The following is a 70,612-nucleotide window of genomic DNA, read 5'->3' on the forward strand; positions in this document are numbered from 1 at the left end:
AAGGATATATACAGGGGGTACCGGTACCGAGTCAATGTGCGGGGGCACCGGTTAGTCAAGGTAATTTAGGTAATATATACATGTAGGTAGAGTTATTAAAGTGACTATGCATAGATAATAAACAGGGGGGGCAATGCAAATAGTCTGGGTAGCCATTTGATTAGATGTTCAGGAGTCTTATGGCTTGGGGGTAGAAGCTGTTTAGAAGCCTCTTGGACCTAGACTTGGCGCTCCGGTACCGCTTGCCGTGCGGTAGCAGAGAGAACAGTCTATGACTAGGGTGGCTGGAGTCTTTGACAATTTTTAGGGCCTTCCTCTGACACCGCCTGGTATAGAGGTCTTGGATGGCAGGAAGCTTGGCCCCAGTAATGTACTGGGCCGTACGCACTACCCTCTGTAGTGCCTTGCGGTCGGAGGCCGAGCAGTTACCATACCAGGCAGTGATGCAACCAGTCAGAATCCTCTCGATGGTGCAGCTGTAGAACCTTTTGAGGATCTGAGGACCCATGCCAAATCTTTTCAGTCTCCTTAGGTTTTGTTGTGCCCTCTTCAGGACTGTCTTGGAGTGCTTGGACCATGTTAGTTTGTTGGTGATGTGGACACCAAGGAAGTTGAAGCTCTCAACCTGCTCCACTAAAGCCCCGTCGATGAGAATGGGGGCATGCTCGGTCCTCTTCTTTTTCCTGTAGTCCACAATCATCTCCTTTGTCTTGATCACGCTGAGGGAGAGGTTGTTGTCCTGGCACCACACGGCCGGGTCTCTGACTTACTTCCTATAGGCTGTCTCGTCGTTGTCGGTGATCAGGCCTACCACTGTTGTGTCATCGGCAAACTTAATGATAGTGTTGGAGTCGTGCCTGGCCATGCAGTCATGAGTGAACAGGGAGTAAAGGAGGGGACTGAGCACGTACCCCTGAGGGGCCCCTGTGTTGACGATCAGCATGGCGGATGTGTTGTTACCTACCCTTACCACCTGGGGGCGGCCCGTCAGGAAGGCCAGGATCCAGTTGCAGAGGGAGGTGTTTAGTCCCGGGGTCCTTAGCTTAGTGATGAGGGCTTTGAGGGCACTATGGCTGTGCTTCCCTTTGTAATCCAGGCTATGTCGTAGCCGGCCGCGACCGGGAGACCCATGGGACGGCGCACAATTGGCCCAGCGTCGTCCAGAGTAGGGAAGGGAATGGCCGGCAGGGATGTAGCTCAGTTGGTAGAGCATGGCGTTTGCAATGCCAGGGTTGTGGGTTCGATTCCCACGGGGGGCCAGTATGATGATTATTATTTTTTTATAATGTATGCACTCAAACTGTAAGTCGCTCTGGATAAGAGCGTCTGCTAAATGACTAAAATGTAAATGTAAATATAGTCTGTAATAGTTTGCAAGCCCTGCCACATCCGACGAGCGTCAGAGCCGGTGTAGTACGATTCGATCTTAGTCCTGTATTGACGCTTTGCCTATTTGATGGTTCGTCGGAGGGCATAGCGGGTTTTCTTATAAACTTCTGGGTTAGAGTCCCGCTCCTTGAAAGCGTTAGCTCTACCCTTTAGCACAGTGCGGATATTGCCTGTAATCCATGGCTTCTGGTTGGGGTATGTACGTACAGTCACTGTGGGGATGACGTCATCGATGCACTTATTGATGAAGCCAGTGACTGAAGGTGTACTCCTCAATGTCATCGGAAGAATCCCGGAACATATTCCAGTCTGTGCTAGCGAAACAGTCCTGTAGCTTAGCATCTGCTTCATCTGACCACTTTTTTATTGACTGAGTCACTGGTGCTTCCTGCTTTAGTTTTTGCTTGTAAGCAGGAATCAGAAGGATATAATTTTTCTCCCCCTGGTTGCACATTTAACATGCTGGTAGAAATGAGGTAAAACGGATTTAAGTTTCCCTGCAGAACACACCCTCCCTCTGCCAAGATAACAGCTCTGAGTCATCTCCTATAATGTTTGATGGGGTGGGAGAACATATCCACCCTTTGCCAAGATAACAGCTCTGAGTCGTCTCCTATAATGTTTGATGGGGTGGGAGAACACACCCTCCCTTTGCCAAGATAACAGCTCTGAGTCGTTTCCTAGAATGTTTGATGAAGTGGGAGAACACATAGGAAGGGATTTGAGACCATTCCTCCATACAGAAACTCTCCAGATCCTTCAGAGTCCTTGGTCCTCACTTGTGGACTCTCTTCTTCAGCTCACCCCACAGGTTTTCACTGGGGTTTAGGTCAGGGGACTGGGATGGCCATTGCAAAAAAGCTTGATTCTATGGTCAGTGAACCATTTTGGTGTGGATTTGGAGGTATGCTTTGGATCGTTGTCCTGCTGGAATATCTAACAACGACCCAGTTTTAACCACCTGGCAGAGGCAGACCGGTTTTGACCTAAAATCTTGGAGTCAATGATGCCATGTATCCTAACAAGGTTCCCAGGGCCTTTGGAAGTAAAACAGCCCCACAACTTCACAGATCCACCACCATACTTCAGATCCACCACCATACAGTGGGGATTAGATTATTTTCAGCATGACCATGGCTCTTTTTACGTCAAACCCACCTCTGGTGTTTGTTGCCAAAAACCTCTATTTTAGTCTCATCAGAGTTCTAATGACATTTAGCAAACTCCAGGTGCTTAAGTTTGTGGTTTGGTGACAGCAGAGGCTTTCTTCTGGCAAATAACTTGTTGGCATGGAGGTGGCGTCTAATTGTAGTTTTGGAGACTTGGTGACCCCAAGATGTAACCAACTTCTGCAAATCTCTGACTGTGATCCTTGGAGATTTTTTTGCCACTTGAACCATCCTTCTCACTGTGCGTGGGGGCAAAATACACCTGCCTCCTCTTCCAGGCAGGTTCATCACAGCTGGTTTAAATATCTTAATTATTGCCCAAATAGTGGAGATGGGTATTTTCAGGCGAGTAGCTATCTTTTTATAGCCATTGCCTGATTTGTAAAGGTCAACAACCTTTTGTCTCATTTAATTTGTGTCTTCTCTGGCCTTTACCATGTTGATGGATGACTAAGAGAGTTTAGCCTGTGTGTCACCTCATATTTATACCCCAGCAAAACAGGAAGTCATGGATGACCACTTAAAGAGTTCCCAAAGACTCAGAATAACTTTTAAAAAGTAAAATCGGAATATACATCAATTAGATGTTGTTCATTTCTAGGGGTGCCAATAATTGTTTTTTAATAAATTAATTATGTATTGATGATGATTTTAACTAAATTAAAGGTTAGATTCATATGATATTTGGAGTGTAAGATCAAGCTGATAAACAACAATGACATTTTTTCACCTCCTTTTTTGTTCATATTTACCTGGGGTGTCAATAATTCAGGAGGGCACTGTAGGTACCTCTACCTCCTACCAACTAACAAAGCCATACATAAGTACGTCTCTGTCTCTCTTTCTCTGATTCCATCCATTCATATCTCTCTCTTTCCCTTTCTTCTGCCTGTCCACTAGGTGGTGCTGACTCAGCCTACTCTCTGTCTGTCCACTAGGTGGTGCTGACTCAGCCTACTCTCTGTCTGTCCACTAGGTGGTGCTAACTCAGCCTACTCTCTGTCTGTCCACTAGGTGGCGCTGACTCAGCCTACTCTCTGTCTGTCCACTAGGTGGCGCTGACTCAGCCTACTCTCTGTCTGTCCACTAGGTGGCGCTGACTCAGCCTACTCTCTGTCTGTCCACTAGGTGGCGCTGACTCAGCCTACTCTCTGTCTGTCCACTAGGTGGCGCTAACTCAGCCTACTCTCTGTCTGTCCACTAGTTGGTGCTAACTCAGCCTACTCTCTGTCTGTCCACTAGGTGGCGCTAACTCAGCCTACGTCCAGCGTCTGTCCACCTCTAACATCAATATGGACATGGCCACTTTCATCACCCTGGACCCTACTGTTATACAGGTAGGTGTGTGTGTGTGTGTGTGTGTGTGTGTGTGTTTAACTGTACTTGTGGGACCAGAAGTCCCCACAAGAACATTAAACAAACAAACATTTGACCAACTGGGGACATTTTGTTAGTCCCAACAAGGTCAAATGCTATTTCTAAGGGGTTTAGGGTTGGGAGCTAGGGTTAGTTTTAGGGTTAGGGAAAATAGGATTTTGAAGGGGATTGAATTTTGTGTCCCCCACAAGACTGTGTGTGTGTGTGTTTCTACATCTGTGTGTGTGTATATACCTCTGTAACTAGTTATCCCCCCTAACCCCTCCCCCCCTAACCCCTCCCCTCCTCCTCCCCCAGACTCTGAGCGTAAGCCAGGTGAGTGGTCTGCTAGGTTCTAACATGCCGGAGCTGAAGAGCTATGCAAACCAGAGCGTGGTCCAAGCCTGGATCACGACCCGTTTCCAGTCTGACCTGGACTCCCTTGGGCTGGGCCTTATTGGGGGCAAGGCCGACCCCACCACGGTTGGTTTGGGCACCATCTTTGTTCCTAGCACCACTGTAGGGGTAGCTGGAGGAGCTGGGTCAGTCACCACCGTGGCTGGAGGGACTGGGTCAGTCACCACCGTGGCTGGAGGAGCTGCTGCTACTACAGGTCCGTGTAACACATTTCTGTTCCTTTTTTTTTTCATCGCCGACAACTGTTCCTTTTCATCTATGAAAGCACAGCAGGTTCTCTTTCATTTCTCTGTGATAGTTTGATTATTTGACTGTTTGATTATTAAGCGCTTATAATGTACTGTTTTTGATTAGAGGTTCAGTGAACAATGTTATAATGTACTGTTTCTGATTAGAGGTTCAGTGAACAATGTACTTTATATGATTAGAGGTTCAGTGAACAATGTTATAATGTACTGTTTATGATTAGAGGTTCAGTGAACAATGTTATAATGTGTGTGTGTTCCTGTGTAGCGAGCGGCGGAGCGATCAACAGACCAACGTTCGGCCTCCACCTTCTCCTCACCACTCTGGCCATCGCTATCCTGTACATTCTACACTGATTTAAACACTGATTTAAACACGGATTTCACTGATTTCACAGATTTTAGATTTCAGAGCAAGAGAGTTAACTGATTCCATTGGGATCAAGGTGCATTCGGCTCAGACAGGAAAAACATGAGGTAAAGTTCTCAAACAGGAAACAAAAATGTATACTTTTAAAGTCAGTTAGTGCCTTTAGATATTGTAAAAATCACTAAATATAATTATATACTGAACCTATCAAAAGACTATAAAACAATCTAGCACTTTAGTTATTTAAATGTTTATGCTCTGACAACTTCTTCACACCATTTTATTTAAGTGTATTCACTTTGTAACCTGCCACAGTATGTCTGCATGTTCTGTCTTGGTGGTTGGAATGATGTTGGAATGAAGTCTCTTCTGTCTCGGTGGTTGGAATGAAGTCTGTTCTCTCTTGGTGGTTGGAAGGATGTTGGAATGAAGTCTGTTCTGTCTTGGTGGTTGGAATGAAGTCTGTTCTGTCTTGGTGGTTGGAACATTGTTTAAAGATGGCATTTTAGGGCTCTATTCAATCTGTATCACTGAAATGTAAAGTTAATTCCCTATTGAGCCAACATCTGCAGCGTTTAGCGCGAATGCAGTCTACGCTAATGCGGGAAAATTGCCATTAAATTTAAATCATGATGTAACGCTGAATTTCCGCTATGTGGATTGAATAGAGCCCTTTGTCTTTGCCTTCCGGTGAAAATATGAAAGTATTTTATTAGATGACATAGAAGTCTTGTTGATGATGTCATCTTTCTGGGACAGCCGTTTGTTTTATCAGGGTTAGTATCTACGTACAGTACGCCAACACTTATCTACAGAGAGCCAAAACGCTTTTAAATGTCATGACAACCAACTCCTCTAATGTAGAATGATTCTGTCATTAGAATGTCACTGTGCTTTTGTTCATGTCAGCTCAAACAAATGCTGTCTGTGTTCTCAATGCCTTACCTTTATAACAGTTGCCATTTCATACTAAATATCAGACGTTGAATGTATGATTTATTTAATAAAAACATATTATTGCACAACCCCCCCCCCCAAAAGTAGTATTTTATTCATAAAGAAATAAACAGCTACTGAATTAAAAGCTGATACGTTTTTCTACAAATGAAGAACAAAATGTTTAGTACTTGTGATTTTATTGTAATTTTCAGGGCTCAGTTTATTCCTAACAAACCAGTACAGTACTCAATCAGAAAGACTCAGTGCTGCTGCTTCATTGAGAAAATGATACCAATATAACTTATAGATCATACAACAACCATCAAAATACAAATTCTATGTTTTCTATTTCTTTCTCACAAATATTTTTGCTGTTGCCAAGGCGACGGTTAATTGCATAACAAGGGACAGGGCAGGATGGGACGGAACACTGTCAACGACAACATTCTGTGACAGTTAAATTGTTATATTCAGTTAGACTAATTTAGTCCTTCAAACACACGGTATGCTGTGCATTTCTACTGGGTGGAAGCTGAGAGAAACAGTCTGTTGTGGAAGAAAAAAAACTTGTCTCAGAAGACAAAACACAATGTTGTAGCTAGCTTCCCAAAAGACACAGGAGTCTCCTGCCGGTTATTACGCAGTTATAAGCGCTTATAAACCCCCAGGATGGCCTTGCAGGAGGGACACGTGTGCTTGGCATCTTTGAGCCTGTCGAAACAGAAAGGGATGAGACAGCAACCCAGAAAAAACCTGAGGAGAAGGAGAAACAACAACTGTTAGACATTGTATGGAGATGCATCTTAAGACCTAAAAGGGATTTTTTTCTCTCTTAATCACATCACAATTAACTTTTACCAGTTAAATGTAGACACAAATATAATACTTTCTGTATAAAACATTTTTTCCTAACGGAGGCCTTGAGGCCGATACGTAAAGCTTAATAAAGAGCAGTGATACTATCAAGAGCAGTGTGAGGGTTTCTTATTTTTTCTCATATTATTCAACTGTTACCATGGCACCTGCAACAAAGATAGCTCAGATGTGCGATTTCCTTTTGAATTGTAAAAATGTTTCAAAAATATTGTATTCAAATATGTAAATGAAGCGATATCTCATTAAATACAGTATGTGCATATTGAGCAAATGCATTTAATCCTGGACACTGGATTAAGTCAGCATAAATATTTTGGTTTCATTTTGTTAAGACACTCCAGAACTGGACTTGTCCAGAGCAGATTGTGGATAAATACTTTTTCCATCTTTCTATCTGTAAAATACTTAAGATGTATGTAAAATGCATTTTTGGTGCATTTTTCCAAAGAAAATTATATCTAGAGTAAACAACATATCAACAATTCCCTCTGGGCAAGTCTGGAGAATATATCACACAATTTGGTGAATGCAGATGCTTCTGAAGCTGAGAGAAATGGGTTGGCGTGTGGGAAGAGTCTCACTTTCAGGAAATGGCAGTTAAAGACAAGTACACTGAAATTACACTACCAAAGTCTATTTAGACACCAAACGCCTATTTGATCAACAACAAAAAAATATATGGATTTACATCGAGTTTGACATTTGTATGTTTCTTTTTTTGAAAATACAAATATTAATGGACCAAAATACCAACAAATCTCCAACTTGATAAGTAGACGCAAGTCATTTCAGCCTGTGGTGCCTGGCCTTAAACCACAGACAGTCAGAATGGCATTCACCACAGACAGTCAGAATGGCATTCACCACAGACAGTCAGAATGGCATTCACCACAGACAGTCAGAATGGCATTCACCACAGACACACACACACACTTGTACGTACCCACAGAAGAAGAGTCCTCCACAGAAGAGGTATGTGAGGACACCAGAGGAGAAGTCAACCTTAGTGACCACGGTCTGGTGACAGTTAGGACATGTCATCTGGACAGGACTGTCCCCAAACGCACCGATGGCCACTGGAGTAGGAGGGGGGGGGGGGGGGGGGGAGGTAGACAATGTATTTGTTAATTCTTTAATACATTTATTTGTTCATTCATTCATTCCTCCGTCCCTCACAGCATGGTTTAATTAATTTATAAATTCATTCATTAAATTGCGTTCTTCCAACTGTCTGTCCACTGGAAACACATGCTGTTTAACTTCCTTTATAGTTAAACAGAGTTTCACTCAACCCAAAGTACAGTAGGACATACCGACAGGCACCTGGACGTTGGCCATCCTCCCTGAGAGGAAAAAGAACTTGGGTACTTACAAAGAATTCACATAAAGACTTTCTACATACTAACGGAACGCTCAACAAATGAAGAGAATGATAGAGAGAAAGAGAAAGATGTATGTACTGTCACATGGGTCATTCAAAACTACAAAATAAAAGTATTTTGATAAGCTTAAATATTCATCATTACTTTTCACAATAACACACACACACACATCTCTTATAAAGTACTTACAGATCCGCTGTAAGGGAGAGTCTTCCTGCTCTGCTGGTCCAAAAGGAGTCTGTTCCTCAGGCCAACTTTTCTTTTACTCAGTAACACAGGAGGGTGAACAGAGTCAGTAACCGGACCCGCCTCTCCCACCAAATAGCCTATACTGCTAACTGCTCTACCCTGCCCTTGATCTCCCACCAAATAGCCTACCCTGCTAACTACTCTACCCTGTCCTTGATCTCCCACCAAATAGCCTACCCTGCTAACTGCTCTACCCTGCCCTTGATCTCCCACCAAATAGCCTACCCTGCTAACTGCTCTACCCTGCCCTTGATCTCCCACCAAATAGCCTACCCTGCTAACTGCTCTACCCTGCCCTAATCTTTAATACATTTGCATAAATTACTAAAAACCTGTTTTTGCTTTATCATTATGGGATATTGTGTGTAGATTGATGAGGATCATTTAAAAAAAGAATGACTGTAACGTAACAAAATGTGGAAAAAGTCCAGGGGTCTGAATACTTTCCGAATGCACAGTACATATCTACCTCCATTACCTCGTACCCCTGCACGCCGACTCGGTACCGGCACCCCGTGTATATAGCCATGTTATTACCTCGTACCCCTGCACATCAACTCGGTACCGGCACCCCGTGTATATAACCATGTTATTACCTCGTACCCCTGCACATCGACTCGGTACTGGCACCCCGCGTATATAACCATGTTATTTTTACTCAGTGTGTATTTATTATTACTTTAATTATTACATGTTATTATTTATCTATTATTGCTCTTATTTTCTTTCTCTCTGCATTGTTGGGACGGGCCAATCAGCCGTCAGTAAGCGTTTCACTGTTAGTCTACACCGGTTGTTTACCAAGCATGTGACGAATAAACATTTGATTTGATCTAAAATAGCAATCTATTCCCTATATATCGTACTACTTTTGACCAGGTCCCATAGGATGCCATTACAGACGACGCAGCCCGTCTGTCCCATTCACCCCCCAACAGCTGAGAATCATCAGACCTCACAATCAGTCAGGTATGTGTGGATTAGCCCATACATCGTTGGCATAGTTACTGCTTCAGTATGGATGGAGCTGAAAGGGTACAAATAGCAGCCTATTCCTCGTCTTGTAGTTTTCACTTTGATTGAACAACGGGATAAAAAGGGAGCAGGTATAGTGAAGCGTTGGATGTTTATCTCAGTGTTAAAGATAACGAGAGAGAATAGCTAACGGAGTGAAAAACTGAAACCTGGCAGTCTTCTCTTCTATCTGCTGAAATGAGGAGCACATGTGCTCAGGGTGCTAAATTAGGTTACGCTAATAACGCTCAGGCCCACCCAACACACACAACCTACTCAGCGCAAGACACACACACACCACTGTGCCAGGTCATGAGAATCCGGCCACCTCTCAGGAAGTCATGTGTCCATGGACCCAATCATCCAATAAAACATTATCCTTCCTCAGCATCTTTTATGTGCCAATGATTGTATGTGTGTGTAAATGTCCCTTTTTCAGGACCCTGTCTTTCAAAGATAATTCGTAAAAATCAAAATAACTTCCCAGATCTTCATTGTAAAGGGTTTGAACACTGTTTCTCATGCTTGTTCAATGAACCATAAACAATTCATGAACGTACACCTGTGAAACGGTCGTTAAGACACTAACAGCTAGCAGACAATTAAGGTCACAGATATGAAAACTTAGGACACTAAAGAGGCCTTTCTACTGACTCTGAAAAACACATTTACATTTACGTCATTTAGCAGACGCTCTTATCCAGAGCGACATACAAATTGGTGCATTCACCTTATGATAGCCAGTGTGACAACCACTTTACAATTGTTTTAAAAAAACTATATATTTTTTATTTTATTTGTAGAGACCATGTGAGGATATGACAGAGCCAAGTGACTTGGTGTATAGAGAGAATAGGAGAGGGCCTAGAACTGAGCCCTTGTCACGCCCTGGCTCTGGGGACTCTTATATGTTGAGCCAGGGTGTGGATATTCTATGTGTTATTTTCTATGTTTTGTTCTAGTTCGTGTATTTCTATGTTGGCCAGGGTGGTTCCCAATCAGAGGCAGCTGTAGCTTGTTGTCTCTGATTGGGGACCATACTTAGGCAGCCTGTTTGGCACTGTTTATTGTGGGATCTTGTTCCGGAAGGTTTGTGTTCAACCCAGGACTTCACGTATCGTTCGTTTTGTTGTTTTGGTTCGTGTTGTGTACTGCAATAAAAGAATGTACGCATATCACACTGCGCCTTGGTCCGCATCTATCGACGATCGTGACAGAAGATCCCACCATAAAAGGACCAAGCAGCGTGCCAAGCAGGAGGAGTTGGCGATGTCCCAGGTGGGCGAATGGTGGTCATGGGAGGACATATTCGCGGGCAGAGGGCCCTGGGCAAAGGTACAGGCCCTGGCAAGAGAGGAGAAACGGCACCAACCGTGCCGACGACGGACACGCGAGAGGCAACCCCAATAAAAAAAAATTGGGGGGGGCACACGGCATGGACGACGGGGCTGCTGGAGGCAGCTACAGGGTGCATCGGCGATTTAGGAGAGGAGGCCAACAGGTTTGGGGGGCTGGAAGGGTGGTTGGCGGAGCCTAGAGGTAGAGCAGAGCCAACTCCCCGTACTCAGGCTAGGCAGCGTGAGACTGGGCAGGTTCCGAGTTATGCGGAGCTACGTACTGTGCCGCGAGTGTTCCGGCACAGTCCTGTACGTCCTGTGCTAGCACCACGCATGTGTCGTGCTAAGGTGGGCATGCAGCCAGGACGGAGTGTGCCGGCTCAACGCTCGTGGCCTCCAGTACCCCTCCTCGGTCCCGGATATCCTGCGCCAGTGCCACGTGCTGTAGTGTCAGTACGAGTGCACAGCCCTGTACGTCCTGTGCTGATGCCTCACACAGAGTGTGTGGAAATAGGCATTCAGCCAGGACGGGTTGTGTCAGCTCTCCGTTCCAGACCTCCAGTCCGTCTCCACAGTCCAGCCCGGCCTGTTCCTGCTCCCCGCACCAAGCCAGTGGTGCGCGTCGCCAGCCCGGTCCGGCCCGTTCCTGCTCCCCGCACCAAGCCAGTGGTGCGCGTCGTCAGCCCGGTCCGGCCCGTTCCTGCTCCCCGCACCAAACCAGTGGTGCGCGTCGTCAGCCCGGTCCGGCCCGTTCCTGCCCCCCGCACCAAGCCTGTGGTGCGCATCGTCAGCCCGGTCCGGCCCGTTCCTGTCCCCCGCACCAAGCCTGTGGTGCGTGTCGCCAGCCCGGTCCGGCCCGTTCCTGCTCCCCGCACCAAGCCAGTGGTGCGCGTCGTCAGCCCGGTCCGGCCCGTTCCTGCCCCCCACACCAAGCCTGTGGTGCACGTTGCCAGCCCGGTCCGGCCCGTTCCTGCTCCCCGCACCAAGCCAGTGGTGCGCGTCGTCAGTCCGGCACGGTCCGTGCCTGTTCCACCGGTGCCGGACAGCTGCTCCACACTGGAGCCAGAGCAATCCGCTCCACCGATGTCCAGTCCAGCTCCGGCCAGCGGGACCAGACCAGGGGCGCTACGGGGGGGTAGAGAGAGAGTGGTGGTCACGCCCGGAGCCGGATCCGCCTCTGAGGCGGAATGCCCACCCGGCCCCTACCCTCTTGTGTTTGGTTGGCGCGGTCACAGTCCGCGCCTTTGGGGGGGGGGGGGGGGGGGGTACTGTCACGCCCTGGCTCTGGGGACTCTTATATGTTGAGCCAGGGTGTGGATTTTCTATGTGTTATTTTCTATGTTTTGTTCTAGTTCGTGTATTTCTATGTTGGCCAGGGTGGTTCCCAATCAGAGGCAGCTGTAGCTTGTTGTCTCTGATTGGGGACCATACTTAGGCAGCCTGTTTGGCACTGTTTATTGTGGGATCTTTGTTCCGGAAGGTTTGTGTTCAACCCAGGACTTCAAGTATCGTTTGTTTTGTTGTTTTGGTTCGTCTTGTGTACTGCAATAAAAGAATGTACGCATATCACGCTGCGCCTTGGTCCGCTTCATCTAACGACGATCGTGACAGCCCTGGGGGACACCAGTGGTGAGAGCACGTGGTGCGGAGACAGATTCTCGCCACGCCACCTGGTAGGAGCGACCTGTCAGGTAGGACGCAATCCAAGAGTGAGCCACACCGGTGATGCCCAACTCGGAGAGGGTGGAGAGGAGGATCTGATGGTTCACAGTATCAAAGGTAGCAGATAGATCTAGAAGGATGAGAGCAGAGGAGAGAGAGTTAGCTTTAGCAGTGCAGAGAGCCTCCGTGACACAGAGAAGAGCAGTCTCAGTTGAATGCTATCTCTCTCAGAAGGTCATTCTGAGAGAGATAGCAGGAGAGTTGGCTATAGACGGCACGCTCAAGAGTTTTGGAGAGAAAATAAGGGATACTGGTCTGTAGTTGTTGACATCGGAGGGATCGAGTGTAGGTTTTTTGAGGAGGGGTGCAACTCTCGCTTTCTTGAAGATGGAAGGGACATAGCCAGCGGACAAGGATGAGTTGATGAGCGAGGTGAGGTAAGGGAGAAGGTCTCCGGAAATGGTCTGGAGAAAAGAGGAGGGGATAGGGTCAAGCGGGCAGGTTGTTGGGCGGTCGGCCATCACAAGTCGCCCATTTCATCTGGAGAGAGAGGGGAGAAAGAAGTCAAAGCATAGGGTAGGGCAGTGTGAGCAGGACCAGCGGTGTCATTTGACTTAATAAATGAGGATCGGATGTCGTCAACCTTCTTTTCAAAATGGTTGACAAAGTCATCCACAGAGAGGGAGGAGGGAGTGGGAGGAAGAGGAGGATTCAGTAGGGAGGAGAAGGTGGCAAAGAGCTTCCTAGGGTTAGAGGCAGAGGCTTGAAATTTAGAGTGGTAGAAAGTGGCTTTAGCAGCAGAAACGGAGGAAGAGAATGTAGAGAGGAGGGAGTGGAAAGATGACAGGTCCGCAGGGAGTCTAGTTTTCCTCCATTTCCGCTCGGCTGCCCGGAGCCCTGTTCTGTGAGCTCGCAATGAATCGTCAAGCCACAGAGCAGGAGGGGAGGACCGAGCCGGCCGGGAGGATAGGGGACATAGAGTCAAAAGATTCAGGAGATTGGAGGGAGAAGGATTTAGCAGAGATGATAGGATGGAAGAGGAGAGAGTAGCGGGAGAGAGAGAGCGAAGGTTGCGACGGCACATTACCATCTGAGTAGGGGCAGAGTGAGTAGTGTTGAGGAGAGCGAGAGAGAAAAGGATATGAAGTAGTGGTCGGAGACATGGAGGGGAGTTGCAGTGAGATTAGTAGAAGAACAGCATCTAGTAAAGATGAGGTCAAGCGTATTGCCTGCCTTGTGAGTAGGGGGGGACGGTGTGAGGGTGAGGTCAAAAGAGGAAAGGAGTGGAAAGAAGGAGGCAGAGAGAAATGAGTCAAAGGCAGATGTAGGAAGGTTAAAGTCACCCAGAACTGTGAGGGGTGAGCCATCCTCAGGAAAGGAACTTATCAAGGCGTCAAGCTCATTGATGAACTCTCCAAGGGAACCTGGAGGGCGATAAATGACAAGGATGTTAAGCTTGAATGGGCTAGTGACTGTGACAGCATGGAATTCAAATGAGGAGATAGACAGATGGGTCAGGGGGAAAAGAGAGAATATCCACTTGGGAGAGATGAGGATTCCTGTGCCACCGCCGCGCTGACCAGATGCTCTTGGGGTATGCGAGAACACATGGTCAGACGAGGAAAGAGCAGTAGGAGTAGCAGTGTTTTCTGTGGTAATCCATGTTTCCGTCAGCGCCAAGAAGTCGAGGGACTGGAGGGTGGCATAGGCTGAGATGAACTCTGCCTTGTTGGCCGCAGAACGGCAGTTCCAGAGGCTGCCGGAGACCTGGAACTCCACGTGCGCGCAGGGACCACCAGATTAGTGGCAGCAGACACGCGGTGTTTTTTTTTTTTTTTTTTTTTTTTTTAGTCATTTAGCAGACGCTCTTATCCAGAGCGACTTACAGGAGCAATTAGGGTTAAGTGCCTTGCTCAAGATCACAACGACAGATTTTTCGCCTAGTCGGCTCGGGGATTAGAACCAGCGACCTTTCGGTTACTGGCACAACGCTCTTACCCACTAAGCTACCTTATTGGCTAGCTTTGCTCCCCGCCTATGTCAATGAGCGTTAGCATTCTAGCTAACAACTGCTGCATCCAAAATAGGTATTTTGCAAAGATCACAACCAAATATAATCTTAGCGAATGTTCAAGCAATAATCCAAACAACATTGTAAGCGTAGGAGAACCCTAAAAAGTTGTTTTGTTTAGAAGTAATAACTATGTAAATATCTCAATCATGTTGAATGCGCGCAGATGGCCGGTCTTTCTGCATCCAAAATGTGTGCGCATCCGTGCCTGACGTCAGCATGTGTGTACTGAAAAGGGGGACATAGAACAAAATAAAAATCCCTTACCCTTCAGTTTCTCCATCAGGCCCTGCGTCGCCCTCTCCGACACCCGCCCGTCCCCTCGCTGGTACCGATCATCCAGAAACCCGGCGGTGGCTTCTGATAGGTGCACCTTCCCGGCGACGCCAAGTTGTTCCATGAGGTTGGCCAGGTTGACGTCGTTGGACCACACGTCGAACTTGAACCGCTTCATCCCCAGGATACCACAGAGGACCGTGCCAGTGTGGACCCCCACCCTCATGTCCACCGTCTCACACGTCTCCTGGCAGAACTGCTCAATGGCCACGATCATACCTAGTTTCAGAGTAGAAGAAGAAGAAGAAGAAGAAGAAGAAGAAGAAGAAGAAGAAGAAGAAGAAGAAGAAGAAGAAGAAGAAGAAGAAGAAGAAGAAGAAGAAGAAGAAGAAGAAGAAGAAGAAGAAGAAGAAGAAGAAGGAGGAGGAGGAGGAGGAGGAGGAGGAGGAGAAGAAGAATACTTTATTGATCCATTTTCCTTGTAGTACACTGAAACTGCTTTGATCCCAATGACCTATGAAAGACACACAAACACACACAGGTCAGAGAGAAAGTAGTGTGCACACATCCAGTAACTAGCAACAGGTGCAGGGTACAAAAAGTCAGCTGACGAAAGAAAGATACTGTACCCACTCACACACTGCAGATTGTTCCCATATTTTTTGTGTAAAACATTTTGACCTGAAGGTCAGGAAGACCAGTTCAGAAGACCTTCAGATCGAAACATTGCACAAAAATGACAAAGACGTTGCACAATTTAAAGCTGCAGGAGCAATTAACAGAATGCTATCTACCCATCTTTATGGCATTGGATCATACCTAGTCCCATCTCGACACAGCAGTAAGCGTGGTCAGGGCGTGGCTCGGGACATCCTGCCACACAGTAGTAACAGTCTCCCAGTGTACTGATTTTCTCACAGCGCGTCAGCTCACACAGCCGGTCGAAACGGCCGAAGAGGTCATTGAGGAGCCCCACCAAGGCGTGGGCAGACTTGTTGGCAGACATTTTGGTGAAGCCGACGATATCCGCGAAGAGGATAGAAACAGGCTCCATCCGCTTCATGTTGAAAGGCCTGAAGATGATCTGATGATCAAATTAAATCAAACTTTAAGTGCTTTTAAAATTGTAACACACTTTACAGTAAATCAAAAAGCTTTGCAAGCTTTGCTTGCTCTTTTGGGTCTAGGCCGGGTTACTGTAAAGCACTTTGTGACAACTGCAGATGTAAAAAAGGCTTTATAAAATACATTTGATTGATTTGAACAATAAAATAAATCAAAGCAAACCATACATGAAGCAATAAAGGAGGAATAAAATAGCATACAAACAAACAATGACTAAAAGGCCAAGCTAAACGGGTGAGTTTTTACGCATAATTTAAAAATGCCACTGGTGTTTTTAAATCAACCACTGCCCCTCTTAACTGGCCTCTGGGGATCGAAGTCTTCTTCCTCTTATGATGACTATGATGATGGGGATGGTTCTTAGGGCTCGCAGCGATCGACGAAGCCCCCCCAGGACCTCCGACTGTGGACACTGCCGACGCGGAACAAGCCCCGGCAGAGTATCTCTTCCCTGCGTTCCCCTCCATCTCCTCGTCCCCCTGCTTCATCAGTTCATCGGCGACCCTCCTCGGCATGACAGAGTGGATCATGCGTTCTTTCAACGCTTTCTCCACCTGTAACATATTCACAAAGACAGTGAACAAATGTTTTCCTTCTCCACCTGTAACGTATTCACAAAGACAGTGAACAACTGGTTACTTTCTCCACCTGTAACATATTCACAAAGACAGTGAACAACTGGTTACTTTCTCCACCTGTAACATATTCACAAAGAAAGTGAACAACTGGTTTCCTTCTCCACCTGTAACGTATTCACAAAGACAGTGAACAACTGGTTACTTTCTCCACCTGTAACGTATTCACAAAGACAGTGAACAACTGGTTTCCTTTTCTACCTGTAACGTATTCACAAAGACAGTGAAAAATTGGTGTCCTTCTCCACCTGTAACGTATTCACAAAGACAGTGAACAACTGGTTTCCTTCTCCACCTGTAACGTATTCACAAAGAGTGTGCGATTACAAATCACATAGCGAAGGACATGGTACCGATTCAAACTGTGGAGAAAGAGGGGTTCAGAAAGTTGATTCAAACTCTGGACCCAAGATATGAGATCCCGAGCCGCAAATATTTTAGCCAAAAATGCCTGCCACAGCTTTACACAGAATGCTGGGACAGAGTTTACAGTGAGATAAATAACATTCCATTCTTCTCCACTACTGCCGATCTATGGTCAAGTCGTACCACAGAACCTTATATAAGCCTCACAATCCATTACATAGACGGTGACTGGAAACTGAAAAGTAAGTGCCTACAGACGTCTTATTTCCCAGACGACCACACCGGGGAAATAATTGCAGGTGGGCTGAGGGACATACTGTCGTCCTGGGGATTAAAAGAGTCGCGTCAAGTTTGTATGACGACCGACAGCGGATCGAACATGATCAAGGCATTGCAGCTGAACAAGTGGGCAAACCTTGGATGTTTCGGACACAGGCTGCACAATGCTATTGGTAAGTTTCAGGACTGTAGCCTAGGCCTACCCTGTATGATGCTTATTATTAAGAAAAAATACAGCTCACATCAGCCATGTACCGTAGGCTAAATCTAAGCACATCAGATTTGTAAAATGTGTAACAGTTGAATGTAAATGCCGTAAATCCTCAAACAAAGATTAAAAGTTATATTGTATTGTGATTTCTATATAAAAATGCATTATTATTAATTATTATTGTATTGTGATTTGATTATTTTTCACCCTATTATTTTGATTTCTTATTCCCAATTTCCAGAGAGGAGTGTCCAAAACGCTCCCGGGCCACAGGGGTGTGCGATTTCCCGGGCCACAGGGGTTTGCAAAAAGGTGTTTAGCACGTTCTCATACAGCTGGAAAAAGCAGAAGGCCCTGATGACAGCACAGAATGAACTAAGCCTGCCCCTGCACAAGCTCATCACAGAATCTCCGACAAGGTGGGGATCTCGTCTGAAAATGATGGAAAGAGTCCTGGAGCAGGAAAAGGCCATTACACAGGTCCTGGCAGGGGACAAAAAGACACGGCACCTTGTACCTACCTGGCAAGACATCCAGGTCTTGGAATCAGTCACAGCAGCACTGAAGCCACTCCAGGACTTTACAGATGCCCTGTCAGGAGAAGCGTATGTGAGCGTGTCCTATTTGAAGCCTGTCATCAATCTGTTAAATGCAGAGGTTCTAAATCTGAGCAAGGACGATACAGAACTGACCAAAGAGATCAAGATCAAGGTTCTTGATTACTTGAATAACAAGTACACTGACCCTGCAACAGATGAGCTGCTCTCCATGGCTACCTTTCTAGATCCAAGGTTCAAGACCAGGTACATGTCCGCTGAGAAACTGGAGGACATTAAGGTATTTATTCATTTGTTCTTGTTTTATTGCTTCAAATGTAAAGCACTTTGGGCTGCATTTTATGTATGAAAGGTGCTATACAAATAAAGTTTAATTATTTTCATTTTTTAAGGTGAGAGCTGCCTCAGAGACCGAAGCCCTCCTGGTGGAGAACACAGCCCTGGGAAAATCGTCTCTTGCAGAGGATCACACTGACAGGGAGAAAGAAGCTTCCACTGCTCATCAATCAGGCAAGAAGCCCAAGAAGAGCCTTGGGAGCTTCTTTAAGCAGACCAGCAGTGCACCTGCCTCATGTTCAGAGAGGCAGATCATTGAGCAAGAGCTGAATAGCTACATTCTGGCAACGGCAGCAGACAGCGAGTCTGATCCTTTGGAGTGGTGGCGATTTCACGGATCTAATTTTCCACGTGTGAGTTGTCTGGCAAAGAAATACTTATGCATCCCTGCCACAAGTGCCCCCTCTGAGAGGGCATTCAGCACTGGGGGCAATGTGGTGACATGTCACAGGGCAGCACTAAAGCCAGAAACAGTCAACATGCTGGTATTCCTGGCACGGAACTTGTGAAGAAAGTTCTAGTGAAGATTTGTTGATATTGTTGATAATTGATGGTTGAGGCTTGAAAGGTTTAGTTTCAAACGGTTAGTTTTTTACATATCTACGGACCGTAGCCAAAACAAACACACGTATTTGAATTTGTAATTACCTTATTTTCTTTATCTCCTGTTATTTTTTATTTAATTTTACTTAATATCTAATTTATATATATATATATATATATAGGCCTACCTACCTCATGTTTACGGAATGCATGTTTGCACAATACAAATAAAAACTTTTCAGGTCCATACGGTCCAATGCCTCACTCTTTCTGGTTATATAAGGTTCAAATACATATTTTTCCTTAACTAATATAATTTAACCAAGAAGGGATATTAAAATGTGATTCATATTTTTTTACGTCATATATCGTGATATCATATCGATATCGTCTGGACAGTGGAAAATATCGTGATATGAATTTTAGCTCATATCGCCCACCCCTAGTTGACAGGCTACAGAAAATGGCTACAGTGGCTACAATGCAAAGGAGATCGGAATGAAATTAACTAAGCATCTGGGAAAGCGAGAGAGCGGGGCCTCCCTCACGTTTCACTGAAACATATAACTCTCCCAACTTCCACTTTAGATTAATAGACTTTAGTTAGTGTCTGGTCTATTAGCAATGATACACACTCACTCACTCACACTCAGCTTTTCCTGGGCAATGATGTCTACACATTTTACCAGAGCCCCTCTATCAAAGACCAAGACACACAGCAATTAGCACAGGAGAAAGAGAGCGAGAGAGAAAGAAAGAGACGGAACCAGAAAAAGGGTTGTGAATTTGACCCATTAAATGGTGGCGTTCATTAGCATATGGTTGTGTGGCGTTGGTTTATTAATTGAGATCATCATTGAGATCATCATATTTGAGCTGGATCCTGCCCGGAACAGTATCCAGCACCTCTCAGTTTTGGACTGTTTCAAAAACACCAAAAGAAAGATGCCCAGGGTCCCTGCTCATCTGCGTGAATGTGCCTTTGGCAATAAATTGCAATGTCCGTACTGTGAGACGCATAAGACAGCGCTACAGGGAGACAGGACGGACAGCTGATCGTCCTCACAGTGGCAGACCACGTGTAACAACACCTGCACAGGATCGGTACATCCGAACATCACACCTGTGGGACAGGTACAGAATGGCAACAACAACTGCCCGAGTTACACCAGGAACGCACAATCCCTCCGTCAGTGCTCAGACTGTCCGCAATAAGCTGAGAGAGGCTGGACTGAGGGCTTGTAGGCCTGTTTTAAGGCAGGTCCTCACCAGACATCACTGGCAACAACGTCGCCTATGGGCACAAACCCACCGTCGCTGGACCAGACAGGACTGGCAAAAAGTGCTCTTCACTGACGAGTCACGGTTTTGTCTCACCAGGGGTGATGTTCGGGTTCGCGTTTGCGTTTATCGTCGAAGGAATGAGTTACACCGAGGCCTGTACTCTGGAGCGGGATCGATTTGGAGGTGGAGTGTCCGTCATGGTCTGGGGCGGTGTGTCACAGCATCATCGGACTGAGCTTGTTGTCATTGCAGGCAATCTCAACGCTGTGCGTTACAGGGAAGACATCCTCCTTCCTCATGTGGTACCCTTCTTGCAGGCTCATCCTGACATGACCCTCCAGCATGAAAATGCCACCAGCCATACTGCACGTTCTGTGCGTGATTTCCAGCAAGACAGGAATGTCAGTGCTCTGCCATGGCCAGCGAAGAGCCCAGATCTCAATCCCACTGACCTGTTGGATCGGAGGGTGAGGGCTAGGGCCATTCCCCCCAGAAATGTCCAGGAACTTGCAAGTGCCTTCGTGGAAGAGTGGCGTAACATCTCACAGCAAGAACTGGCAAATCTGGTGCAGTCCATGAGGAGGAGATGCACTGCAGTACTTAATGCAGCTGGTGGCCACACCAGATACTGACTGTTACTTTAGATTTTGACCCCCACTTTGTTCAGAGACATATTATTCAATTTCTGTTAGTCACATGTCTGTGGAACTTGTTCAGTTTATGTCTCAGTTGTTGAATCTTGTTATGTTCATACAAATATTTACACGTTAAGTTTGCTGAAAATAAATGCAGTTGACAGAGAGAGGACGTTTCTTTTTTTGCTGAATTATATCTATATATACACCTCCTTTTTTTTAAACAACATAGAACCCAAATGCAAAAAAAGAGAAAAATCCAACCTTTTATTTAAGTACATTACTTTGGTGGTTAAAAAAAATTATCACACATTTAGAAAAAAAAATACTTGAAATCATGTGTCCCACAATTATTGGCACCCCTAACAATTCCGCTGAAAATTTTTATTGATTTTTTTTTTAAATAGATTTTTCTGTAGTTGCTAAAGTTGGTCAGGGTATCTAGGAACTTTTAATTAGTAATTAATTACTTCCTGTTTCCCTGGGGTATAAATATGACGTGACACAGAGGCCTAATTCTCTTACCCATTTGTCAACATGGCAAAGACAAGAGAACACACCATTCAAGTAAGGCAGATTTGTGTCGACCTTCATAAGTCAGGCAATGGCTACAAGAAAATAGCCACTCGCCTTAACTTGCCCGTATCTACAGTCAGAGGAATCATTAAGAAGTTTAAAACAACTGGAACAGTGACAAACAAGGCTGGAAGAGGTCCCAAGTTTATCTTGCCACAACGCACAGTGAGGAGGATGGTAAGAGAAGTAAAAAAAAGTCCTAAGCTCACTGTCACAGAATTGCATCAAAGAGTGGCATCTTGGGGTCACAAAGTCTCCAAAACAACCATCAGACGCTCTCTACATGCCAACAAGCTGTTTGGGAGGCATGCAAGGAAAAAGCCTTTTCTCACTAACACTCACAAACGTAAACGTCTGGAGTTTGCTAAGCGGCACTGGGACTTCAACTGGGATCGTGTGCTTTGGTCAGATGAGACTAAGATTGAGCTTTTTGGCAACAAACACTCTAAGTGGGTCTGGCGTAAAACAAAAGATGAGTATGCCGAAAAGCACCTCATGCCCACCGTGAAGTATGGTGGAGGATCTGTGATGCTGTGGGCCTGTTTCTCTTCCAAAGGCCCTGGGAACCTTGTTAGGGTGCATGGCATTATGAACGCTTTGAACTACCAGGACATTTTAAATAAAAACCTGATGGCCTCTGCCAGAAAGCTGAAGATGGGTCGTCATTGGGTCTTTCAGCAGGATAATGATCCAAAACATGTGGCAAAATCTACACAAAAATGGTTCAGCAGTCACAAACTCAAGGTCCTCCCATGGCCATCTCAGTCCCCAGACCTCAACCCAATCGAAAACCTGTGGGGCGAGCTAAAGAGGAGAGTGCATAAGAGAGGACCCAGGACACTGGATGATCTAGAAAGATTGTGCAAAGAAGAATGGTCAAAGATCCCTCTCTCTGTGTTCTCCAATCTTGTGAAATGTTATAGGAGGAGATTAAGTGCTGTCTTGTTGGCAAAAGGGGGTTGTACAAAGTATTAACATCAGGGGTGCCAATAATTGTGGGACACATGATTTCAAAAAAAAAAAAAATTCTAAATGTGTGATTTTTTTTTTTTTACACCAAAGTAATGTACTTAAATAAAAGGTTGGATTTTTCTCTTTTTTTGCATTTGGGTTCTATGCTGTTTAAAAAAAAAAAAGGAGAATTTTTGGAAGTCCTCGACCACATCTTAAACAGGGGTGCCAGTAATTGTGGAGGGCAATATATATATATATATATATATATATATATATATATATATATCACACACTACCAGTCAAAAGTTTGGACACACCTACTCATTCAAGGGTTTTTCTTTATTTTTTACTATTTTCTACATTGTATAATAATAGTGAAGACATCAAAACTATGAAATAACAACAAAAAAAAAACGTTACAAAAATCAAAATATATTTTATATTTGAGATTCTTCAAATAGCCACCCTTTGCCTTGATGACAGCTTTGCACACTCTTGGCATTCTCTCAACCAGCTTATATATATATAATAATATAATATGCCATTTAGCAGACGCTTTTATCCAAAGCGACTTACAGTCATGCGTGCATACATTTTTTTGTGTATGGGTGGTCCCGGGGATCGAACCCACTACCTTGGCGTTACAAGCGCCGTGCTCTACCAGCTGAGCTACCTTCTTAAAAGTTAATTTGTGGAATTTCTCTCCTTCTTAATGCGTTTGAGCCAAGCAGTTGTGTTCTGATAAGGTAGGGGTGTATACAGAAGATAGCCCTATTTGGTAAAAGACCAAGTCCATATTATGGCAAAAACAGCTCAAGTAAGCGAAGAGAAACAACAGTCCATCATTACTTTAAGATATGAAGGTCAGTCAATACGGAACATTTCAAGAACTTTGAAAGTTTCTTAAAGTGCAGTTGCAAAAACCATCAAGCGCTATGATGAAACTGGCTCTCATGAGGACCGCCACAGGAAAGGAAGACCCAGAGTTACCTCTGCTGCAGAGGATAAGTTCATTAGAGTTACCAGCCTCAGAAATTGCAGGCCAAATAAATGATTCACAGAGTTCAAGTCACAGACACATCTCAACATCAACTGTTCAGATGGGACTGTTTGAATCAGGCCCTCATGGTCGAATTGCTGCAAAGAAACCACTACTAAAGGACTCCAATAAGAAGAAGACACCTGCTTGGGCCAAGAAACACGAGCAATGGACATTGGACCGGTGGAAATGTGTCCTTTGGTCTGGAGTCCAAATTGGAGATTTTTGGTTCTTTGTGAGACGCAGTGTGGGTGAACGGATGATCTCTGCATGTGTAGTTCCCCCCGTAAAGCATGGAGGAGGAGGTGTTATGGTGTGGGGGTGCTTTGCTGGTGACACTGTGATTTATTTAGAATTCAAGGAACACTTAATCAGCATGGCTACCACAGCATTCTGCAGCAATACGCCATTTTAGTCATTTTAGCAGACGCTCTTATCCAGAGCGACTTACAGTTAGTGAGTGCATACATTTTTCATACTGGCCCCCCGTGGGAAACTAACCCACAACCCTGGCGTTGCAAGCGCCATGCTCTACCAACTGAGCTACAAGGAGGCCATCCCATCTGGTTTGGGCTTAGTGGGACTATCATTTGTTTTTCAACAGGACAATGACCCAACACACCTCCAGGCTGTGTAAGGGCTATTTTACCAAGAAGGAGAGTGATGGAGTGCTGCATCAGATGACCTGGCTTCCACAATCCCCCGACCTCAATCCAATTGAGATGGTTTGGATTAGTCGGACGGCAGAGTGAAGGAAAAGCAGCCAACAAGTGCTCAGCATATGTGGGAACTCCTTCAAGACTGTTGGAAAAGCATTCCAGGTGAAGCTGGTTGAGAGAATGCCAAGAGTGTGCAACGCTGTCATCAAGACAAACGGTGGCTATTTGAAGAATCTCAAATATATTTTGATTTGTTTAACACTTTTTTGGTTACTACATGTTATTTCATAGTTTTGATCTCTTCACTATTATTCTACAATGTAAAAAATAAAGAAAAACCCTTGAATGAGTTGGTGTGTCCAAACTATTGACTGGTACTGTATGTCTGTGTATATTAATATATATATATATATATATATATATATATATATATATATATATATATATATATATATATATATACAGTGAGGGGGAAAAGTATTTGATCCCCTGCTGATTTTGTACGTTTGCCCACTGACAAAGACATGATCAGTCTATAATTTTAATGGTAGGTTTATTTGAACAGTGAGAGACAGAATAACAACAACAAAAATCCAGAACAACGCATGTCAAAAATGTTATAAATTGATTTGCATTTTAATGAGGGAAATAAGTATTTGACCCCTCTGCAAAACATTACTTAGTACTTGGTGGCAAAACCCTAGAGGTCAGACGTTTCTTGTAGTTGGCCACCAGGTTTGCACACATCTCAGGAGGGATTTTGTCCCACTCCTCTTTGCAGATCTTCTACAAGTCATTAAGGTTTCGAGGCTGACGTTTGGCAACTCAAACCTTCAGCTCCCTCTACAGATTTTCTATGGAATTAAGGTCTGGAGACTGGCTAGGCCACTCCAGGACCTTTAATGTGCTTCTTCTTGAGCAACTCCTTTGTTGCCTTGGCCGTGTGTTTTGGGTCATTGTCATGCTGGAATACCCATCCACGACCCATTTTCAATGCCCTGGCTGAGGGAAGGAGGTTCTCACCCAATATTTGACGGTACATGGCCCTGTCCATCGTCCCTTTGATGCGGTGAAGTTGTCCTGTCCCCTTAGCAGAAAAACACCCCCAAAGCATAATGTTTCCACCTCCATGTTTGACGGTGGGGATGGTGTTCTTGGGGTCATAGGCAGCATTCCTCCTCCTCCAAACATGGCGAGTTGAGTTGATGCCAAAGAGCTCAATTTTGGTCTCATCTGACCACAACACTTTCACCCAGTTCTCCTCTGAATCATTCAGATGTTCATTGGCAAACTTCAGACGGCCCTGTATATGTGCTTTCTTGAGCAGGGGGACCTTGCGGGCGCTGCAGGATTTCAGTCCTTCACGGCGTAGTGTGTTACCAATAGTTTTTTTGGTGACTATGGTCCCAGCTGCCTTGAGATCATTGACAAGATCCTCCCGTGTAGTTCTGGGCTGATTCCTCACCGTTCTCATGATCATTGCAACTCCACAAGGTGAGATCTTGCATGGAGCCCCAATCCAAGGGAGATTGACAGTTATTTTGTGTTTCTTCCATTTGCGAATAATCGCACCAACTGTTGTCACCTTCTCACCAAGCTGCTTGGCGATGGTCTTGTAGCCCATTCCAGCCTTGTGTAGGTCTACAATCTTGTCCCTGACATCCTTGGAGAGCTCTTTGGTCTTGGCCATGGTGGAGAGTTTGGAATCTGATTGATTGTTTGCTTCTGTGGACAGGTGTCTTTTATACAGGTAACAAGCTGAGATTAGGAGCACTCCCTTTAAGAGTGTGCTCCTAATCTCAGCTCGTTACCTATATAAAAGACATCTGGGAGCCAGAAATCTTTCTGATTGAGAGGGGGTCAAATACTTATTTCCCTCATTCAAATGCAAATCAATTTATAACATTAGTTTTTCTGGATTTTTTTGTTGTTATTCTGTCTCTCACTGTTCAAATAAACCTTCCATTAAAATTATAGACTGATCATTTCTTTGTCAGTGGGCAAACGTACAAAATCAGCAGGGGATCAAATACTTTTTTCCCCTCACTGTATGTATGTATGTATGTATGTATGTATGTATGTATGTATGTATGTATGTATATATATATATATATATATATATATATATATATATATATATATATATATATATATATACACACATACATTTACATTTTAGTCATTTAGCAGACGCTCTTATCCAGAGCGACTTACAGTTTAGTGAGTGCATACATCATTCTTTTTATTTATATATATGTTTTTTTTTACTGGCCCCCCAGTGGGAATCGAATGCTCAACCAACTGAGCTACATGGTCAAAATATATATATAGTTGTGTGTGAGCGTGTCTCACCACTGGCCAACTGATTTTACAGACATGTGGCGCCCTCTACTGTCCATATTGACTAGGTTCTACTCAGAGACGAGGGATTCTTTGAGCAGACAATCTGCAGTAAAATAATGTATATACTGAAGAAGGTAGGCGCGAAGTAGAAGCTGCTCAACCAATGTCAGACGAGATGCAACCAACAATCCTATTGGCCGTCGGGTGAAGGCCATTGCGTCACGATTCTAACTGTGAGCGAGAGTCGCGCCACTTCAAATGTATTAAATACGGGTCTGAAGAAAACGAATAGTTCACAACGCGGTTGATTAAATTAAACATTTTAATCAGTAAAAATCGGTGCAATATTTCACACGTAAACAGCTGCATCTTCATCTTCATACCTGAATTAATGTTACATAGAACTAGACGTATTTCTAGCGATTCTTGTAAAAATAGATTAATTTAACCAATGAACAAAAACAAATACACATTCTGTATGGAGAATTCACTTGGTGCTCCTTGATGATAAAAACCAACGAGAAGGCTTTAGAAGACAACTACTAAACTCATCTAGGGTTATGTACCAAATGGCACCCTATTAGCTATACAAGCATTTGCACTACATAGGGAATAGGGTGCCATTTGGGACGTATTTATATAGTGTTCAACGGCCCATGGAGCTTAGTTCCATGTCACCAACTACCCGTTTGACATGTATTTGTTTCTCTCTGTGATACGGCCCGAACCTTCTCCTAGACCGCTAGCCCTTTGATTATAGAGTTGGCACTGGACATTCTAGAGTGTTCCACACATTCTAAGTCCGGAGCTTAGAGACGTCATCAACAACACATTTTACAGTTATCTTGTTCTTCTGCACCCTCTCTCTGTAGTATCATGTCCTTTACCCCTCTTTCTTTCTTTCTTTCTTTCTTTCTTTCTTTCTTTCTTTCTTTCTTTCTTTCTTTCTTTCTTTCTTTCTTTCTTTCTTTCCCCCAAGGACATCCTGGTTATAAAGCTGCTGTCTCCTCCTTCCTCTAGGAAGCTCTGATTCATCTGGTCTCCCTCCATCTGTCAGGGCCCCCGTATTGTGAAGAGGCTGTGATTCATCTGGTCTCCCTCCATCTGTCAGGGCTTGTATTGTGAAGAGGCTGTGATTCATCGGCTCTTCTCCATCTCTTTCCTCTCTCCTGCTCCCGTTCTACCAGCAGTACATGGCATGACATGCCCCCTCTCCGTCAAGAGGCCATATAACTCCTCTCCTCCTCCCTCAGGGCTCCCAGTAGGACCCTCAGCAGTGTGTTCTCCTCCTCCGTCAAGAGGCCATATAACTCCTCTCCTCCTCCCTCAGGGCTCCCAGTAGGACCCTCAGCAGTGTGTTCTCCTCCTCCGTCAAGATGCCATATAACTCCTCTCCACCCCCGTCTCCTCCTCCTCCTCCTCCTCCTCCTCCTCTCTCTCCTCCTCCTCCCCTGTCTCCTCCTCCTCCTCCACCCCTCTCTCCTCCTCCCCCACCCCCACCCCTCTCTCCTCCTCCCCTCTCTCCGTCTCCCTGGCTCTCAGGGCTCCCAGTAAGACCCTCAGCAGTGTGTTCTCAGTGAGAAGGTTCTCTGATGCATCTGCTAGTTCCTGTAGCCTCCTGACTGCCTCCCCTAACTGACGACTCTTCTCCCTGTGCTGCTCCACTAGGCTCAGCCTCTCACGCTGCAACTCGCCATTCTGGGACTGAAGCAGTGCATTGTGGGTCTCCAGGGCCACGGCGTCGAAGGATAACCGCCGGTTGTCTCGCCATAGCTGGGCCAGTTGGTTGGAGAGGCGCTGGCGTGCACGGTGTAATGTTTGGACTTCTCCTTGTAGAGCGCGGAACTCCGCCTTGAGGAGAACCTGAGGGTTAGGGTCGGATCCTTCTGCTTTCATTGGCTGGTGGGCGGAGTCGGAGTGCTTCAGGATGAAACGTAATAGGTTGGGGAGAGTGATGGGAGTGTCCTCCGGGAACTTCACGGACAGGTGTTTCCTAAGGACGAAGAGCGGCAGGAAGTAACATAAGACTAGTTAGTCAAACTAAATAAGGCATGAGAGGCTGTGGGATATCTTTACATATTAGTGAATCATAGCCAACATGTCTTGTTTAGTACAAAGAGAACAGTGTGTTCAACAACAGACAATGTCTGACCTGTCTGAGTAGGTAATGGTACATACAGGGGTGTGTTCTATCTGACCTGTCTGAGTAGGTAATGGTACATACAGGGGTGTGTTCTATCTGACCTGTCTGAGTAGGTAATGGTACATACAGGGGTGTGTTCTATCTGACCTGTCTGAGTAGGTAATGGTACATACAGGGGTGTGTTCTGTCTGACCTGTCTGAGTAGGTAATGGTACATACAGGGGTGTGTTCTGTCTGACCTGTCTGAGTAGGTAATGGTACATACAGGGGTGTGTTCTGTCTGACCTGTCTGAGTAGGTAATGGTACATACAGGGGTGTGTTCTGTCTGACCTGTCTGAGTAGGTAATGGTACATACAGGGGTGTGTTCTGTCTGACCTGTCTGAGTAGGTAATGGTACATACAGGGGTGTGTTCTGTCTGACCTGTCTGAGTAGGTAATGGTACATACAGGGGTGTGTTCTGTCTGACCTGTCTGAGTAGGTAATGGTACATACAGGGGTGTGTTCTGTCTGACCTGTCTGAGTAGGTAATGGTACATACAGGGGTGTGTTCTGTCTGACCTGTCTGAGTAGGTAATGGTACATACAGGGGTGTGTTCTGTCTGACCTGTCTGAGTAGGTAATGGTACATACAGGGGTGTGTTCTGTCTGACCTGTCTGAGTAGGTAATGGTACATACAGGGGTGTGTTCTGTCTGACCTGTCTGAGTAGGTAATGGTACATACAGGGGTGTGTTCTATCTGACCTGTGTCTGGGGAACAGGAGGACAGAGGGGAAGTGATCCACCATGAACTCCCACGGCAGGTCGTTACGCGCCACGTTCACCCTACACACAGAGACAGTATGACGTCACATCCTGTTACTACAGGATGTTTAACTTTAAAACAGTTGAATATCTATGGAATAAATACATAAATAAAAAGAAAAGCTCAATAAAACAGAAATCAATACAACAACCCAACTCAGCATTACGTCACAAAATAGAAACAAAACCCAGCCAGCCAGCCAGCCCTACCTGGCGATGGTGACGGTGCTGTTTCCATGGAACATTCTAGCCAGCTGGATGATGACATGGTTTAGAACAGAGCAGTAGCCACACCACTGGCTGTAGTAGAACAGCAGCACGTCCTGGAGAACACACAACATGGAAAACAGGAAGTCATTTTATCACATTCATGAAGAAAAGCCATTACCATAGCCTTTTTATAGCCATAACCAATGTCCATTCCAGAAACCAGAAACCAGTCTAAACTGAAGTGAATAATTAGAACTAAGACATGTCTTTAAAGACCAGTACAAGTCTGTCAAACCACATCACACAGTTATGATGTTAAACCAGTGTGAGGTGGGGGTGAGGGTCTCTCTCTCCCTCCCTCCTCCCCCTCCTCTCCTCCTCCTTCGCCCTCTCCTCCTCCTCCTCCTCCTCCTCCTCCTCCTCGTTCGCCCTCGCTCTCTCTCTCTCTCTCCCCCTCTCCTCCTCTCTCTCACCCACCCTGTGAGGATCCATGACATTACTGAGGAAGGAGGTGGTGGTTAGTTCTGAGATGAGGGGTCTCTTCTGGGGCCTCTCCCTCTCCTCATCCCTCCTCCCCACCAGGCGTCTCTGCAGTGGGCTGTGGGGGGTGCTGAAGTTCCTGATGAACATCTCTGGAGGGCCAAGAAGACACACACGGGGGTAAAGCTGGCTACTTTCCCTAGACCAGACCTGGGTTCAAATACTACTAGCAATCTTTCAAATACTTTGCTTTAGCCTGCCTGGAGTGCCAGATGGGTGGGGTTTGTAGTTTCAGGACTTTTCTATTGGTCCATTAAGCCAGGCAAGCTCAATCGAGCACAGCTGCAGAATTTGAAATTATTTCAAATGGTATTTAAAACCAGGTCTGTTGCCTACTACATAGTTGACCCAGTAACTCCCCAGTCTTACCCAGTGACTCCGTAACAGTATATAGTTGACCCAGTAACTCCCCAGTCTTACCCAGTGACTCTGTAACAATAGATAGTTGACCCAGTAACTCCCCAGTCTTACCCAGTGACTCCGTAACAGTAGATAGTTGACCCAGTAACTCCCCAGTCTTACCCAGTGACTCCGTAACAGTAGATAGTTGACCCAGTAACTCCCCAGTCTTACCCAGTGACTCCGTAACAGTAGATAGTTGACCCAGTAACTCCCCAGTCTTACCCAGTGACTCCGTAACAGTAGATAGTTGACCCAGTAACTCCCCAGTCTTACCCAGTGACTCCGTAACAGTAGATAGTTGACCCAGTAACTCCCCAGGGACTCCATAACAGTAGATAGTTGACCCAGTAACTCCCCAGTCTTACCCAGTGACTCCGTAACAGTAGATAGTTGACCCAGTAACTCCCCAGTCTTACCCAGTGACTCCGTAACAGTATATAGTTGACCCAGTATCTCCCCAGTCTTACCCAGTGACTCCGTAACAGTAGATAGTTGACCCAGTAACTCCCCAGTCTTACCCAGTGACTCCGTAACAGTAGATAGTTGACCCAGTAACTCCCCAGTCTTACCCAGTGACTCCGTAACAGTAGATAGTTGACCCAGTAACTCCCCAGTCTTACCCAGTGACTCCGTAACAGTAGATAGTTGACCCAGTAACTCCCCAGTCTTACCCAGTGACTCCGTAACAGTAGATAGTTGACCCAGTAACTCCCCAGTCTTACCCAGTGACTCCGTAACAGTAGATAGTTGACCCAGTAACTCCCCAGTCTTACCCAGTGACTCCGTAACAGTAGATAGTTGACCCAGTAACTCCCCAGTCTTACCCAGTGACTCCGTAACAGTAGATAGTTGACCCAGTAACTCCCCAGTCTTACCCAGTCACTCCGTAACAGTAGATAGTTGACCCAGTAACTCCCCAGGGACTCCATAACAGTAGATAGTTGACCCAGTAACTCCCCAGTCTTACCCAGTCACTCCGTAACAGTAGATAGTTGACCCAGTAACTCCCCAGTCTTACCCAGTGACTCCATAACAGTAGATAGTTGACCCAGTATCTCCCCAGTCTTACCCAGTGACTCCGTAACAGTAGATAGTTGACCCAGTAACTCCCCAGTCTTACCCAGTGACTCCGTAACAGTAGATAGTTGACCCAGTAACTCCCCAGTCTTACCCAGTGACTCCGTAACAGTAGATAGTTGACCCAGTAACTCCCCAGTCTTACCCAGTGACTCCGTAACAGTAGATAGTTGACCCAGTAACTCCCCAGTCTTACCCAGTGACTCCGTAACAGTAGATAGTTGACCCAGTAACTCCCCAGTCTTACCCAGTGACTCCGTAACAGTAGATAGTTGACCCAGTAACTCCCCAGTCTTACCCAGTGACTCCGTAACAGTAGATAGTTGACCCAGTAACTCCCCAGTCTTACCCAGTGACTCCGTAACAGTAGATAGTTGACCCAGTAACTCCCCAGTCTTACCCAGTGACTCCGTAACAGTAGATAGTTGACCCAGTAACTCCCCAGTCTTACCCAGTGACTCTGTAACAGTAGATAGTTGACCCAGTAACTCCCCAGTCTTACCCAGTGACTCCGTAACAGTAGATAGTTGACCCAGTAACTCCCCAGTCTTACCCAGTGACTCTGTAACAGTAGATAGTTCACCCAGTAACTCCCCAGTCTTACCCAGTGACTCCGTAACAGTAGCGGTCCCTCTGTGGTCCAGAACGTAGTGCACCTCATCCTTCAGGTTCACGATGGTCGCAAACGACCGTGCGCCATCACTGGTCCCGTTGCCTAGCAACCCTCCTAACTCCCCCCGGCTGCCGCCACCTATCTCGTTGTTGCCTAGCGCCCCGAGACGCACCGCCAGCGGCCAGTGGAGGGCGGAGTCCAGGACATAGAACCTGAGAGTCTTATTGGTCCGACAACGCAGCCCTTTAATCCCACTTACTTCCTGGTCCTGAGAGGATGGGGAGGAGTCATGGGAGGAGGGTGGTGAGGGAGGGGGTGTCCCTAGCCCCTCATTGTCTAGCCCTAGCCCCTGCTGTGGGGGCAGGGAAGCCCCTAGCTGTCCCAGAGTTCTACAACAGGCACTATAGCGACCTGACGACGGGCTGTAGCTACTCAGGATGTTACTACAGGAAACCGTCGTTGCCGTCGCCGTCACAGCAACAGGTAGACAGCATCGTCTGAGGTAGGACTGGAGCACGACAGCACCACCTGATGTCTGGGAGGGGAAGGGGCAGCGGGGAGAGCGACCCGGGTTGGACTGGGACTGGTTGAGACAAAGCTCACACACCCTGGAGGTGGAGCCTGGGAGGGGGTGTGGCCCGGGAAGAACCACTGAGAGGCAGCAGAGAGGGGTGGACAGGGGCTGGGAGGGTCCACTGTAGTAGTGGTCAGAGGGGTGGTGGTGAGGGGAGTTGTTACAGGAATGGTAGCGAACCGCAATGTCTGCAATCTAGAAGGGGGCGGGGTCGAAGAGTTAAATTAATGTGGATATAAAAATCACATAAAAATATATAATGTTTTTATAGTAGTTGTAATAGTGGTTGTTGGTTGTAAAGGTCGTTGTTGTTGTCGTGGTGACTCACCTGCGTCAGCAGCGGGTCGGGGCCGGGCCCCAGGGGATTGTGGGGCAGGAAGAGCAGGAGGGCAGGGCCTTTGGTCAGTTCCTGCTCCAGGAGGCGGGACTTAGCGCCAGGCGGCTGCAGCCATTGGAGCACGGTCTCGCGGTGCTCGAAGACCCAGGAACAGATGCCCTCAGAGGTGAAGTTTCGCTCCCAACTAGGGAAGATCTGAGGGGGGAGAGAGGGGGAGACAGGGGATGGGGGGAGGGAGGAGAGAGGAGGAGACGGAATGGGGGGAGGGAGGAGACAGGGGAGAGAGGGGGAGACAGGGGATGGGGAGGGAGGAGAGAGGAGGAGACGGGATGGGGGAGAGATGAGACGGGGGAGAGAGGGGGAGGGAGGAGAGAGGGGGAGACGGATGGGGAAGGGAGGAGATGGGGGAGAGGGAGAGACAGGGGGAGGCGGGATGGGGGGAGGGAGGGAGGAGAGGGGGGAGAGAGGGAGAGAGAAAGGTAGAGCTAAACCTCCATAGGTACAAATGACAGCGCCAGGAGTTTTTCCCTGAACATTTGACCCGACCAGGAGAAAGTCACTGTATCGCATTAGAGGAAACCAAGACTATTCTCAAGGCAGGTCTGCCGGTGTTGACTAGCAGAAGTTACTTTTCGTAGCAGGTTAGGATAATTAACGTGGCAGGTTTGTAGAATTAGGTTTAGGGTTAGCTAAAATTGTCCCCGACACAACTCGAACAAATCTATCTACAACCAGGTCTGCCCTGAGAACAGTCTTGGTTTCCACTAATGCGATGCTGCGACAAACTCTGGGCCCCTTAGCATGACAGGTCCGTTTGTCACGTGCTGATGACATCACCACTGAGCAGTGAGGAGTTGAAGTGTCGGTAGACAGGGGTGTGTGTGTTGACTGACAAATGAGGAGTTGATGTGTCGGTAGACAGGGGTGTGTGTGTTGACTGACCAATGAGGAGTTGATGTGTCGGTAGACAGGGGTGTGTGTGTTGACTGACCAATGAGGAGTTGAAGTGTCGGTAGACAGGGGTGTGTGTGTGTTGACTGACCAGTGAGGAGTTGAAGTGTCGGTAGACAGGGGTGTGTGTGTTGACTGACCAATGAGGAGTTGAAGTGTCGGTAGACAGGGGTGTGTGTGTGTTGACTGACCAGTGAGGAGTTGAAGTGTCGGTAGACAGGGGTGTGTGTGTGTTGACTGACCAGTGAGGAGTTGAAGTGTCGGTAGACAGGGGTGTGTGTGTGTTGACTGACCAGTGAGGAGTTGAAGTGTCGGTAGACAGGGGTGTGTGTGTTGACTGATCAATGAGGAGTTGAAGTGTCGGTAGACAGGGGTGTGTGTGTGTTGACTGACCAGTGAGGAGTTGAAGTGTCGGTAGACAGGGGTGTGTGTGTTGACTGACCAATGAGGAGTTGAAGTGTCGGTAGACAGGGGTGTGTGTGTGTTGACTGACCAGTGAGGAGTTGAAGTGTCGGTAGACAGGGGTGTGTGTGTGTTGACTGACCAGTGAGGAGTTGAAGTGTCGGTAGACAGGGGTGTGTGTGTTGACTGACCAGTGAGGAGTTGAAGTGTCGGTAGACAGGGGTGTGTGTGTTGACTGACCAGTGAGGAGTTGAAGTGTCGGTAGACAGGGGTGTGTGTGTGTTGACTGACCAGTGAGGAGTTGAAGTGTCGGTAGACAGGGGTGTGTGTGTTGACTGACCAGTGAGGAGTTGAAGTGTCGGTAGACAGGGGTGTGTGTGTGTTGACTGACCAATGAGGAGTTGAAGTGTCGGTAGACAGGGGTGTGTGTGTGTTGACTGACCAGTGAGGAGTTGAAGTGTCGGTAGACAGGGGTGTGTGTGTGTTGACTGACCAGTGAGGAGTTGAAGTGTCGGTAGACAGGGGTGTGTGTGTGTTGACTGACCAGTGAGGAGTTGAAGTGTCGGTAGACAGGGGTGTGTGTGTGTGTTGACTGACCAGTGAGGAGTTGAAGTGTCGGTAGACAGGGGTGTGTGTGTGTTGACTGACCAGTGAGGAGTTGAAGTGTCGGTAGACAGGGGTGTGTGTGTGTGTTGACTGACCAGTGAGGAGTTGAAGTGTCGGTGCAGGTAGATGGTCTGGTCATCTCTGACGGAGATGGACTCTGCCACCAGTCTACTAGTCACCACCCCGAACCGCACCACACCGCGGAAGTCTGCACCGGGGGAGAACACTCACACTTTCATTCATCTATTCATCCTTTATTAATCCAGTAAACTTCTCATTTCTATAGTCACAGAACTAGAATGAGTAGAACAGGCCTTGCTACGGGCAGAGCTTCCAAGTCTGTTCTATTCATTCTATTTCAAATGGCTATGACGTTCTACTCCAGAAGCAAAACACAGCGAGTAGCGGTTATCGAAGAGACACTGGATTAGATGGACTTAAATGTATCCATCTCCCATCAAGGAGAGGATATTAGGAGATGGAAAGTAATTGAAAGTAATTGGGACAACACGGGGGTTAGCATGTCGAGGTTAGCTTACCTCTCTTCAAGGCCTGTAGAGCTGAGGAGAGGTATGTGATGTAGCCGGGAGGCTGAGGAGAAGAGTTGAACTGGAAATAACCCACTACCCCCGGCTGGGAAGCAGGAGGGGAGAACAGACATGAAACGTGACTTGGGTTGCAAAAATCTAGTAACTTCCTCAGAATTCAAAGGTTTTCCAGAAACCTTGGTTAGAGGATTCTGGATTTCCTGCTGATTCCCTACCGATTCTGAGAATCCTCCAAACAGGATGTGGAAAACCTGGGCATTATGGGAAAGGTACTGGAACCCTACGTGTCACATCACAGATCATGAACAGTAGAAGCAGTCAGCCATGTCAGAAAGACTCCGTCTTTTTATCTAGGTCATATCTACAGGCTAAAACCCTGCTAGCAAAACAACCATATCTACAGGCTAAAACCCTGCTAGCAAAACAACCATATCTACAGGCTAAAACCCTGCTAGCAAAACAACCATATCTACAGGCTAAAACCCTGCTAGCAAAACAACCAGGAAGTCTATTGTGAGAGACACAGAGACACTACAGAAAGGACTAAACTAGAAAGTGTCTGAGCAGCTCCTGAACACAATAACACCCTCCATCATACCATACACCACACCTAGTGGACTCCTCCCAAATGGCACCCTATTCCTTTTATAGTGTACTACTTTTAACCATAGCTCTGTAGTGGACTATAAACATTTACATTTTACATTTTAGTCATTTAGCAGACGCTCTTATCCAGAGCGACTTACAGTTAGTGAATACATTTTTATTTTTTATACTGGCCCCCCATGGGAAACGAACCCACAACCCTGGCGTTGCAAACGCCATGCTCTATCAACTGAGCTACATCCCTGCCGGCCATTCCCTCCCCTACCCTGGACGGTGCTGGGCCAATTGTGCGCCGCCCATGAGTCTCCCGGTCGCGGCCGGCTGCGACAGAGCCTGGATTCGAACCAGGATCTCTAGTAGCACAGTTAGCACTGCGATGCAGTTAGCACTGCGATGCAGTGCCTTAGACCACTGCGCCACTCAGGAGCTAAAGGGAACAGGGTGCTATTTGGGACATTATCTCTCATTATTAAATAGAACTATGTCTTTCTCTCTAACAACAGAAAGACCCAAAGCATAACACTCATATTATTTATCTCCCTCCTTCCAGCATCTCCATCCTTCCCTCCCTCCAGCATCTCCCTCCTCCTCCTCTCCCCCCACCTCATACCTCATGATAAGACAGAAAGTCTTGTAGTGTGGCTCGTGATGGTAGATAGGTCAGTGGAGTGATGACTCTCAGGATGAATCTCTCTACATAGGAAGCCATGAATGGACCTTTGTAATGTATAGGGCCAAACCTCCAGAGACAGACAGGGGACAGACAGATACAACAGGTCTTAGGTATCGAGCATGTCAGAGTAGGAGGAGTAGAATCAGCCTTTTAGATCAGAATGAAGAATACATGGACAGAGGGGAATAATATCTCATAAAGGACAGAATATTATCACAAAGAGAGTAATAACCAAACAAGACGCAGAATGAATAGACTGTATCTCCTTCCCCTTGATATAAAATGAATAGACTGTATCTCCTTCCCCTTGATATAAAATGAATAGACTGTATCTCCTTCCCCTTGATATAAAATGAATAGACTGTATCTCCTTCCCCTTGATATAAAATGAATAGACTGTATCTCCTTCCCCTTGATATAAAATGAATAGACTGTATCTCCTTCCCCTTGATATAAAATGAATAGACTGTATCTCCTTCCCCTTGATATAAAATGAATAGACTGTATCTCCTTCCCCTTGATATAAAATTAATAGACTGCATCTCCTTCCCCTTTATATAAAATGAATAGACTGCATCTCCTTCCCCTTGATATAAAATGAATAGACTGTATCTCCTTCCCCTTGATATAAAATGAATAGACTGCATCTCCTTCCCCTTTATATAAAATGAATAGACTGCATCTCCTTCCCCTTGATATAAAATGAATAGACTACATCTCCTTCCCCTTGATATAAAATGAATAGACTGCATCTCCTTCCCCTTGATATAAAATGAATAGACTGTATCTCCTTCCCCTTGATATAAAATGAATAGACTGCATCTCCTTCCCCTTGATATAAAATGAATAGACTGTATCTCCTTCCCCTTGATATAAAATGAATAGACTGTATCTCCTTCCCCTTGATATAAAATGAATAGACTGTATCTCCTTCCCCTTGATATAAAATGAATAGACTGTATCTCCTTCCTCTAGAACAGGTGGATGACAGGGTATAGATATAGAACTAGTAGACTGTATTACCTCTTGTAGAACAGGGTATAGATATAGAACTAGTAGACTGTATTACCTCTTGTAGAACAGGGTATAGATATAGAACTAGTAGACTGTATTACCTCTTGTAGAACAGGGTATAGATATAGAACTAGTAGACTGTATTACCTCTTGTAGAACAGGGTATAGATATAGAACTAGTAGACTGTATTACCTCTTGTAGAACAGGTGGATGACAGGGTATAGATATAGAACTAGTAGACTGTATTACCTCTTGTAGAACAGGGTATAGATATAGAACTAGTAGACTGTATTACCTCTTGTAGAACAGGGTATAGATATAGAACTAGTAGACTGTATTACCTCTTGTAGAACAGCTGGATGACAGGGTATAGATATAGAACTAGTAGACTGTATTACCTCTTGTAGAACAGGGTATAGATATAGAACTAGTAGACTGTATTACCTCTTGTAGAACAGGTGGAGGACAGGGTATAGATATAGAACTAGTAGACTGTATTACCTCTTGTAGAACAGGGTATAGATATAGAACTAGTAGACTGTATTACCTCTTGTAGAACAGGGTATAGATATAGAACTAGTAGACTGTATTACCTCTTGTAGAACAGGGTATAGATATAGAACTAGTAGACTGTATTACCTCTTGTAGAACAGGGTATAGATATAGAACTAGTAGACTGTATTACCTCTTGTAGAACAGGGTATAGATATAGAACTAGTAGACTGTATTACCTCTTGTAGAACAGCTGGATGACAGGGTATTGGTAGAAGCTCTTCTGTTTCCTGCATTTCCCCTGGCTCCACCAACAGTTCACTGCCACAAACTGCACCTGTACAAACAGTGCAGACAGCAGAGCAAGAATAAGGCCACAGCAGACCACCTGCACAGAGAAGGAGGCGCATTTAGAAACAGCTTCAGAATTTAGTACAGTAACTCTGAGCTGTATTGAGTTGTACTGTCTACAGTAGAAACAGACTGGCACCCAGACTATACATCACCATACAGACTGGCACCCAGACTATACATCACCATACTGACTGGCACCCAGACTATACATCACCATACTGACTGGCACCCAGACTATACATCACCATACTGACTGGCACCCAGACTATATAGCACCATACTGACTGGCACCCAGACTATACATCACCATACTGACTGGCACCCAGACTATATAGCACCATACTGACTGGCACCCAGACTATACATCACCATACTGACTGGCACCCAGACTATACATCACCATACTGACTGGCACCCAGACTATACATCACCATACTGACTGGCACCCAGACTATACATCACCATACAGACTGGCACCCAGACTATACATCACCATACTGACTGGCACCCAGACTATACATTACCATACTGACTGGCACCCAGACTATACATCACCATACTGACTGGCACCCAGACTATACATCACCATACTGACTGGCACCCAGACTATACATCACCATACTGACTGGCACCCAGACTATACATCACCATACTGACTGGCACCCAGACTATACATCACCATACTGACTGGCACCCAGACTATACATCACCATACTGACTGGCACCCAGACTATACAGCACCATACTGACTGGCACCCAGACTATACATTACCATACTGACTGGCACCCAGACTATACATCACCATACTGACTGGCACCCAGACTATACATCACCATACTGACTGGCACCCAGACTATATAGCACCATACTGACTGGCACCCAGACTATACATCACCATACTGACTGGCACCCAGACTATACATCACCATACTGACTGGCACCCAGACTATACAGCACCATACTGACTGGCACCCAGACTATACAGCACCATACTGACTGGCACCCAGACTATACATCACCATACTGACTGGCACCCAGACTATACATCACCATACTGACTGGCACCCAGACTATATAGCACCATACTGACTGGCACCCAGACTATATAGCACCATACTGACTGGCACCCAGACTATACATCACCATACTGACTGGCACCCAGACTATACAGTGGGGGAAAAAAGTATTTAGTCAGCCACCAATTGTGCAAGTTCTCCCACTTAAAAAGATGAGAGAGGCCTGTAATTTTCATCATAGGTACACGTCAACTATGACAGACAAAATGAGAAAAAAAAATCCAGAAAATGACATTGTAGGATTTTTAATGAATTTATTGGCATATGATGGTGGAAAATAAGTATTTGGTCAATAACAAAAGTTTCTCAATACTTTGTTATATACCCTTTGTTGGCAATGACACAGGTCAAACGTTTTCTGTAAGTCTTCACAAGGTTTTCACACACCGTTGCTGGTATTTTGGCCCATTCCTCCATGCAGATCTCCTCTAGAGCAGTGATGTTTTGGGGCTGTCGCTGGGCAACACAGACTTTCAACTCCCTCCAAAGATTTTCTATGGGGTTGAGATCTGGAGACTGGCTAGGCCACTCCAGGACCTTGAAATGCTTCTTACGAAGCCACTCCTTCGTTGCCCGGGCGGTGTGTTTGGGATCATTGTCATGCTGAAAGACCCAGCCACGTTTCATCTTCAATGCCCTTGCTGATGGAAGGAGGTTTTCACTCAATATCTCACGATACATGGCCCCATTCATTCTTTCCTTTACACAGATCAGTCGTCCTGGTCCCTTTGCAGAAAAACAGCCCCAAAGCATGATGTTTCCACCCCCATGCTTCACAGTAGGTATGGTGTTCTTTGGATGCAACTCAGCATTCTTTGTCCTCCAAACACGACGAGTTGAGTTTTTACCAAAAAGTTCTATTTTGGTTTCATCTGACCATATGACATTCTCCCAATCGTCTTCTGGATCATCCAAATGCACTCTAGCAAACTTCAGACGGGCCTGGACATGTACTGGCTTAAGCAGGGGGACACGTCTTGCACTGCAGGATTTGAGTCCCTGGCGGCTTAGTGTGTTACTGATGGTAGGCTTTGTTACTTTGGTCCCAGCTCTCTGCAGGTCATTCACTAGGTCCCCCCGTGTGGTTCTGGGATTTTTGCTCACCGTTCTTGTGATCATTTTGACCCCACGGGGTGAGATCTTGCGTGGAGCCCCAGATCGAGGGAGATTATCAGTGGTCTTGTATGTCTTCCATTTCCTAATAATTGCTCCCACAGTTGATTTCTTCAAACCAAGCTGCTTACCTATTGCAGATTCAGTCTTCCCAGCCTGGTGCAGGTCTACAATTTTGTTTCTGGTGTCCTTTGACAGCTCTTTGGTCTTGGCCATAGTGGAGTTTGGAGTGTGACTGTTTGAGGTTGTGGACAGGTGTCTTTTATACTGATAACAAGTTCAAACAGGTGCCATTAATACAGGTAACGAGTGGAGGACAGAGGAGCCTCTTAAAGAAGAAGTTACAGGTCTGTGAGAGCCAGAAATCTTGCTTGTTTGTAGGTGACCAAATACTTATTTTCCACCATAATATGCAAATAAATTCATAAAAAATCCTACAATGTGATTTTCTGGATTTTTTTTCTCAATTTGTCTGTCATAGTTGACGTGTACCTATGATGAAAATTACAGGCCTCTCTCATCTTTTTAAGTGGGAGAACTTGCACAATTGGTGGCTGACTAAATACTTTTTTCCCCCACTGTATAGCACCATACTGACTGGCACCCAGACTATACATCACCATACTGACTGGCACCCAGACTATACATCACCATACTGACTGGCACCCAGACTATACATCACCATACAGACTGGCACCCAGACTATACATCACCATACAGACTGGCACCCAGACTATACATCACCATACAGACTGGCACCCAGACTATACATCACCATACTGACTGGCACCCAGACTATACAGCACCATACTGACTGGCACCCAGACTATACATCACCATACAGACTGGCACCCAGACTATACATCACCATACAGACTGGCACCCAGACTATACATCACCATACTGACTGGCACCCAGACTATAAAGCACCATACAGTAGAAAGGTTTTTCAACAGGCGAAACGTTTTGCAACGGTCTGTGACTAATGAATACACCCCTGTTCTGAAGTGTACTACTCTGAGCCATCCCTCAGCACTATAGGCCAGTCCACAGTGTGCCGCTCCCTGCCTGTCTGGCCAGCCTCCGGGCAACCTCTTGGCGAGCGGCAATGGAGGGTGTGTGTGTACCCGTTTGGCAAGCCTCCGGGCAACCTCTTGGCGAGCGGCAATGGAGGGTGAGCGTGTGTTCCTGCTGTGTGTGTGTGTGTGTGTACCTGCTGTGTGTGTGTGTGTACCTGTTCGGCAAGCCTCCGGGCGACCTCCTGGACCTCGTGGCGAGCGGCGATGGAGGGTGAGCGTGTATTCCTGCTGTGTGTGCGTGTGTGTGTGTACCTGCTGTGTGTGTGTGCGTGTGTGTGTACCTGCTGTGTGTGTGTGTGTGTACCTGTTTGGCAAGCCTCCGGGCGACCTCCTGGACCTCGTGGCGAGCGGCGATGGAGTGAGCACACCAGGGAGCGTAGAAGAAGATGACAGACACCTCGGCCACGCCCCTCAGTCTCTCTACCTGCTCCAGCTGACCCAGGTACAGGTCCACCACGGGGGCCTCGGCAGAGAAGAACCTCACCGGGGGACGCGCCGACGCAACCACATTCTTAGCCCGGCTAGGAGGGAGAGAGGGATGGAAGAGAGAGAGAGAGAGAGTAACACACTAGGGAGAGAGAGAGGAAGGATTTGTCCGCAACTTGCTTCTAATTTCTCTTTAAATAAGTTGAGTGTAACAACATACATCGAGTCCTCTCTAGGCTTTCCTCATTCTAACATGTCAGTCCCTCCATCACTGGCCACTTTAAGACATGGAACACTAGTCACTTTAATAACGTTTATATATCTTGCATTACTCACCTCATATGTATATACTGCATTCTATTCTATAATATTCTACTGTATCTTAGTCCATGCCGCTCTGTCATTGCTCGTCCATATATTTATATATTCTTCAATCCATTCCTTACTTAGATTTGTGTGTATTGGGTATATGTTGTGAAATTGTTAGATATTACTTGTTAGATATTTCTGCACTGTCGGAGCTAGAAGCCCAAGCATTTCGCCACACCCACAACAACGCGTATGTGACAAATACAATTCCATTTGATTCGATAACCGTTCAGTCTAAATGAACATTTCAATCTCCTTCAATCACAAGTGTATCTAACAGCCATGAGACAGACTCCCTCTCTCTACCAGCTGCTAGCAATACAGGAGGACACGTCAGACAGTCAGTCTCTGATGACCAGCAGTAGGACATGAGACAGACTCCCTCTCTCTACCAGCTGCTAGTATTACAGGAGGACACGTCAGACAGTCAGTCTCTGATGACCAGCAGTAGGACATGAGACAGACTCCCTCTCTCTACCAGCTGCTAGTATTACAGGAGGACACGTCAGACAGTCAGTCTCTGATGACCAGCAGTAGGACATGAGACAGACTCCCTCTCTCTGCCCGCTGCTAGTAATACAGGAGGACACGTCAGACAGTCAGTCTCTGATGACAAGCAGTAGGACATGAGACAGACTCCCTCTCTCTGCCCGCTGCTAGTAATACAGGAGGACACGTCAGACAGTCAGTCTCTGATGACAAGCAGTAGGACATGAGACAGACTCCCTCTCTCTACCAGCTGCTAGTATTACAGGAGGACACGTCAGACAGTCAGTCTCTGATGACAAGCAGTAGGACATGAGACAGACTCCCTCTCTCTACCAGCTGCTAGTATTACAGGAGGACACGTCAGACAGTCAGTCTCTGATGACAAGCAGTAGGACATGAGACAGACTCCCTCTCTCTACCAGCTGCTAGTATTACAGGAGGACACGTCAGACAGTCAGTCTCTGATGACAAGCAGTAGGACATGAGACAGACTCCCTCTCTCTACCAGCTGCTAGTATTACAGGAGGACACGTCAGACAGTCTGTCTCTGATGACAAGCAGTAGGACATGAGACAGACTCCCTCTCTCTACCAGCTGCTAGTAATACAGGAGGACACGTCAGACAGTCAGTCTCTGATGACAAGCAGTAGGACATGAGACAGACTCCCTCTCTCTACCAGCTGCTAGTATTACAGGAGGACACGTCAGACAGTCAGTCTCTGATGACAAGCAGTAGGACATGAGACAGACTCCCTCTCTCTACCAGCTGCTAGTATTACAGGAGGACACGTCAGACAGTCAGTCTCTGATGACAAGCAGTAGGACATGAGACAGACTCCCTCTCTCTACCAGCTGCGACTGGCGACATGGACAAACACAACACAACAATGATAGCCTCCCACTGTAGGCTGTGGGTCCAGTGTTTATGAACAGAAAGTAGACAAACGTAGTGATCTAGCAAGCTGCACTGCAATGCTTTATAGAAAACAGACCCTAAACAGCCGGCTAGATTAGAACGCACACTGATCACTTCACTGTTCCTGCTACTACACTACTAGCTACCCAAACAAAGGCTTAAGTTAGATATCCAACCAATGAGCAGGGGATTTCACATTAAGCCCACTGCAGGTGGGCTAGCCCAGACTGTTCTCTACCTATAAAAAGTTAGCCAGCAGATCCGACCCCTTGTTTACAGCTGCACTAGGGTCAGACAGCATTCCCACTGCAGGTGGGCTAGCCCAGACTGTTCTCTACCTATACAGTTAGCCAGCAGATCCGACCCCTTGTTTACAGCTGCACTAGGGTCAGACAGCATTCCCACTGCAGGTGGGCTAGCCCAGACTGTTCTCTACCTATACAGTTAGCCAGCAGATCCGACCCCTTGTTTACAGCTGCACTAGGGTCAGACAGCATTCCCACTGCAGGTGGGCTAGCCCAGACTGTTCTCTACCTATAAAAAGTTAGCCAGCAGATCCGACCCCTTGTTTACAGCTGCACTAGGGTCAGACAGCATTCATGTGTAGATGAAGACACGCCGGCGAGAGATATGGCTCGGTAAACGTACCTCAATCCAGGGATGAGAAATGCTTTGTACTCTGAATTGTCCCATTATCCCAACTGTTACACCGAGAAGGTTGAACTACTGCTAAAAAAAAACTAGCCGTCGTTCAATCTTCTCGGTGTAACAGTTGGGATAATGGGACAATTAGGAGTACAATGCATTTCTCATCCCTGGATTGAGGTACGTTTTCAAAGCCAAATCTCGCACCAGCTCTGCAGTGTCTTAATCTACACAGGAATGCTTTTCGACCCTAGTGCAGTTGTAATCAAGCGGGTCGGATCAGCTGGCTAACCATAACTTTAGCTATCCTAACAAAGGCTGAAGTTGTAACGTTAACCAGCAGTTAGCTAGACAGATAGCTAGATAAGGGGGGTTTACCTCTCGGGGACCCCCAGTTGTTCCATGTATTTGATATATTCCAGCGCTAGCTCACCTGATTCAACTTGTCAACGAATCATCAAGCCCTTGTGAATCAGCTGAGCTAGTACAGGGCTGCAACAAAACTGTGAAACGCCTGGGAGTTTCTCACTGAAAACCACAGATAACTACCATCAGACCTCATATTCTGTTACCTACCTGCAGGTAAATGTAACGGCCAGTAGTAGCAGGACGCTCAGCAGTATCGCCCCGCAGACAAGCCCTGGTCTCCGGGCCATCAGACTAGACACCTGCCGAAGAGACTGCCGTAGCCAGCGAAGCATTACAGGAAACTACCCGGGTAGCCCTCCCATCGGATCTACACGCCCCGGTTGTACAAAGCCATTAAGCTAGCGGGCGTGGAGGTTATATGAAGACGTGGCGAGGCTCGGTAGGGTTATTGTAGGTTCCGTAGGTTGCACATTTATCGTGTTTTAGGAAGAGTTTAGTTCGAATGCGAACAAGCCAACCTTCCTTCCCCACGTAGTCTTAGCTACTTCCGCAATGACGCAACTTTACGTCAAGGGAGCGTCTGGGAGTAATCGGTAAAATCTGAAAAGTAGAATCTTTCGACTTTATTGTAGTAGTCGTTTGTCGAATAAGCGATCAGAAAAAAAAGTGTCTTAAAGTATGAATTTACTCCATTGCTTATAGTTCTACACGGATACGTATTGTGTCGTAAAGGTAAGGGGTTTGTTTTTTAAGGTTTCGTGTTATGAATTGTTGCGTTATTGTCAGATTGTCTCTCAAACTGCTAAACTGGAGCTGTCATATCTGTTGTATTACGGTCAAAGACCGCTAGGTCGGGGTAGTTCTCCACCGCAATGCTTTCTCAGCCACATCCGTAGATAATATGATGAGAGCGTTCGACATTACAGCCGACTTTTAAGGCGAGACTGATTAATACAAATCATCTTGCATCATAAACAGTGGCAATTTTAGCAATGCAAAATCATTATGGCTATGGATACGGAGAACATCAATACATTAACATCAACATGCCAGAGGAAATACACATTGGACTTGGGGCTCTGCTGGGAGTTTACCTCATATTTAGATTTTTTTTATTCTGCTTTGCCACTAAAATCCTAATAAACACTGACAACTAAAATATTGTGTTATTGTTGTGCATATTATTATTCATATTATTAATTAATAATTATAATTCGGGAGGGGGGGTAGTTCAAAAATTAACCCCAAAAGGGTTTTTAAAAGGTTATTTGAGGATCCATTAAAAGGGGTTATTTGAAGAACCCCTTTAAAGGGTTTTTCGAATAACTTCTAGGGGTTCCCCCACAGTTTCAATTTGAAGAACCCCTAAAGGATCCTCCAGGAGCCTTTACTTTTTATAGTGTATGGTGATCAAACAGGTTTCCTATTATATTCATCAGAGGTGTAGGGAGGGTGTCAGAACAGTAGGCTAAGTTATGAGGGGGAAGGGGGTCAAATTTATAGGGTGAGGCACATGGGCTACTAACAGCTTACTACACAACATACACTTAGTATTACTTGCTTAGCTACAGTATACATATCTCCCTGGCATATTACATCATTTATGCAGCAGCATACAATACATTTTTGGACTCCCCTTGTTGTGCTGTGCTCACTTGAACAGGAAGGTGGCGCAGCGGTCCTTCTTGTGGACAAACTTTGTCATCGAAGTCGGCATTCTCTGGATTTATGGTGCTTTCAAGACAACTGGGAACTAGGAAAAAAACAAGGTCGAATCATGATGACATCAGTGAACTTCAGGTCGGAGGTCTAGAAAGAGGCCTGAGTTCCCGACTTGGAATTCCCGAGTTGGATGACCGTTCAAAATGTATTTGTCTTGAACTCACTGAAGTCTGAGATTTCCCGAGTTCCGAGTTTCCAGTTGTTTTGAACGTGGCAGAAGTCATGCTGGATTGACAGCACGGCCAATTTATTCAACCTTTTCTGGCCCCTGGTGTGTTGCGAGTGAATGTTTATCCTTGGAAACGAGACCCTTAAACCCAGACTTGGACCACACAGCCACTCCACTGAATAGCAGGCTAGTGATTGCTTTGCAAAGCTTGCAGTTAGCCACTGATTCCTTCCAAACCACTCATTGTTGAATTTGCGATTTCCAACTTGTTGTGTAATGTTTATGTCCAACGGCTGATGAGCACCGATACGTTTTATCTATGATATCTCTTCATATGACAAGGGTTGAAAAGGATTTGCCAGTAGATTGTTGACTTGATTCATGATGATGACTGCTTTCTAGCTTTCTAGCTAAGATTTTTGAAAGTATGATATGGACATGATCAGTCCAATCAAAGTTACGGTAGATATAACGTGATTTGATGTCATTTTATCTGTGGCAATGACCTTGAGCCTTCTTCGATGGGCACTTCTAATGTAAATCTATGGCAGCACCCAAGGGGCTTGAATTTTCAGCTCTCCCCGTAGATTTTGCGGTGACGTAGTATCCCCATAAGTGACAGAACACTGAGCCATCACGGCACTACTAGAGAACATTACCAACCCCTACGCTCTGTATTTTCCACTGGCTGCCCCACCACCACAGAAAGCACTGAGCTAGGCTGAAACACCTGCATTTTGGAGCTGCCTTACTCAAGAAAGCAAAAAAGAGGCCATGTTTGTATGCGGCTTTATTAACTTAATGATTATTTTTATTTTTACGTTGTTTGCAAACTGATATGTGACACATATTAATGCCAAAATAATATGCTAAACAGGCAACAACAAAACAAAAACAACAAAAATATATAGATTTTATTTTTTTAAAATGTGCAAAACAGGTGGGGCTCAAAACAGGTGGGGCTCTGCCCCACTTGCACTGAATGACAGGTCGCCACTGATCATAAATAACTACTCAATATTAGTTGTAGATCAGTCAGTTGGTCACAATTTACCCATGATACATAATGGTTTTGATGCAGTCAAACACGGCCAATGTGTCCATGACCAAGAAAGGTGTATCCAATCACAGTTATCGCCTCCTGGGTGGATGCTGCCCTCAACCCCTGTCCTAAAATCTAATTACCCAACCTCTCATTCATTCTAACCTTAAACAGGGCGGCAACAGGGGAGGGGGCGGGATCAGCTTCCATGAGCAACCAATTTTTTTTATCGACTATGCCGCAGGGGTCCCAAACCTGTTTGGCCCACGACCCCATTTTGATATCTGAAAATTATCGCGGCCCCAACCATATTATATATATTTTTTAATTAAGAGCCAATGTTTACTTTTTTATTTGGGGCTATAGAGAACTTTGCAGTCAATAGAAAAACATTAACAATATTTCTGATCGCCTTCTCAACTCACCAACATATACTCGTAATGATGGGGCTGTGACAGCCAATTGCAAATGAGTCTGACATAATGTCTATCTCACCACCACTAATGAGATGGGTGTGCTTGATGCATGTCGCGTCCAACATGGATCGATATTTTTGTTTTAATGCAGAGGAGAGCACCGAATCCAGCGTCACACATATATGACGCTATAGGACCCTGCTGTGTAACCACACCCAACATCCCCTTCATCGAAGTCCAGAAAACATGGACCCCATGGGCAGCCATATAATTTGAATTCCATTTCTATGTGTGCTGCATGTTGAAACCAGAGCCATATACTGTTCTGTATAATATACGTACGTACATATAGCGGTCCTCTGTAGCTCAATTGGTAGGGCACGGCGCTTGTAACGCCAGGATAGTGGGTTCGATCCCCGGGACAACGCATACGTAAAAATGTATGCACACATGACTGTAAGTCGCTTTGGATAAGAGCGTCTGCTAAATGGCATATTTATTTACCAGTCAAAAGTTTGGACACACCTACTCATTCAAGGGTTTTTCTTTATTTGTATTATTTTCTGCATTGTAGAATAATAGTGAAGACATCAAAACTATGAAATAACACATATGGAATCATGTCTTGAAGGAGTTCCCACATATGGGGCGGCGCACAATTGGCCCAGCGTTGTGCAGGGTAGGTAGGGGAGGGAATGGCCGGCAGGGATGTAGCTCAGTTGGTAGAGCATGGTGTTTGCAACGCCAGGGTTGTGAGTTCGTTTCCCAAGGGGGCCAGTATGATTTTTATTTTTATATATATATATATATATATATATATATAATAATAATAACAATAATAATAATAATAATGTATGCACTCACTAATTGTAAGTCGCTCTGGATAAGACCATCTGCTAAATGACTAAAATGTAAATGTAAAATATGAGCTGGCAAAGGGTAGCCTCCCATTAGTTGTATGGTGCTTTCAAGACAACTGGGAACGTCAGTGATCTTCAGGTCGAAAAGTCAGAGCTCTGAGCTCTAGAAAGATGCTTGAGTCCCCGAGTTGGAATTCCGAGTTGGATGACTGTTCAAAACGATTTTTCCCAGTTGAAGCTCATTTCTTTCCGAGTTCTCAGTTGTTTTGAACGCGTCATTAATGCTCAGAGGGAGAGGGCAGGGTATTGGATGTGGTTTGATGTACATAGTTTACAATCGTAGTTACCTGCTGCAGTATATCTCCGAGTTCTGTGCTCACCTCTTTTTGAAGCCGGTTGCTCTCAATGTATCATACAATGCGTCCATATGGCAGAGGGAGACGCATTCATAACTAGAGTGCAGAGGCCTGACGTGCCGTCCCACCATAGATGGAGAACCATCTTTGCAAAATCCCACGATTCGATCCCATATGGAAACTGTTTTTCGTCAATTCATGCTCGGGAATCGTGAATCAGAACAATATGTCCTCGATAATAGCATCACCTGGGCGGCAGGTAGCTTAGTGGGTAAGAGCGTTGTGCCAGTAACCGAAAGGTTGCTGGTTCTAATCCCCGAGCCGACTAGGTGAAAAATCTGTCGATGTGCCCTTAAGCAAGGCTCCTGTAAGTCGCTCTGGATAAGAGCGTCTGCTAAAATGACTAAAATGTAAATGTAAAAATGTATAGCGAACAAAAGTAAATGCATGGGCATCTAGTCCCTCACAGCTAACGGCCATTTGGAGAGCATACGCTGGGGAGTTTTTGATTCGTTGTCAGAGCATAAATTCTTCGCTTAACAGTGTTATCTGACAAAGGTATTGATGTGAGTTTATGTGCCTCTGCCTCACAACAAATAGTTTTCACCATATCAATTGCAAACGGTAAAATCAACATCTCTGCAATAGCGTGTGGTTTCATAGCATAGCGGGCCTAGCCATTCACTGTGGGAACGATTCAAGTGCAACGGTTAAGTGCGGCCTTTGGACTTTTCCCGTGATCTGAGGGCGCTCTCTGGTTGAATTTGCTCTTTTAGATTTGAATAATATTCATTTCGATTTTTAAGGTTAACCACATTACAATGATTGAGATACAAAGACAATATTCTAATATATATATATATATATATATATATATATATATATTTTTGTACTGTATATATTTTGGGGGGAGGATTTTGTCAATTCTCCCGTGACCCCATTTTCATATCAGGCGACCTCACATGGGGTCGCGACCCCTAGTTTGGGACGCGCGGTCCTATACTGACACGTTCTAGAATAGAAGACCATTACTAGGCAAGTGGCATGCGAGACCGTTTTTATCCATGGAGATGTCTGCGCTATACATCGCTTTGCTGCTGCTCTCGGGTAAGTGTTCTGTTCTCGGTCACTTTCAGAACATTATTTTTACACAATTTTATCAAAACAGCAGCATTGATGTCGAATTTGATTTCGTGGTTATTTTCTGAAGAGCGAAAAAGCTGTGCGTAAATTGGAATGGATGCACATATGGCCATGGGGTGAAGGCTATATTCAATCTAAAAATGTATATTCATCCTTTTCGACACAAAACAGTTTTATATATGTATATGTCATATAGGTGTATCCCACAGTGGTGTTCCTGCATTGTATAGCAGACTTTGTTGTCTGGTCTAAATAGGACAGCCTACAGACTGGGGGAAAGTTGGCGTGCGCGTGTTAGAATCCCTCAGCAATATAACAGAATGGCTCCAAAACAAAGCCGTCAAACTGTACATCAATGTAGTTTGTTGTACACTGTAGTCTGTGTGGGTTTGTCTCTCTGTGAGTATACACACACTCACAGCTGTTATAGTTAATGCATCAACCGTTTATTTAACAATACCTATTACAATCTACATTTAGAGCATGTCATCGACGGGATAACCAGATCTTATGAAGGGACGGAGTTAGCGACAACACCGACCGTCACTTCCCCGTTACCAGAGCGATGGCGGCTGCGGGAAAAGCGGGGCTTGTTGGAGTTGGCGGGCGTCATTAAATGCAGCACTGGGAGGTCGGCGGTGGCTTACATCATGTATGGATGTTACTGCGGGCTGGGAGGCCAGGGCTGGCCCCGAGACAAGGCTGACTGGTGAGTACCATCACACACACACACACACACACACACACACACACACACACACACACACACACACACACACACACACACACACACACACACACACACACACACAGCTACTGCGGGACAAGGCTGGACTGGTGAGTACCATCACACACACACACACACACACACACAGCTACTGCGGGACAAGGCAGGACTGGTGGGCCCTAGTCAAAAGTCTACTAGGGCTCAGCACTTAGCCCTGGTGGAATTACAGCTGGGTAATTACAGCCCAAACCCTGGCTGGCACCAACTCTGATTTCTAAATCCCATCCACAGACCATAAACATCTACAAACAGTCATTTGGTGCTGTAATGGGGTGTCTGTCTGCCAGGGCCGGTTCCATGCATAAGCGGTCGCTTACTGCTGCCGGCTGCTAGGGGGCCTGACCCAAAAAATCTATATATATATATATATATATATATATATATATATATATATATATATATATATATATATTAGGAACAGTCAGGTTCTCAACTTACTGTTGAGAGTCAGAATAGTAGAATACACAAGGTGTCGAAATTTGGTGGTGCATCAGCAGTTTGTCTCTTGTTTTGTCAGTCACTGACAGTCACTCAATTAGCCATGTCAGCTAACCATGTTTAGATTGGTAAATGAGTCTAGCCAGTTATCTAAGCTTGTAGTAGTCATGGCCAAATACCGAACGGGCATGCAGGGCACGTGCCCAGGAGGCCTGATCTCCAGTGGGCCCACATTGATTTTGTTAGTCACTCTCACAGATATCATTGAAGGTGCAATATGTAGAAATCGCTCAACCATTTTCTGGTTGCGAAAATTGTAATAGTTTGTGACAAAACAAGCAAGTTTAGAGAATCATTGTATCATCTAACCTGCTGTGAAATATATTTTCAATAACCAAACATATTGTATTTTCAGCTGGTTGAAGCTGAATCTCGTTTAGGGCCCCAAAAAGGCTAGAGCTGGCCCTGCTGTCTCCTAACCCATGGACAACAGCTAGTTTCTCAGACCCTACATTTTGAGCTTGGAATAATATGGACTGAATTCTGGCTTGTTGATGAGCTACTACATAGTCAGAGGCTGAAGAGAACACAACCCAAAGCATTTTCCTCACATAATGGATTGTATAGCAGACTGGATTGACATTACTTCTCCAATTACTCAAAGTGCTTTATACATTGTAATGGAATAACTCACAGAATCAACATGATTGTGTTATTTTCTGTCCACAAGGTGCTGTCACAAGCATGACTGTTGCTATGGGAAGGCTGAGGATCTGGGTTGTCAGACCAAGACAGACAAGTACCAGTGGACCTGTGAGAACAAGATGGCCGACTGCGGTATGAACTACCCATCCCATAATGCAACACTGTATTTCTGTACTCTAAGCACTCTCTGGGTTAGTGGTTCATCATTATGCCTAACCCTAACCTTAAATGAAGAGCAAAAAGCACATTTTTGTTTTCATGAATTTTTACGATTTAGCCAATTTTGACTTTGTGGCTGTGGTAACTAGTGACAACCATGGATACAAGCTATATTTCTAGGTCTGAAGCCAAGGGGCAATTTTCCATCGATAATGTGAAAAATACAGTTCTATTGTATTCTATTTAGTCCTATTGCATTCTAAGAGTTCTGAATTCCACCCTGTGTGTTCTGTCCGGTGGTTCTAGAGTCTCTCCAGGACAGGTGTGACAAGATTCTGTGCAGGTGTGACCGGGAGGCGGCCAGGTGTCTGAGGAGAGCTCCCTTCATCCACAAATACTCTGTCTGGCCTGACTTCTTGTGTGGATACGGACACCCCACCTGTACTTATCACTGATGCTGTTACACAGTAGTGTGTGTGTGTGTGTGAGAGAGAGAGACTAGTGTTTTCTCTGGTTTATCCTGGGTAGTGGTGTGTGTGTATTAAAGCCCTACAGTACTTGACTTTACACACTGCCCATCTGATTCATGGATCTTATTAACAGTGTGCTTAGATCACCATGATAGACCTGATGTGGTGTACCATTAAGTCCATGACTGAGGATTCAAACAGCAGTTCTATAAACAGGTTGTAGACTGTCATTTTCAATGTACAAAAAAAAACAGTAAGGTCATATTCTAATATCGCCATCACATACATCTTATGATTTCATCTGTAGGCCTACAAGGAAAATACATTTTCTCATTTCATCTGTAGGCCTACAAGGAAAATACATTTTCTCATTTCATCTATACAAAAAATATTTTTAACAAACACAATAAGTTTGGTCACATTCTTTAAAAAATTGTAATTTATTCATTTGTTTCTTTGCTAAGTCTATATTTTTGGGAGAAACCAGAAGAACCCAGGTAACGCATCAGAGGGAATCACAGTGCACCGTAACCCAGGTAACGCACCCGAGGGAATCACAGTGCACCGTAACCCAGGTAACGCATCAGAGGGAATCACAGTGCACCGTAACCCAGGTAACGCATCAGAGGGAATCACAGTGCACCGTAACCCAGGTAACGCATCAGAGGGAATCACAGTGCACCGTAACCCAGGTAACGCATCAGAGGGAATCACAGTGCACCTGAAGCAGTACTAGCAGTTTAATTAAAGGGACATTCCACCACTTTTATACCTCATTCTTCACCTCCAGTATCCAGTCTGTGTCCCCAATGTCATCCCCTAAATAGGGCACTACTTATGGGTCCTGGTCAAAAGTAGTGGACTAAATAGGAAATAGGGTACCATTTGGGCTGCACAGCACCTGTAGATGATGATATGATGTCGAAAAGTGGTGAAATTTATCTTGAGTGAAAATAGAAATCAGAATTTAAAAAAATACAGATATTTAATAATTAAATCTACGCAATTAGCTACAACCAACCGCAGGACCGGTGGGACTGAATACCGCAAAGAATAATGAATCTCTTCATGAACAATTAAACAAATTGAAAATGTAAAACAACATTTTAACATTTGTCACATACAAACATAAAACATCCTTCAGGCCGTTGGTTACATGAGAGGGACCAATGAAGCTACAGCCCTTTTATTTTAAACAGTCTCACCTGTCCGAGGGTTCGTCCCAAATGGCACCCTACTCCCTATACAGTGCACTACTTTGGACCAGATCCCTATGGCTCAACCTATTGGGCTATGGTCAAAAGTAGTGCACTACATAGGGAAGAGGGTGCAATTTGGGACGAACACTTGAACACGTGATTTCCTTTAAATTGAAAATTTACAACAGTTGGATATCGCCATGTTTAAACTCATTCTGAATGCAGGAAGTATACATTTTTATTATTTACTATTACCATCTGAAACTCAAGAGCGTAACTATTTTTAAAGAAGAAAAAAACAAAAACACTTAACATATTGCTAGATTTTAAGTCCTTGTAAAGAATAAGGCATTATATGTGTTCCCTTCCAACGAGACAAGCTGAGCAAGCTCCAAAACACCATGGAAACAGAATGAAGTTGCCAGGTTCTGATCTAGGATCAGTTTTGATATCAATCAATACGATTCTAGATCATTTAGATCATAATGAATAAGATGATATGGACGGGGAGGGGATCTGATCCTAGATCACACGCTGTGTGAATAGCGCAGGGCTCTCCAACCCTGTTCCTGGAGAGCTACCATCCTGTAGGTTGACACCAACCCTAATCTAGCTCACCTGATTCTAGTAATTACCTGGTCGATAAGATGAATCAGGTTAGTTGCAACTGGGGTTGGAGTGAAAACCTACAGGAGGGTTGGAGTGAAAACCTATAGGAGGGTAGCTCTCCAGGAACAGGGTTGGAGAGCCCTGGAATATGGGCTCCTTAAATTATTAACAAGAATCATATCAATCCTCTCCCTATAGTTATTAGCACTGACCACCATAACAGAATCATATCAATCCTCTTCCTACAGTTATTACCACTGACCACCATAACAGAATCATATCAATCCTCTTCCTACAGTTATTACCTCTGACCACCATCACAGAATCATATCAATCCTCTCCCTACAGTTATTAGCACTGACCACCATAACAGAATCATATCAATCCTCTCCCTACAGTTATTACCACTGACCACCATAACAGACAAACACACCACCTCTTTCCTTCAATATGAATTACCATCAGAGAGAAACCATCATATATAGATAGATAGATAGATAGATAGATAGATAGATAGATAGATAGATAGATAGATAGATAGATAGATAGATAGATAGATAGATAGATAGATAGATAGATAGATAGATAGATAGATAGATAGATAGATAGATAGATAGATAGATAGATAGATAGATAGATAGATAGATAGATAGATAGATAGATAGATAGATAGATAGATAGATAGATAGATAGATAGATAGATAGATAGATAGATAGATAGATAGATAGATAGATAGATAGATAGATAGATAGATAGATAGATAGATAGATAGATAGATATAGATATATATATATATATATATATATATATCTATCATGTAATTAAGACATTAGGAGAAACCATCCAATATTATATAGAACTTGGTCTGCGTCGCCAATGGCAACCCACTCCCTGTATAGTGCACCACTTTGGACCAGAAGCCCTACGGCGCTCCCTACGGACCCTGGTCAAAAGTAGTGCACTAAATAGCACCAAATATTCACTACATAGTGCACTACTTTCTGACCAGAGCCCTGTAGGTAGGGCACTATATAGGGAATAGGGTGCTGTTTAAGACACGTCCTGTGTTTTAACAGTACCTCCTCACTCATGGCTCTACCCATATAGGGGGGCACTGTTCAAAAGTAGTGCGCCACGAAGGGAACAGCATCCCCTCGGTCTGATCAGGGCCCTTGTGTGTCAGGATGCATTAGCTGCTGCACCACCAGGTCAATGTTGATGATGGGGTTGAAGTAGAGAGCCCAGTAGAACAGACAGTTACACACAAACTGGGGGATCACCGGCCAGAACAGGGCAAAGGCAAAACCCTGGGAAGACATCCTCCAGAAGTGACCCCACATCTTCTTATGGAGACTCCTGGAGGGGAGAGAAGACTTTGTGTCAAACAATTAAAACAACAATGGGATGAGATGTGGAGAGAGAGAGAGAGAGAGAGAGAGAGGTAGTGAGAGATGAGATGTGGAGAGAGAGAGAGAGGTAGTGAGGGATGAGATGTGGAGAGAGAGAGAGAGGTAGTGAGGGATGAGATGTGGAGAGAGAGAGAGAGGTAGTGAGGGATGAGATGTGGAGAGAGAGAGAGAGAGAGGTAGTGAGGGATGAGATGTGGAGAGAGAGAGAGAGGTAGTGAGGGATGAGATATGGAGAGAGAGAGAGAGGTAGTGAGGGATGAGATGTGGAGAGAGAGAGAGAGAGGTAGTGAGGGATGAGATGTGGAGATAGAGAGAGAGGTAGTGAGGGATGAGATGTGGAGAGAGAGAGAGAGAGAGAGAGGTAGTGAGGGATGAGATATGGAGAGAGAGAGAGAGGTAGTGAGGGATGAGATGTGGAGAGAGAGAGAGAGAGAGAGAGGTAGTGAGGGATGAGATGTGGAGAGAGAGAGAGAGAGAGAGAGAGAGGTAGTGAGGGATGAGATGTAGAGAGAGAGAGAGAGGTAGTGAGGGATGAGATGTGGAGAGAGAGAGGTAGTGAGGGATGAGATGTGGAGAGAGAGAGAGAGAGAGAGAGGTAGTGAGGGATGAGATGTGGAGAGAGAGGTAGTGAGGGATGAGATGTGGAGAGAGAGAGAGGTAGTGAGGGATGAGATGTGGAGAGAGAGAGAGAGAGGTAGTGAGGGATGAGATGTGGAGAGAGAGAGAGAGAGAGGTAGTGAGGGATGAGATGTGGAGAGAGAGAGAGAGAGAGGTTGTGAGGGATGATATGTGGAGAGAGAGAGAGAGGTAGTGAGGGATGAGATGTGGAGAGAGAGAGAGAGGTAGTGAGGGATGAGATGTGGAGAGAGAGAGAGAGAGAGAGGTAGTGCGGGATGAGATGTGGAGAGAGAGAGAGAGAGAGAGAGAGAGAGAGAGAGGTAGTGAGGGATGAGATGTGGAGAGAGAGAGGGGTAGTGAGGGATGAGATGTGGAGAGAGAGAGAGAGGTAGTGAGGGATGAGATGTGGAGAGAGAGAGAGAGAGGTAGTGAGGGATGAGATGTGGAGAGAAAGAGAGAGCGAGGTAGTGAGGGATGAGATGTGGAGAGAAAGAGAGAGCGAGGTAGTGAGGGATGAGATGTGGAGAGAGAGAGAGAGAGGTAGTGAGGGATGAGATGTGGAGAGAGAGAGAGAGGTAGTGAGGGATGAGATGTGGAGAGAGAGAGAGGTAGTGAGAGATGAGATGTGGAGAGAGAGAGGTAGTGAGGGATGAGATGTGGAGAGAGAGAGAGGTAGTGAGGGATGAGATGTGGAGAGAGAGAGAGAGAGGTAGTGAGGGATGAGATGTGGAGAGAAAGAGAGAGCGAGGTAGTGAGGGATGAGATGTGGAGAGAAAGAGAGAGCGAGGTAGTGAGGGATGAGATGTGGAGAGAGAGAGAGAGAGGTAGTGAGGGATGAGATGTGGAGAGAGAGAGAGAGGTAGTGAGGGATGAGATGTGGAGAGAGAGAGAGGTAGTGAGAGATGAGATGTGGAGAGAGAGAGGTAGTGAGGGATGAGATGTGGAGAGAGAGAGAGAGAGGTAGTGAGGGATGAGATGTGGAGAGAAAGAGAGAGCGAGGTAGTGAGGGATGAGATGTGGAGAGAAAGAGAGAGCGAGGTAGTGAGGGATGAGATGTGGAGAGAGAGAGAGAGAGGTAGTGAGGGATGAGATGTGGAGAGAGAGAGAGAGGTAGTGAGGGATGAGATGTGGAGAGAGAGAGAGGTAGTGAGAGATGAGATGTGGAGAGAGAGAGGTAGTGAGGGATGAGATGTGGAGAGAGAGAGAGGTAGTGAGGGATGGGATGTGGAGAGAGATAGAGAGAGAGAGAGAGAGAGAGAGAGAGAGAGAGAGAGAGAGAGAGGTAGTGAGGGATGAGATGTGGAGAGAGAGAGAGAGGTAGTGAGAGATGAGATGTGGAGAGAGAGAGAGAGAGGTAGTGAGGGATGAGATGTGGAGAGAGAGAAAGAGGGGTGGATAATTCAAGGTAAAGGGTGAGAGAGGGACAGGGAGATTGAAAGAGAGAGCAAGTTGGTGTGACAGGGAAAGACAGAGATAGCGAGAGGAACAGAGAGAAACACACACGGTACCTGATCTCAGCTCGGTTATAGAACCTCCACAGGACACAGCCCTCCAGGACAGACAGTAGCATGGCGTTGACGATGATGAACCGTGACGTCCAGTAGTGAACCGACAGCCAATCCCAGGCAAACTCAGCGATCAGCTGGTACGGGAGGAGGAGGTACTTAACTAGGAACTCTGTCCACTGGCGCCAGGTGGGGTGCACCTGGAGAGTAGAGAGAGGGGGGGGGGTGGGGAGGGAGGGGGTGAGAGAACTTAAGAACATGTGTCCTTATGTTCTCTCCAATATCGTCAAGGTCAATATCATCTGTATGGCCAGCCATACTGACAACAACATGTACAGTAGCCTACGTTTAGTTATAGTATATGGCTGGAGCAGCCTCCTACCTTTATTTACCAAATAAATACAATCAACATGACAGTTGAGCCGTCCAATGGTACCTGGTGGTTGAGGGGGAGGCTGTCCTCGATTGGCTCGCTGGTGTGTGAGAGGGCGGGGCAGCAGGTGTGTAGGAAGGGGAGGAAGGTTTCGGAGTAGTCGAAGAGGTAGAGGTAGAGGATGGTGAGGCGAGGAGAACTCTTCAAAGCATAGAGAAGGAACAGAGATTTACCTGCATTCACAGCCTGGTGGGGGGTGGAGAGCCGGTGGGAGAGAGGAGAGGGGTAGAGAGAGGGAGAGAGGAGAGGGGTAGAGAGAGGGAGAGAGGAGAGGGGGAGAGAGGGAGAGAGGAGAGGGGTAGAGAGAGGGAGAGAGGAGAGGGGTAGAGAGAGGGAGAGAGGAGAGGGGTGGATAGAGGGAGAGAGGAGAGGGTTAGAGAGAGGGAGAGAGGAGAGGGGTAGATAGAGGGAGAGGGGTAGAGAGAGGGAGAGAGGGAGAGAGGGAGAGAGGAGAGGGGTAGAGAGAGGGAGAGAGGAGAGGGGTAGAGAGAGGGAGAGAGGAGAGGGGTAGATAGAGGGAGAGAGGAGAGGGGTAGAGAGAGGGAGAGAGGAGAGGGGTAGAGAGGGGGAGAGAGGGAGAGAGGAGAGGGGTAGAGAGAGGGAGAGAGGAGAGGGGTAGAGAGGGAGAGAGGAGAGGGGTGGATAGAGGGAGAGAGGAGAGGGGTAGAGAGGAGAGGGGGAGAGAGGGAGAGAGGAGAGGGGTAGATAGAGGGAGAGAGGAGAGGGGTGGATAGAGGGAGAGAGGAGAGGGGTGGATAGAGGGAGAGAGGAGAGGGTTAGAGAGAGGGAGAGAGGAGAGGGGTAGAGAGAGGGAGAGAGGAGAGGGGTAGAGAGAGGGAGAGAGGAGAGGGGTAGAGAGAGGGAGAGAGGAGAGGGGTAGAGAGAGGGAGAGGGGTAGAGAGAGGGAGAGAGGAGAGGGGTAGAGAGAGGGAGAGGGGTAGAGAGAGGGAGAGAGGAGAGGGGTAGATAGAGGGAGAGAGGAGAGGAGAGGGGTAGATAGAGGGAGAGAGGAGAGGGAGAGAGGTAGATAGAGGGAGAGAGGAGAGGGGTAGATAGAGGGAGAGAGGAGAGGGGTAGATAGTTGAAACCATAATTAAACCCTAATTGACTTATCATCAAAATTATACACACAGCATATATCTTCATAGGCTTACTTCAACCAGAGCATATAGAGTATTTATTATGTGCACTTCAATAGCACCCTATTCCCTATATAGCGCTGTGGTACTAGTAAAAAGTAGTGCACTATATAGGGAATAGGGTGCTATTCGGGATACAACCTGTGTTTCTGTTAGCAGAAATACAGTATATCTTATTGATAATGGCATAGGATTTACAGTACATCACATTAGCATTAAAACAGCATGAACTATGATACAGTGCATTTGGAAAGTATTCAGACCCCTTGACTTTTTCCACATTTTGTTACATTACAGCCTTATTATAAAATTGATTAAATTAACTTTTTTCCTCATCAATCTACACACAATACCCCATAATGAGGAAGCAAAAACAGGGTAATATATTTTGCAAATGTATTTTTTTAAAACAAACCGAAATACCTTATTTACATAAGTATTCAGACCCTTTGCTATGAGACTCGAAATTGAGCTCAGGTGCATCCTGTTTCCATTGATCATCCTTGAGATGTTTCTACAACTTGATGGGAGTCTACCTGTGATAAATTCAATTGATTGGACATGATTTGGAAAGGCGCACACCTGTCTATATAAAAAGGTCCCACAGTTGACAGTGCATGTCAGAGCAAAAACCAAGCCATAAGGTCGAAGGAATTGTCTGTAGAGCTCAGAGACAGGATTGTGTCGAGGCACAGATCTGGGGAAGGGTGCCAAAACATGTCTGCAGCATTGAAGGTCCCCAAGAACACAGTGGCCTCCATCATTCTTAAATGGAAGAAGTTTGGAACCACCAAGACACTTCCAGAAGGACAACCATCTCTGCAGCACTCCACCAATCAGGCCTTTATGGTAGAGTGGCCAGACGGAAGCCACTCCTCAGTAAAAGGCACATGACAGCCCGCTTGGAGTTTGCCAAAAGGTACCTAAAGACTCTCAGACCATGAGAAACAAGATTCTCTGGTCTGATGAAACCAAGATTGAACTCTTTGGCCTGAATGCCAAGCGTCAACGTCTGGAGGAAACCTGGCACCATCCCTACGGTGAAGCATGGTGGTGGCAGCATCATGCTGTAGGGATGTTTTTCAGCGGCGGGGACTGGGAGACTAGTCAGGATTGAGGGAAAAATGAACAGAGCAAAGTACAAAGAGATCCTTGATGGAAACCTGCTCCAAAGTGCTCAGGACCTCAGACTGGGGCGAAGGTTCACCTTCCAACAGGACAACGTCCCTAAGCACTCAGCCAAGACAACGCAGGAGTGGCTTCGGGACAAGTCTCTGAATGTCCATGAGTGGCCCAGCCAGAGTATTCAACAATGCCATGGTATAATTAAGCAATAAGGCCCGAGGGGGTGTGGTATATGGCCAATTCACCACGGCTAAGGGCTGTTGTTACGCACGACACAACGTGGAGAGTATACAGCCCTTAGCCTGTATATCTCACTGGTCATCCCCAAAGCAAACACCTCCTTTGGCTGCCATTCCTTCCAGTTCTCTGCTGCCAATGACTGGAACGAACTGCAAAAATCTCTGAAGCTGGAGACTCTTATCTCCCTCACTAACATGAAGCATCAGTTGTCAGAGCACCTTACCGATCACTGCACCTGTACACAGCCCATCTGAAATTAGCCCATCCAACTACCTCATCCCCATATTTTTATTTATTTTGCTAATTTGCACCCCAGTATCTCTATTTGCACATCATCTCTTGCACATCTATCATTCCAGTGTTAATACTAATTGTAATTATTTTGCACTATGGCCTATTTATTGCCTTACCTCCATAACTTACTACATTCGCACACACTGTATATATATTTTCTGTTGTATTTTTGACTTTATGTTTTGTTTACCCCATATGTAACTCTGTGTTGTTGTTTTTAATCGCACTGCTTTGCTTTATCTTGGCCAGGTCGCAGTTGTAAATGAGAACTTGTTCTCAACTGGTTTACCTGGTTAAATAAAGGTGAAATAAAAAATAAAAAAATTAATTAGCCATGGGATATTGGCCATATACCACAAACCCCCAAGGTGCCTTACTGCTATTATAAACTGGTAACCAACAACATTAAAGCAGTAAAAATAAATGATCCGTCATACCCGTGGTATACCACGGCTGTCAGCCAATCAGCATTCAGGGCTCAAACCACCCAGTTTATAAGTTCATATAATACATAGTGTTTATGGTTTCTGTTACCTTGTACTCCCAGAGGTTCTGAGGTGGTTTGACCCCCAGTTCTTTTATCCTCTCCAGTTCAGCCAGCACCGCTCTCCTGTGGGCCTGGTTGTCTATGTTATAGGGGGCTCTGGTCAGCTCCTCATCACCTAGCATCAACAATAACCTGAGAGAGAGAACATAACCATAATACAACCATTAAATAACCATGACATAACCATAGTTCTCTATGTTATAGGGAGCTCAGGTCAACTCATCACTAACTAACATCAACAATATCCTGACCATGAAAGAAAGAAAGAGCGCGCAAGAGAGAGAGGGAGGGGAGAGGTCCAGGGCCCCAGAGGGAGGGGAGAGGTCCATGGCCCCAGAGGGAGGGGAGAGGTCCAGGGCCCCAGAGGGAGGGGAGAGGTCCAGGTCCAGGTCCAGGGCCCCAGAGGGAGGGGAGAGGTCCAGGGCCCCAGAGGGAGGGGAGAGGTCCAGGGCCCCAGAGGGAGGGGAGAGGTCCAGGGCCCCAGAGGGAGGGGAGAGGTCCAGGTCCAGGTCCAGGGCCCCAGAGGGAGGGGAGAGGTCCAGGGCCCCAGAGGGAGGGGAGAGGTCCAGGGCCCCAGGTCCAGGTCCAGGGCCCCAGAGGGAGGGGAGAGGTCCAGGGCCCCAGAGGGAGGGGAGAGGTCCAGGGCCCCAGAGGGAGGGGAGAGGTCCAGGGCCCCAGAGGGAGGGGAGAGGTCCAGGGCCCCAGAGGGAGGGGAGAGGTCCAGGGCCCCAGAGGGAGGGGAGAGGTCCAGGGCCCCAGAGGGAGGGGAGAGGTCCAGGGCCCCAGAGGGAGGGGAGAGGTCCAGGGCCCCAGAGGGAGAGGAGAGGTCCAGGGCCCCAGAGGGAGGGGAGAGGTCCAGGGCCCCAGGGGGAGGGGAGAGGTCCAGGGCCCCAGAGGGAGGGGAGAGGTCCAGGGCCCCAGAGGGAGGGGAGAGGTCCAGGGCCCCAGGTCTTCCAACCAGAACAGAACCGTACTATAACCATACCACAAACTGTTAAGCGTTCCTCACCGTCCGTTGACGTTCTCCTGTAGGAAGGGTTCTTTGTAGAGAGAGGTCCAGGGTCCCAGGTGTTCCAACCAGAACAGAACTTCCTCCGGTGTCCATTTTGACACAGGTTTACTGACCAAGAGGTCATGGACCCCGTCTCCACTGGACCAGTGGTACACCAGCAACATCACCTGGTAGGAGAGACACACAGGTAGAAGAGAGGTGAGACAGGTATAAGAGAGGTAGACAGTATGAGAAAGGTGAGACGGGTAGGAGAGATGGGTAGGAGGGAAGAGAGACAGGTAGGAGAGAGGAGAGACAGGTAGGAGAGAGGAGAGACAGGTAGGAGAGAGGAGAGACAGGTAGGAGGGAGGAGAGACAGGTAGGAGGGAAGAGAGACAGGTAGGAGAGAGGAGAGACAGGTAGGAGAGAGGAGAGACAGGTAGGAGGGAGGAGAGACAGGTAGGAGAGAAGAGAGACAGGTAGGAGAGAGGACAGACAGGTAGGAGGGAAGAGAGACAGGTAGGAGAGAGGAGAGACAGGTAGGAGAGAGGAGAGACAGGTAGGAGAGAGGAGAGACAGGTAGGAGAGAGGAGAGACAGGTAGGAGAGAGGACAGACAGGTAGGAGAGAGGACAGACAGGTAGGAGGGAAGAGAGACAGGTAGGAGAGAGGAGAGACAGGTAGGAGGGAGGAGAGACAGGTAGGAGGGAAGAGAGACAGGTAGGAGAGAGGAGAGACAGGTAGGAGAGAGGAGAGACAGTATGAGAAAGGTGAGACGGGTAGGAGAGAGGTGAGACAGGTAGGAGAGAGGAGAGACAGTATGAGAAAGGTGAGACGGGTAGGAGAGAGGTGAGACAGGTAGGAGAGACAGGTAGGAGAGAGGAGATACAGCTAGGAGAGAGGAGAGACAGGTAGGAGAGAGGAGAGACAGGTAGGAGAGAGGAGAGACAGGTAGGAGAGAGGAGAGACAGGTAGGAGAGAGGAGAGACAGTATGAGAAAGGTGAGACGGGTAGGAGAGAGGTGAGACAGGTAGGAGAGACAGGTAGGAGAGAGGAGATACAGCTAGGAGAGAGGAGAGACAGGTAGGAGAGAGGAGAGACAGGTAGGAGAGAGGAGAGACAGGTAGGAGAGAGGAGAGACAGGTAGGAGAGACCGGTATATGTGAAGGAGCAGAGATGAGTGTTCTCTCCACTGGGCCAGTGGTACACCAGCAACATCACCTGGGACAGGTAGGGGAGAGAGCCAGGTAAGACAGGTAACAGACAGGTGTGAGAGAGGTGAGACGGGCATAGAATAGGAAGAGATACGGTGGGACACAGACACGTGGGACACAGACACGTGGGACACAGACACGTGGGACACAGACAGGTGAGACACAGACACGTGAGACACAGACACGTGGGACACAGACACGTGGGACACAGACACGTGGGACACAGACACGTGGGACACAGACAGGTGAGACACAGACAGGTGGGACACAGACAGGTGGGACACAGACAGGTGGGACACAGACACGTGGGACACAGACAGGTGGGACACAGACAGGTGAGACAGGAACTTCATTCACACTACTTTGGCACATATTAACATGAAGCACTCAGACAGACTAATGTCTTTCAAATAAAAACACAGACAGACAGACACACTGCCACGCGGAAAGATACACACAGACGTTGCCCTCTTACTGCCACATGGACAGAACAAATAGACAAAACCACACACAAACTGTGACCCTTCAACACACACACACACTAAACACACACCAACCCACCACTACCCCCCCACACCCTCACTACACACGCTGACCCTTTCTGCCACACGTAGAGAAAAGTAGGCTGACACACACTCCAAGCATTCCTGTCCCACACACACAGAGAGTTGTAATGGTCCCTTCCTGTTGACCTCTCCCCAGGTCCCCCTCACCGACTCCTTCCTGTTGACCTCTCCCCAGGTCCCCCTCACCGACTCCTTCCTGTTGACCTCTCCCCAGGTCCCCCTCACCGACTCCTTCCTGTTGACCTCTCCCCAGGTCCCCCTCACCGACTCCTTCCTGTCGACCTCTCCCCAGGTCCCCCTCACCGACTCCTTCCTGTCGACCTCTCCCCAGGTCCCCCTCACCGACTCCTTCCTGTTGACCTCTCCCCAGGTCCCCCTCACCGACTCCTTCCTGTTGACCTCTCCCCAGGTCCCCCTCACCGACTCCTTCCTGTTGACCTCTCCCCAGGTCCCCCTCGAAAAACAGGCTTCTAACCTCAAGGCTCTTTTCCTAGTTAAAATAAAACCCTCTCTCCCTCTCTCTCTCTCTCTCTTACCGCAACACAGGTGAGTGCAGTGAGGACTCCAGAGAAGAACCCTCCTGCTCCTCTACCAGGACTGGTCTTGGGGATTCCTCTGGCTGCCTGATCACCATACCTACAGACAGGTTACAGACAGACAGACAGGTTACAGACAGACAGACAGGTTACAGACAGGTTAGACACAGACAGGTGAGGAGGTGAGACACCATACCTGGACGACACACACACGAGTAAATCTCACTTCTGGACGAGGCTTAAAATACAGGATCAAATCTTGCTATGGTCACATGATTGTGATAAACACAAGGCCCTAAGTACGAGCAACATACATCTCAGACTAGGAGTGCTGATCTAGGATCAGGTCCCGTCCATGTAAATCGTATTCATTGTGATCTAAAAGCCAAAAGTGATCCCAGATCTGCACTCCTACCTCTGAGACACTTGATCCATATGGATGCCCTTGATTTGACATCGGCTTATATATTACACTGCATGATCAAAAGTATGTGGACACCTGCTCGTCCAACATCTCATTCCAAAATCATGGACATTAATATGGAGTTGGTCCCCCCCCTTTGCTGCTATAACAGCCTCCACTCTTCTGGGAAGGCTTTCCACTAGATGTTGGAACATTGCTGCGGGGACTTGCTTCCATTCAGCCACAAGAGCATTAGTGAGGTCGGGCACCGATGTTGGGCGATTAGGCCTGGCTCGAAGTCAGCGTTCCAATTCATCCCAGAGGTGTTCTTGGGGTTGAGGTCAGGGCTCTGTGCAGGCCAGTCAAGTTCTTCCACACCGATCTCGACAAACCATTTCTGTATGGGCCTCGCTTTGTGCACGGGGGCATTGTCATGCTGAAACAGGAAGGGGCCTTCCCCAAACTGTTGCCACAAAGTTGGAAGCACAGAATCGTCTAGAATGTCATTGTACGCTGTAGCATTTAGATATCCCTTCACTGGAACTAAGGGGCCAAGCCAGAACCATGAAAAACAGCCCCAGACCATTATTCCTCCTCCACCAAACTTTATTATTGGCACTTTGCATTGGGTAAGGTAGTGTTCTCCTGGCATCCGCCAAACCCAGATTTGTCCATTGGACTGCCAGATGGTGAAGCGTGATTCATCACTCCACAGAATGCGTTTCCACTGCTCCAGAGTCCAATGGCGGCACGCTTTACACCACTCCAGCCGACGCTTGGCATTGCGCATGGTGATCTTAGGCTTGTGTGCGGCTGCTCGGCAATGGAAACCTATTTCATGAAGCTCCTGACGAACAGTTATTGTGCTGACGTTGCTTCCAGAGGCAGTTTGGAACTCGGTAGTGAGTGTTGCAACCGAGGACAGATGATTTTTACACTCTACGTATTTCAGCACATGGCGGTCCCGTTCTGTGAGCTTGTGTGGCCTACCACTTCGCGGCTGAAAAGGTGAAATCCTATGACGGTGCCACGTTGAAAGTCACTGAGCTCTTCAGTAAGGTCATTCTACTGCCAATGTTTGTCTATGGAGATTGCAAGGCGGTGTGCTCGATTTTTTACACCTGTCAGCAACGGGTGTGGCTGAAATAGCCAAATCCATTAATTTGAAGGGGTGTCCACATACTTTTGTATATATAGTGTACATTGTATGGTACCTCTGAAAGGCCAGCTGGCTCTGAGTGTGTTAGTATGGTACCTCTGAAAGGCCAGCTGGCTCTGAGTGTGTTAGTATGGTACCTCTGAAAGGCCAGCTGGCTCTGAGTGTGTTAGTATGGTACCTCTGAAAGGCCAGCTGGCTCTGAGTGTGTTAGTATGGTACCTCTGAAAGGCCAGCTGGCTCTGAGTGTGTTAGTATGGTACCTCTGAAAGGCCAGCTGGCTCTGAGTGTGTTAGTATGGTACCTCTGAAAGGCCAGCAGGCTCTGAGTGTGTTAGTATGGTACCTCTGAAAGGCCAGCTGGCTCTGAGTGTGTTAGTATGGTACCTCTGAAAGGCCAGCTGGCTCTGAGTGTGTTAGTATGGTACCTCTGAAAGGCCAGCTGGCTCTGAGTGTGTTAGTATGGTACCTCTGAAAGGCCAGCTGGCTCTGAGTGTGTTAGTATGGTACCTCTGAAAGGCCAGCTGGCTCTGAGTGTGTTAGTATGGTACCTCTGAAAGGCCAGCTGGCTCGGAGTGTGTTAGTATGGTACCTCTGAAAGGCCAGCTAGCTCGGAGTGTGTTAGTATGGTACCTCTGAAAGGCCAGCAGGCTCTGTGAGATCTTGGGGTTCCCCTGGATCTCTGCTCTCCTCCTCCCCACCACCTCTGAGAACAACCTCTCTACTGCATCTCTGAGAGGGGGGGGGGGGGTCAAATAGAGAGGATGGAGGGGGTAAAGAAAGGAGGAGAGAGAGGAGGGGATGAGAGAGGGAGGAGTAAGAGAGGTAGAGGATGGAGAGAGAAGGAAATGGTGGAGAGAAGGAAGTCACACACTGACTACAGCCTATTTCATCCAGGATCTGTATTGTACATCCAGGTCATAGTACCGAACCTAGCATGTTGTCCTAGCTAGACCTATAGGCTACAGTCACCATACAGAGGGTACTAGCGCTAAGGTAAACATGTTGTCCTAGCTAGACCTATAGGCTACAGTCACCATACAGAGGGTACTAGCGATAAGGTAAACATGTTGTCCTAGCTAGACCTATAGGCTACAGTCACCATACAGAGGGTACTAGCGATAAGGTAAACATGTTGTCCTAGCTAGACCTATAGGCTACAGTCACCATACAGAGGGTACTAGCGATAAGGTAAACATGTTGTCCTAGCTAGACCTATAGGCTACAGTCACCATACAGAGGGTACTAGCGATAAGGTAAACATGTTGTCCTAGCTAGACCTATAGGCTACAGTCACCATACAGAGGGTACTAGCGATAAGGTAAACATGTTGTCCTAGCTAGACCTATAGGCTACAGTCACCATACAGAGGGCACTAGCGATAAGGTAAACATGTTGTCCTAGCTAGACCTATAGGCTACAGTCCCCATACAGAGGGTACTAGCGATAAGGTAAACATGTTGTCCTAGCTAGACCTATAGGCTACAGTCACCATACAGAGGGTACTAGCGATAAGGTAAACATGTTGTCCTAGCTAGACCTATAGGCTACAGTCACCATACAGAGGGTACTAGCGATAAGGTAAACATGTTGTCCTAGCTAGACCTATAGGCTACAGTCACCATACAGAGGGTACTAGCGATAAGGTAAACATGTTGTCCTAGCTAGACCTATAGGCTACAGTCACCATACAGAGGGTACTAGCGATAAGGTAAACATGTTGTCCTAGCTAGACCTATAGGCTACAGTCACCATACAGAGGGTACTAGCGATAAGGTAAACATGTTGTCCTAGCTAGACCTATAGGCTACAGTCACCATACAGAGGGCACTAGCGATAAGGTAAACATGTTGTCCTAGCTAGACCTATAGGCTACAGTCACCATACAGAGGGTACTAGCGATAAGGTAAACATGTTGTCCTAGCTAGACCTATAGGCTACAGTCCCCATACAGAGGGTACTAGCGATAAGGTAAACATGTTGTCCTAGCTAGACCTATAGGCTACAGTCCCCATACAGAGGGTACTAGCGATAAGGTAAACATGTTGTCCTAGCTAGACCTATAGGCTACAGTCCCCATACAGAGGGTACTAGCGATAAGCTAAACATGTTGTCCTAGCTAGACCTATAGGCTACAGTCACCATACAGAGGGTACTAGCGATAAGGTAAACATGTTGTCCTAGCTAGACCTATAGGCTACAGTCACCATACAGAGGGTACTAGCGATAAGGTAAACATGTTGTCCTAGCTAGACCTATAGGCTACAGTCACCATACAGAGGGTACTAGCGATAAGGTAAACATGTTGTCCTAGCTAGACCTATAGGCTACAGTCACCATACAGAGGGTACTAGCGATAAGGTAAACATGTTGTCCTAGCTAGACCTATAGGCTACAGTCACCATACAGAGGGTACTAGCGATAAGGTAAACATGTTGTCCTAGCTAGACCTATAGGCTACAGTCACCATACAGAGGGTACTAGCGATAAGGTAAACATGTTGTCCTAGCTAGACCTATAGGCTACAGTCACCATACAGAGGGTACTAGCGATAAGGTAAACATGTTGTCCTAGCTAGACCTATAGGCTACAGTCACCATACAGAGGGCACTAGCGATAAGGTAAACATGTTGTCCTAGCTAGACCTATAGGCTACAGTCACCATACAGAGGGTACTAGCGATAAGGTAAACATGTTGTCCTAGCTAGACCTATAGGCTACAGTCCCCATACAGAGGGTACTAGCGATAAGGTAAACATGTTGTCCTAGCTAGACCTATAGGCTACAGTCCCCATACAGAGGGTACTAGCGATAAGGTAAACATGTTGTCCTAGCTAGACCTATAGGCTACAGTCCCCATACAGAGGGTACTAGCGATAAGCTAAACATGTTGTCCTAGCTAGACCTATAGGCTACAGTCACCATACAGAGGGTACTAGCGATAAGGTAAACATGTTGTCCTAGCTAGACCTATAGGCTACAGTCCCCATACAGAGGGTACTAGCGATAAGGTAAACATGTTGTCCTAGCTAGACCTATAGGCTACAGTCCCCATACAGAGGGTACTAGCGATAAGCTAAACATGTTGTCCTAGCTAGACCTATAGGCTACAGTCACCATACAGAGGGTACTAGCGATAAGGTAAACATGTTGTCCTAGCTAGACCTATAGGCTACAGTCACCATACAGAGGGTACTAGCGATAAGGTAAACATGTTGTCCTAGCTAGACCTATAGG

The 70,612-nt window shown here is 46.3% G+C and overlaps 5 protein-coding genes across 7 annotated transcripts in view; 1 reads left to right on the plus strand and 4 right to left on the minus strand.

The window, feature by feature from the left end:
* Positions 1-6,071: 6,071 nt before the first annotated feature.
* Positions 6,072-11,380, minus strand: LOC311116760 (lipopolysaccharide-induced tumor necrosis factor-alpha factor homolog). Of its 2 annotated transcripts, XM_084191800.1 has the most exons (4): positions 8,333-11,380; positions 8,075-8,104; positions 7,705-7,837; positions 6,072-6,638 (listed from the first exon to the last, which is right to left on the minus strand). In XM_084191800.1, the coding sequence occupies exons 2-4, from the start codon at positions 8,097-8,099 to the stop codon at positions 6,530-6,532; spliced, it is 267 nt and encodes an 88-aa protein (XP_084047926.1). In that variant the 5' UTR covers positions 8,100-8,104; positions 8,333-11,380; the 3' UTR covers positions 6,072-6,529. The 2 variants fall into 2 exon arrangements, with proteins under 2 accessions (XP_084047926.1, XP_084047927.1); XM_084191801.1 differs by lacking the exon at positions 8,333-11,380 and having other exon boundaries at positions 8,075-8,298.
* A 2,874-nt stretch (positions 11,381-14,254) lies between these two features.
* LOC311116761 (adenylate cyclase type 9-like) lies at positions 14,255-15,830 on the minus strand. The gene is made up of 2 exons (XM_084191802.1): positions 15,572-15,830; positions 14,255-15,031 (listed from the first exon to the last, which is right to left on the minus strand). The coding sequence occupies exons 1-2, from the start codon at positions 15,813-15,815 to the stop codon at positions 14,691-14,693; spliced, it is 585 nt and encodes a 194-aa protein (XP_084047928.1). The 5' UTR covers positions 15,816-15,830; the 3' UTR covers positions 14,255-14,690.
* A 10,768-nt stretch (positions 15,831-26,598) lies between these two features.
* On the minus strand, positions 26,599-45,671 carry LOC311116762 (thioredoxin domain-containing protein 11-like). 2 transcript variants are annotated; one of them, XM_084191803.1, is made up of 12 exons: positions 45,333-45,671; positions 42,216-42,432; positions 38,528-38,625; positions 36,719-36,848; positions 35,494-35,587; positions 35,050-35,162; positions 32,987-33,190; positions 32,076-32,853; positions 29,930-30,084; positions 29,453-29,565; positions 29,183-29,263; positions 26,599-28,287 (listed from the first exon to the last, which is right to left on the minus strand). In XM_084191803.1, exons 1-12 carry the CDS (start codon positions 45,455-45,457, stop codon positions 27,666-27,668), a joined length of 2,730 nt encoding a protein of 909 aa, XP_084047929.1. In that variant the 5' UTR covers positions 45,458-45,671; the 3' UTR covers positions 26,599-27,665. The 2 variants fall into 2 exon arrangements, with proteins under 2 accessions (XP_084047929.1, XP_084047930.1); XM_084191804.1 differs by lacking the exons at positions 38,528-38,625; positions 42,216-42,432; positions 45,333-45,671 and adding an exon at positions 37,989-38,384 and having other exon boundaries at positions 36,719-37,804.
* Positions 45,672-50,721: 5,050 nt separating this feature from the next.
* LOC311116763 (phospholipase A2-like) lies at positions 50,722-55,926 on the plus strand. Its single transcript, XM_084191805.1, has 4 exons — positions 50,722-50,797; positions 51,314-51,542; positions 52,789-52,895; positions 53,229-55,926. The coding sequence occupies exons 1-4, from the start codon at positions 50,755-50,757 to the stop codon at positions 53,375-53,377; spliced, it is 528 nt and encodes a 175-aa protein (XP_084047931.1). The 5' UTR covers positions 50,722-50,754; the 3' UTR covers positions 53,378-55,926.
* A 57-nt stretch (positions 55,927-55,983) lies between these two features.
* Positions 55,984-70,612, minus strand: part of LOC311116759 (bifunctional apoptosis regulator-like) — a gene marked incomplete at its 5' end in the record, with an annotated part of 16,969 nt that continues 2,340 nt past the window's right edge. Inside the window, 7 exons of the mRNA XM_084191799.1 lie at positions 55,984-56,557; positions 58,737-58,933; positions 59,170-59,352; positions 62,499-62,643; positions 63,521-63,690; positions 65,818-65,917; positions 68,009-68,107. Coding sequence (XP_084047925.1) covers positions 56,365-56,557; positions 58,737-58,933; positions 59,170-59,352; positions 62,499-62,643; positions 63,521-63,690; positions 65,818-65,917; positions 68,009-68,107 — 1,087 coding nt within the window. The remainder of the gene's footprint in view (positions 56,558-58,736; positions 58,934-59,169; positions 59,353-62,498; positions 62,644-63,520; positions 63,691-65,817; positions 65,918-68,008; positions 68,108-70,612) is intronic.

The sequence above is a fragment of the Coregonus lavaretus genome, assembly GCF_964263955.1.
Source record: "Coregonus lavaretus genome assembly, contig: HAP1_SCAFFOLD_2679, whole genome shotgun sequence".
NCBI classification, from domain to species: Eukaryota; Metazoa; Chordata; class Actinopteri; order Salmoniformes; family Salmonidae; genus Coregonus; species Coregonus lavaretus.

Excerpts from the sequence above, each read along its gene's own strand:
- LOC311116760 (XM_084191800.1), bottom strand. The coding sequence starts at position 8,099 with ATGGCCAACGTCCAGGTGCCTGTCG. Across the intron at positions 7,838-8,074 it reads CAACGTCCAGGTGCCTGTCG|TGGCCATCGGTGCGTTTGGG; the intron begins GTATGTCCTACT and ends CTCCTACTCCAG. Across the intron at positions 6,639-7,704 it reads GGAGGACTCTTCTTCTGTGG|GTTTTTTCTGGGTTGCTGTC; the intron begins GTACGTACAAGT and ends CCTTCTCCTCAG.
- LOC311116761 (XM_084191802.1), bottom strand. The coding sequence starts at position 15,815 with ATGAAGCGGATGGAGCCTGTTTCTATCCTCTTCGCGGATATCGTCGGC. Across the intron at positions 15,032-15,571 it reads CTGTGTCGAGATGGGACTAG|GTATGATCGTGGCCATTGAG; the intron begins GTATGATCCAAT and ends CTCTGAAACTAG.
- LOC311116762 (XM_084191803.1), bottom strand. The coding sequence starts at position 45,457 with ATGCTTCGCTGGCTACGGCAGTCTCTTCGGCAGGTGTCTAGTCTGATG. Across the intron at positions 36,849-38,527 it reads ATCCAGCTGTTCTACAAGAG|GTTTGGCCCTATACATTACA; the intron begins GTAATACAGTCT and ends CTGTCTCTGGAG. Across the intron at positions 29,264-29,452 it reads AGCACCGTCACCATCGCCAG|GGTGAACGTGGCGCGTAACG; the intron begins GTAGGGCTGGCT and ends CTCTGTGTGTAG.
- LOC311116763 (XM_084191805.1), top strand. The coding sequence starts at position 50,755 with ATGGAGATGTCTGCGCTATACATCGCTTTGCTGCTGCTCTCGG. Across the intron at positions 50,798-51,313 it reads CGCTTTGCTGCTGCTCTCGG|AGCATGTCATCGACGGGATA; the intron begins GTAAGTGTTCTG and ends ATCTACATTTAG. Across the intron at positions 52,896-53,228 it reads GAACAAGATGGCCGACTGCG|AGTCTCTCCAGGACAGGTGT; the intron begins GTATGAACTACC and ends CGGTGGTTCTAG.